The 72,089-nt window shown below is 41.8% G+C and overlaps 2 protein-coding genes across 2 annotated transcripts in view; both read right to left on the minus strand.

The window, feature by feature from the left end:
- Positions 1-2,533, minus strand: part of LOC135107875 (cuticlin-4-like) — a 337,646-nt gene extending 335,113 nt beyond the window's left edge. Inside the window, exon 1 of the mRNA XM_064018221.1 lies at positions 2,505-2,533. The gene's annotated coding sequence lies outside the window, so the exon portion shown is untranslated. The remainder of the gene's footprint in view (positions 1-2,504) is intronic.
- A 2,326-nt stretch (positions 2,534-4,859) lies between these two features.
- LOC135107836 (uncharacterized) lies at positions 4,860-34,738 on the minus strand. The gene is made up of 10 exons (XM_064018121.1): positions 34,642-34,738; positions 34,368-34,478; positions 27,520-27,524; positions 26,919-27,184; positions 19,458-19,579; positions 17,810-17,882; positions 15,616-15,627; positions 12,795-12,928; positions 9,324-9,528; positions 4,860-8,628 (listed from the first exon to the last, which is right to left on the minus strand). The coding sequence occupies exons 1-10, from the start codon at positions 34,736-34,738 to the stop codon at positions 8,430-8,432; spliced, it is 1,224 nt and encodes a 407-aa protein (XP_063874191.1). The 3' UTR covers positions 4,860-8,429.
- Positions 34,739-72,089: the final 37,351 nt, after the last annotated feature.

The following is a 72,089-nucleotide window of genomic DNA, read 5'->3' on the forward strand; positions in this document are numbered from 1 at the left end:
TCAGCGGGAAATTCGTGCCAGAAACATTCCAAAACTACCACCATCACTACCACTACCTGTCCTATATACATATGTAGCGCCCCTCTATACATTTACATATTTCTACTTTATTATAAACCTGAAATAATAATGGAGCGGTGTGGGGTGTTCCGGCAGCGGAGGCACGTCTTTTCAGCGCCACACGCCATCCACTGACCAGCCGTGACTACGCATTGTTGTCATAAAAATTCCATCAGTCTCCCCATGTCAATATGTAGAGTGGTGCTGACTGACCGTCCACCAGAATATCAGATTGTGCCAAAATGCTTCACTCAGGGCCGATGTGTAAACAATGTAACTCAATACAAAAAGATACAAAAAGTAAAAGAAAAACTACACGTATGAAAATAGCAAAATACCAGACTTACCTTGATTAAATGATTGACTCGATATCGATGAGCGAACTATGTAATTCACTTACTAAGAAAAAAATAAATAAATAAAAACGTAAAAGAAAAAGAAAACGACATACAGGAATATACCACCGGACAGACTAAAGAATTTTCCAGGGCGCAAAGAGCAGCAAGAGTGCATCCTTTTGTTTCCAGCGTGGTGTTGCAGACTCAGCCACCACGGTGCTGCACGGAAAACAAACACTACATGCACACACTACCAAAATAACAACTGTAATGGTGCCCAACCCACTCCTAACAGCAACAATACACTGTCACCCACACCCGCCGCCACCACTTGCCTGGCCGCGACACATTCAGGTTTTACAATGATGCTCTGATTCTGTCATTCGAATTACGCCTTTCATGTACGTAACATTCACAATAGCAAAATGATACATGGATAATATTTGAAACAATAGCCTCATAAATAACAACATCAATAAAAAGTCTTGGTTTCATAATGGACAAACTGTAGCATGACAAACAGCAGCTTAAACATCCCACGCAATAATTTAATAACAGACGTACAGGGCAATGGATATAACAAGCATTGCTCCTCAGCTGGCAGTGATATGTCAACACTCAACAGGATTTGAGTGTAACACTAAATCAAAGCGCGCTACGTGAAATCAGGCTTACAGTAAATATTTTTCAATAGGATACGTGAAATTAGGCTACGTACAGTACATTATTTTTCTTTCACCACGCAGCGTGAAATCATGTTTTATGAGTAAAAAAAAAAATAAATAAATAAAATAATAATAATAATAATAATAATAATAATAATAATAATAATAATAATAATAATAATAATCAACAGACTACGGAAAATTAGTCTACGTTCTATTTTATCCTATAATTACTTTTTATTTCATTTATTTATTTATTTATTTATTTATTTTTATTTCATTTTTATTATTATTTTTTATTGTTCTTTATCGGAACTAGCACCTCCAGTGACACATGATAGTCTGGAAAGGAGAACGCGATGTAACCACGAAATGACGACCAAATTGTTACAAAATATCAAAATTTAAACAACCGAATCTTGAAAAATAACTAGATGCGCTTTATCGAAGACCTAACGTATAAAACATACCTAAAAACACCACAAATCCATTTAACTAAAGAAAAATTGGAAAAAATGTACAAAATCTCACTCAGGGTTTGATATCTTGGCTTGGTATTATTTTACTTTCTTGCACGTGGAACAGCGGCAATTCTTACCTCTCTCATCTGATAGAGCCTTTTATTCCGAGCATTTTCAACCCCATATATATGCCTCGCAAATTTATTTATAACGCCGCTAACCACCAAAAATAAATACAGAGCTGCAGTACTGCATTTCATATTTACTGGTTTAGTTAGGTTAGGCTTAGTTAGGATAGGTTTAGTCAGGCTAGGCTAGGTTTAGTTAGATTTAGTTAGGATTTAGGTTAGGATGCTAGCAGCAAGAGCAGGATAAGAACATGGCGGCCATTACTAGACCAGTAGCAATAGTAGGCAGCTCCCTATATATTTTTTGGTGGTAAAGGCGGTATTTGACTTTTTTAGCTTTCCCCACCCGAAAACCCCGCTTTCTTACCAGTTCACGAAGATTATAGGAGATAGGAGCTGAAAACGATAGGAAACAGAGCCGTGCGTGCCTTCTGCAGAATTTGGAGAGAGAGAGAGAGAGAGAGAGAGAGAGAGAGAGAGAGAGAGAGAGAGAGAGAGAGCCGGCTTATTTCTGATGTAAACGGTTAGCAGATTAGTTCAAAACGCACCGAAATCTACCAGAAAAAAAAATATCTTCGTCTCCCAGCTTGAGACGGGTAAGAAAGCAAACATTTACCGAAAAAAAGGCTATCAAAAACTCGACTTGCATAATGGTAATCACTCGGTCACTCTCGGTCAGTATTCTTAAAGGATGTTCTCCCACTGATGATGCTGAACCGTTGCTACTCTATGATTAAACACACTTGAAAACACCAATATCTTCCACTAGAGCTGTACAAACAAGGAAGGATAAAGGCTGAAACATATGAAAATAGAATGGCTGGGTTGGTAAAATACTGTCTCTTTCCTTACCGTGTGGGTGGGAGAGTAGCGGCCATGACGATCTGCTGACTAGGATGCGCGCGCAGAGGCAGGCATCCCGCAGCAACGGGATACCTTGATTCACCTCGATTATAATTTTTTTTTTCTTTTTACTCTTATCCGCATTTATTTTCAACTTAAGCTTGATCTACGTGTTCTATTGATATTCTTGGCACTCATGAGATGGCAATAAATCCAGTTATCGGTCACAAAATGCTGATACGACGAACTCCAGACAGCCTAACAAGAGAACTTATAATTCTCATTTACTTACGTTTAATGCACTTATGCACTTGTCCTGTACCACATACTTCTGCTGCGTGTCCTACAGAGTATCTTGACACTCACAAGATTAGAGGAAAAGTTCAGCAATCAGTCACAGAAGCGGTATTGTAACGACAGCAAGTCACTCCGAAAATTACATCAGCAGATGCTGAGCTGAAGCGGAGGAGAATGAAGAGCATCGAGCGTATCTGCAAATCTGTTTTCTTCACTTTTTAACGGTTGCTATATTTCCCTGAACTGGTATTTAGTTTTCTTAGAAATTTCTTTGATGTTTTTTTTCGCATATATTTATTTGGTTACGACGCATGTTTTGCTTTCTATACGTATATTCAATCAGGTTTAGGTCACGTAGATAAGATTATGATATCGGTGCTTCTCATCACCATTCGCCTTACCCTCATGTGCTGTTTTTTTTTTTTTTTTTTTTTGTCTACGATTATTGAATGTTACAAGATTCAGACGTGGATTTACATTTTGAAAGGCTTCCCATATGGTAAATGCATTATACTCGTAATATTTGGAAGCGTCTAGATTCCTGTGAAGATTACAGCATATCATCTGCAACCGTGTGAGGAAAAGAAAAATCGTATTTATGACACAGGTTATTTTAGTTTTTTCTACGTAGAATAATTTTTGCGATCACTTAAGAGAAAAAATATATAAATGAAATCAAATATTGTATCAAAATGTATATATAAAGGTTTGGAATGAATAATAATAGCGAGATTTTGCAAAGTTGTTTCCCCAGACTTCCTCCCCCTCCACATTTTATTACAGGCAAGCTCTTGGAAGGCAATAGCCCCTGGCAAATAGATAAAAACTAGTCCGTCACAATAACTGCGACTTTTTACAGCTAATAAATGTCATTACAAATCGCGACCTGAATGTATTCACGGCTTTTGTTACCAGCATTATCACCATTTAATGACTTAATAAAATGGATAGAACTAAACGTTCCTAGGCTTTGTTAGGCTATGAATCCTTTGTTGGTGGTCCGGCAGCCTGGCCCAGGCAGCTTTGTCTGATACCTCACTTGATTCCCGGACTGTGGTTTGATTTGTCTGCAATGTCAATCCTGAATTATCTTATTTCTATTCTTTACTAACAAATTTATCACATTTCATTCATAATCTTTGGTGGTTGCATAATTTAGAAACGCCTTAATATTCCGAATTGCTGGACATGGTTAATAATCCAGTATATATATATATATATATATATATATATATATATATATATATATATATATATATATATATATATATATATATATAATGAAAAACAAAAAGTTATAACCAAATACATGAAACTTTGGTGTGTGTGTGTGAATTGTTACGTATGACTGTGGAGAGCAAACTTTAGTGAAAAATAAAAACATTAAAAGCCGTTCACAATTTGTAACTGAAAATCACGGAGCGACGTATGCAGAGAGAATTTGTGATTACCTGTGAAGGAAAAATCACACCGTGAATTGTAACAAGAGGAAAAAGCTCAATAGTTATGGCTTGACTGTGTGACCAACTGTTTTTTTTTGTCCGGCTGATACATCTCTCTCTCTCTCTCTCTCTCTCTCTCTCTCTCTCTCTCTCTCTCTCTCTTTGGTATGACGACCTAGTGGAAACGACTAGAAGCGATATGAAGGTTTCGAGGGCACGGTGCGAGACACCCTGAGAGACAGATGTACAGGCGAGGGACTCATGAACAATAAAGCAAATGAATAACTAATCTAATCGCACGCAAAAACAAACCATTACATGAGATACCTTAAGAATGTCCCGAGGCTCCGTGGCTGGTACTCACCTCTGTGGTCTCAGGTAACCTTCGCGCGAGGCTGCCGTCTGCCGTCAGGAAATGGATACCTGCACGTATACGAACATTTTCCTTCATACTTTATAGCTTGGGCAAGAATACTGATATGAATACCAACACCGTGCTACCGTGTGTGTGTGTGTGTGTGTGTGTGTGTGTGTGTGTGTGTGTGTGTGTGTGTGTGTGTGTGTGTGTGTGTGTGTGTGTGTGTGTGTGTGTGTGAGCCTCGCAGGTGCAATGATCACACATAAAGCTGTCAGAAAAGGGCACTTTTATTACGAACTTATACATACAAAATTCAACTTCCACAGCGGGACCAGACAGCGCCTCGCCCACGCTTGGCTGGCGGGGCGCTGGGCCGCACGCCGGGGTGGAGCAGAGCTCGGGTGGCAGGCTCGCCGCACGCTGGCCTCAGTGACTCACGCGCGACACTCGCAAGCAGGAACAAGGTACGTACACTGACGGTAACACAACAATGCACATAACAAAGTACCGTATGGACGAAAACCTTCAATATAAATTTGTTTTCACTGCACACATCATTATGTACAACACTGGACAGGAGTCACTTTTCTGTTAATATTCATAAATATATTAAGTACCTATGCTCAGGTTACACGTCATCAGAATATATATGTATCTCAGAATGCTCCTTCCTTCCTGCAGGCCACCGGCATGAAACTTGGACATGTTTAGTATTTTCCTGTAAATGTCAAATAGTTCACATGTGTAAATTTCATGCCTTTGTATGAAATAGCTGACTATAATTGTACAAAACTCCATTGAATATATATATTTACGTATTTATGAATACATTTAAGTTGAATGTATATACATATTGATTACCAAACTTCAATGCCAGTCATATCAACATGGATCTATGTTTGCTTCATATAAATCGTAGATATCTGTAAGCTCAAACGCAGACCAGTGTACACATCTTAAACATTAAGAAAATATATCTGTAGAGGAAGAGAAAGCCTTACAAAACGTTTAGAAACAGAAGCGTTCACCCCAAACATCTCCGGTATCACAGAGGGAGCGCGCGGGAAAACCGTATCCGAATAAAATCCCCCATTTTATTCGGATACTGCGACAGCAGCTGCAAAGTGTCTGAGGAAGGCTGCGACGAGGTCCCTCAGACACTGTGCACCGGGAGGAGGAGAAGGAGGAGGAGGAGGAGGAGGAGGAGGAGGAGGAGGAGGAGGAGGAAGAGGAGGAAGGATGTGGCAGTGTGGCATCAGGGTCTTGTACTGCCTCAAAAACATGAGTCAGTGGCGTGGACTGCAAGCATTTTCGTTTTCCTTGTGTGTGTGTGTGTGTGTGTGTGTGTGTGTGTGTGTGTGTGTGTGTGTGTGTGTGTGTGTGTGTGTGTGTGTGTGTGTTATAGGAGAGTGGATCAGGGAATAAGAAAATTACACAGCACAGGAAAGACTGACCAGAAAGAAAGAAAGAAAGACTGACCCGCGAGATGACAAGGGCGAAGGGAGGGTGTGCCGGTCAGGGTGCTAAGCTAAGGGTGGGGCGCTGAGGGCGTCACTCGGCAAAAACGTGAACAATGTAAGGACAGAAGACGTGGCCCCGAGCTGGAACCAAGTGTGACGTCCTCTCCCACAGAAGTCATGTCCCACTAATGAAAGAAAAGGACGAGAACGCCTCGAATCGCACCAGTTAAGGCCCTGAGTTACTGCTTGCCTCGGATAAAATGGGTTTAACGCGAGCTGCTGTCCACTGACTTTCAACACTCCCAATGCAGAGGCTTTCTTTTCTCCTTTTTTTTTTTTTTTAATCTTTCTCTGTCACCGACAGCTGTTTCTCGCTGCGACACGAAGCTGTACCTTTTTCTTGAAGAGAAGGACTCCATACTTATGAAATATCTTTGTTAACTGTGATAATATCTCTCTTACAAATCGTTATCAAGACTGAAGATTTTCCAAGCATTCTAAATACAAATGACAACAGAAATTTCCCTCAAGAAAAGACAAATGAGTGGACGGTTGATTCCACCTGATTTCCCATCCATTTTGACCACTGGAAAGCGGCGTGAGATAAATCCTTCTCTCACTCTCATATTCATCAGACATCACTTCCCAAGACGTTGAGCGCCGCCGATCACGCTTCCCCCCACACAGCCGACGCCCGTGCGTTCATACGTAGGCTCAGCGGCACCAGAATTATCTTTATCTTGCGTAAATGTAAGCAGGTTGCTGCTGCTTCATGTCAGCAAGCCACGCAGAGTGACCCGAAAGCCTCAGAAACGTTATGCACCACAAAAATATTTGGACCTGTGCCAATATTATGTACATCAAAATACGCCATCTGAGAATCTCCTTCAGAAATCTCCAAGGAGGTTGTGTCCATAAACCTCGAGTATCTAGGAAGATCTAAAAATGAGTCTTTACATTTACAAAAAGCTCCACAAAGTAGTTCATAAACTCACAGAAAGCTCTTTAAATGAGTTTACAAACTCTTCCGAGCCTCTACATGTGAGCTATTAAAAGGCTTTCCAACTGCACAAATGAGCATTTTAAACTCTGGGGAAGCTCCATCAATTAACTTTTCGACATACACACACAGAAACACTCACGAGGGGCAGATATCTGGACGCCTTGCCGTGGTCACCCTCGCGGCCCGCACCGCCACACCCGCAGACCTACACACACTTTTCACTTCACACACGCCCGTGCTCTTCACCATTTTCTCTCAAAAGTCTTGAGAACTTTCTCCATGAAGCTTTCCCAAGGAAGAGGAAGATATAGAGGAGAAAGAAGAGGACTTTAAACACGATTCCTGAATCCACAGCTGGCGGCTCCTCCTCTCAATCTTCCTCCTTCTTCCTTCTCGCCTCCTTCTCTTCCTCTTTCCCTTCCTTTTTCTCTTTTTTAGCCCAGTCACTTCTTGTAACTCCTAACTGAACCCGACCCGCCTCCCCTGTCCGGCCGGCCATCACTGCAAGTTTTAAGTGGACGGCTGCGTTACTCAGGGGAGCGTCGCCACTCAGGGCTAGGCGGGATTGACCTCCGCCTCGCCGCCGGACGCTGTACAGGAAGCCACGCACTCTGGCTGGACTTGACCTTCCCGCAGACTCTTGTTACAGTCTTGTTACCTCACGTGACAAATATAATGGAGAATTACATAATTTTTCATGATTTTGCATAAGAATTTTGTTTTAAAATGGGAAAAAAATTGTTTATCTTTCTATAAAAGATAATTTCATAATTATACAAAAAAAAAAAAAAGCTTCTGATGAATGTCAAGATTTTACACTTTATGTGATACAATCTATAAGTATGAAATTAGTTTCTTAACTCTAATTACATCGAGACAAATGATACAACGTAGTGGAAAGAACTGCATCTGATTACCATCCCAGACAATAATGGCGTTCAGAGTCTCGTCTTTCAGAACCCTCATCAAGCGTCCGGACTCGCTGCTTCCTTCACGACACCAAACCCTCGATCAGCGTCATCACGTCCTTATGTTCCTGCCTTCCAGTCCTGCACAGAACACCACCGCAGGGCCCCAGTCCAGGTCCTTCCCAAGCCTCCAGTGGGGCGTCACTTCCACTGCCACTCCCACCAGTGCATCTTTCAGCACGCACTGCCTGCCTCGTCCTCATAATTGATTACATGTATGATACAACAAGTCACACTCAATTTTCAGTTCATGTTCCCCATGCAAGTATAAAAAGCACTCGTCGCCGTGCCCTCCTCGTCGTCCCCTCGCTGCGTCGTCCCAGCCTCGCTCCGCTACCTTCACCTTTTCCCTCAATAAGACACGACCTTAGATTTCCACTGGGAGACGCGGAAGACTTCGATCACTTCAAAACTTGGTAGCGGTGTAGAGGTGGTCGTCAGCCCCCGGGTGGGTGGTGTGGATGATATGGGCGGTGCTGCAGGGGCGAGTGGTGGGCGTGAGGGCGGGGGCGAAGCTCTGGGTTAGCGAGTGCGGCGCTCTTATGGTGAGTGGACGAGCGGGCGAGGCTGGTGACAGGAAGGTCTGCGGGAAGGTTGCCAGGGGACTGTGGACATGAGGGATTAGTGTTATCCTTCTCTGACAGGGATGCATAAAGGATTTTTACAACGAATAAAAACAGCGACAGATCCCTAGGTACAGTACTTCCTGGGTTACATGACTACACTACTGCTCTATTCTGCCTAAAAGTAAAATAAATAGGACACTACAGTAGAAGACAAAAGTTATTGATACTGTTCTACTGAGTGATATAACTATAGAATATATCCTTGACTTGCAGTAAAGAACTCACTTCGAACTTCTAATGTGCAGGTGTAAAGACTGCAAAGTACTATGCATATACAATATTGAATAAAAAAAAAAAATAAATACACAAATAGGCAAAGGTAACACGAATACTTAAAGAAGGAGAAGGAAATACAAAGCCAGAAAGGCAAACAAACTGAAAGTTAAGCAAAACAGAACAGCAACGCAAAACAATGTGAACTAAAATTGAAAAATAGGAGAACGATATCAAAAGAAAAAAAAAAATAAAAAGAGAGTAAGAGAGAGAGAGAGAGAGAAAAAAATACACAGACGACGAGGTGGAAAAATAGAGTACAAGGACACAGTAAAAGAAAAGAAAAAAAAAAAAACGTAGACAAGGACTTGACAGGCAAAAGGTAACAAGGGCGGCGACACAGGTGCAGGAGGAGGCCAGGTAGCAGGTAAGGGGTGGCCAGGTAGCAAGTAAGGACTCACCCAGAAGCATAGCCACCCTCCCCTCCACTGATGACATAGGGGTTGCTGGAGGGTGGGTAGGGGGGCGAGACGGGGCGTGGCCCGAGGGCGGTGGTGGCGGTGCGGACAGCGACCAAGGTGGAATGCGGGGCGCAGTAGGGCGGCGGCAGCTCGACGGGGCCAGGACCTCCGTCAGACACCGTGCTGGACCGGTCACTCATGGACACTGAAGGAGGGAGGGTTAGGGGATACAATAAATAAATAAATACATACATAATTAAATAAAACACATTGGCCTTATTCTCTCTCTCTCTCTCTCTCTCTCTCTCTCTCTCTCTCTCTCTCTCTCTCTCTCTCTCTCTCTCTCTCTCTCTCTCTCTCTCTCTCTCTCGTCTCATCCAAACTTTAAAATTTTGTCATAACTATATTAATATTGAAGAGTTTTCTGAAGAACCCATCCAGTTTCCTAATTCTTTTCCAACTCGTATCAAATCTGGAATATGTATTGCAACTGTGTACGTGTGTGTGTGTGTGTGTGTGTGTGTGTGTGTGTGTGTGTGTGTGTGTGTGCGTGTGTGTGGTTTAATCTTCCGCTTCCGTTTACACAACTCGAGGCTGAACAGATCGTCACAAAAATTCGAAGTTTAAGAAGTGCTGCGAAGAAGAAATTTTCGTAAACAAGAAAAGAAAATAAAATAAAAAAGAAAGACTCACGGAGCGGCTCAAATAATACTGCCACTCTAATATTCATTGAGTACGAGCCTAAAGAGAAAACCCTAATTCTAATTTACCCATTGCAGAACTTAATGAAAAAAGTGAAGACAAAACACCTAACATAACTTCTCCTGTGAGTACGTCATTCATTCACGATTTATAAGTTGTGACGGAAACCTCGGCCCTGCCTCCAGCGTGTCTCTACTTTTCATATTCTCTCCAAAAATAAAGGAAAAAGAAGGGAAAGAAACAAAGGAACAAGAAGTGTAGTATACAGCACTAAGATACAGTAGGAAAATTAGGAAAATAAACAAAGCATTTTTTTCAAGCATATGATTTAGGCATCTGTTGTTTTCCACGAGAATCCAAAGGAGCAGAAAGAATGAAAGAAAATGAACCAACAAGAAGTGCAGCAGAGACAAAAATATATAATAATCAAATAAGCAAAAAACTTTTCTCTGTCATTTATGTATATCCTATTGTTTCTAACGGAAGACCAAAAGAATGAAAAAAGAACATACAACAAAAGTCTATACAACTTGTGTGAGTGTGTGTGTGTGTGTGTGTGTGTGTGTGTGTGTGTGTGTGATGGTGAACTGTTACCAAACTCTTCAACATGTGTCTTTAGTTTTCAAATTCTCTCCACGTAACTTATCACTAAAACTTTCTCTTTCTCTCTCTCTCTCTCTCTCTCTCTCTCTCTCTCTCTCTCTCTCTCTCTCTCTCTCTCTCTCTCTCTCATTCTCTCGTCGCCTTGTTTGCTCCACGCCGTACGGTCAACACACCTCCTCCTATCCGTCTCCCTTCATCTTCCTTCATCTTCCTTCGTCTTCCTTCTCCCATTAATGACCACATAACCTTGTAAGCCCCTCACTCACCAGCAAATCCTCTCCCTCCTCTCCTTCCTTTCTCTTTCTCTCTCCTCTCCCTCGCTCTCTCATCCTCTATCCATCACTCCCTTACCTCTTCTTCCTTCCTCCATCATCATGTAAACTTGGCTCATTATCCCTATCTACGCCATCATCAATTTCCATTTAACTATTCCTCTTTGATTCCCGACCGGCAAGGAAAAAAACAGATAAAAAAAAGAGGAGGTCGGTGGGGAAAAAAAGGAAATGAGTCTGAGGGAGGAAAATAATGTAATTGAGAAATCTTACGAGGGAGACCAAACTAGGAGAGCCTAAGGGAGTAATTATCAGGTAGTTAGGAGAGATAAAATTGATATAATGGGTCTAGGAGAGAGAGAGAGAGAGAGAGAGAGAGAGAGAGAGAGAGAGAGAGAGAGAGAGAGAGAGAGAACGGAAGGGGCCTAGCGGAGTTGGGGACGAGAGGGACACAACACAGGGACAAGGCGGATGCGTGGGGTGGGATGGGGGGGAGAAGGGGGAAGGGGGAAGGGGGGAGTGCCTTTTTTTAGGAGGACCGCCATCAAAGGGCCCGGCACGGTGCATAATTGATTAACTGGTAAATTGGCGCAACTGCTGGGCTGGTTGTCATTCAGGGCAGCAAGTCCAGCTCAACCTAATTTAAGCACTGACTAAAGAGTTCGGCTGATCCGGTTACTGTGCAGTCTGAAGTAAATTACCTGCCTCACTTCATTTGAAACCCACAACTGGTCCTTTTTTCTCTCTCTCTCTCTCTCTCTCTCTCTCTCTCTCTCTCTCTCTCTCTCTCTCTCTCTCTCTCTCTCCTTTTTTTTGTTATTAATTAATTTGCTTCTTTACGAGTGTTTGCGTTATTCGAAATCCACTTCAGGTGTTATTTTTTCTTTACTGACATGATTTCACTCTCACCACTGTTCTTTTTGTTTTTATTCGCGTTATTTGAATCTCTCTCCTGGTTAAATTTCTTCATTTTCGTATGTGAAGCCCACTGCTGGTAATCGTTTATTGCTTTCGCTATCTGTAACCGATTCCTGTTTTTGTTTACGTTATTTGTAGCTGACTAGTATTTTCAGTTCAAATTACGTACTTTTATTTTCATCTGAAGACCACTGAGTCTCGTATTTATTCATCTGCAATTAATTTTAACTACAAGAGTATTACACACAACGACAACCAAATTTTAGGCTCATAATGCACGCCTATATTTCATCTGGTGTCCCAGCGACTTTTATTTCTTTCTAAACAGAGTAATTTATCATCGGATCACATGACTTATCTTTTTTCTCATTTGAAACCCGCTTGTAATCTCTACTTTATTTTTCTGTCGATTTATGTTCATTTCAATATGTGACTGTGGATACGAAAGTGTGGAAGTACGCGCCTTGCTTCAGTTACCTTCCTTTACTCTGGCTGCTTGTTTGGTATAAACATAAACATCTTTTACGTGAGACACTATTTGTATAACTGTATTATATAGAAACGAAAACAGGAAAACGGTAAGCATATCATTTAGTACATCATAAGAAAAAGAGGAGAAAACTAAATGGAGGGATGGGATCAAAAAGTTTGTTAGGTTGGGCTGGAACAGACGGACAGCTGACTGAAATGAGTGGAGAAGGATGGGGAAGCCTTGGTTTTAAAGTGGAACTGTACTCGTAGAAGCTGATGATTATGAATATGTCGCAGGTGAAGTTAAGGTTACAAGTTGATTAACAGATTAACACACTGCATTCACTTTGAGTTCTGCATAAATTCCTTGGATCTGACAAATCTCACAAAAAAAAAAAAAAAAAAAAATCAGACTGACAGATTGATTGATGGACAACGCTTAATACAAGGAAGAGAAGCCTGCAGATGAACTAGTGGCTATGACTGCGTGCCTGGGAGTGGTTACCTGGGCGGTGGGAGAGGCCGCGGGAGTCTGCAGAGAAGGTGGGCAGACCGGAGCGTCCCTCATCCCCTTCCAGCAGGCGGTTGTGGTCCACGTGATGGTTGCTGGTGGACCCTGACTCAACGGTGCCGTGAGACCTGAAGGGGTGTGGCGGTGGTGGCGGATTAGTGATGGTGATGGTGATGGTGCTAGGTGTGGTTGAGTAGTGCTATGTTATGTCAGTGCTGTGGTTGATGGTGGTGGTTCATTGTGGAGGGTGATGGTGCTGGTGATGGGGCGCCAGATAATAAGCCAGTCATTAGCTCTCTTTACAATTTAGACGTGAGAGAGATTCATGGCTAGGTACTTGAATAACTCCACCCAGCAATACTACTAACTGTAATTTATGCATTTGAGATTGTAACTTGTTTTTGTATCAATTTAAATATAGTATGCATATCCCGAAGCACACAGAACGCAAATAAAACATCGAGGTTACGTTTAAAATATTAGCACAGATTCGGCAAAACACTTAAGAACATTCATTACATATATAGTTCGTAAATTGTGGCTATTTTCGTTGCAAATAAAGAAAATCAATCGAAAATTCAATCAAAACGCTTCCAATATACGTACTTATTATTCAGAATCTGTTGATATTTTTGTTACAAGTACCAATACAAATTCGATAAAACGTTTACACAATGCATTCATTAATCAGAATCTGTGGATGTTTCGCTCCAAGTTGAAAGTTTAAAAACATCAACACAAATTCAGTAAAACACTCACAATATAATTATTATTTGGAAAAAAAAAAAAAAACGAAACATTTGCGTCTGAATAAATACTGGACGTTATGTGTCTGGTTTAAACAGAATACGAACATTTACAGAAATACTTGACGCACAAAACACTTGCAATATCCGTGTTAATAATTCAGAATCTGGTATATTTTCGTTACACTTTAGACTAAATAAATATTGAACATTACCTTCTGATTGGTTCCATGTACAAAAATGTAAAATAATCCTTTACGAGCAATACAGGAGCAGATTTGTATTCATTATTAACAATCTGGGATATTTTTCGCTACACTGCTCTAAGTGACTGAATGAACGATCTAAATGCACACCGGAATGAGAATGGATACAGGTGCTTCGTGTAGAGTAATCCCGAGAAGTAATACAAAAAAGCTCAGTGAATCTTATGTGCCTATATAAATCGAATAGATATCAATGTTTGGATTAACGATCAATTTTATATTAAGAGTTCCGCAGTGACCAGAATGAACTGTGGGTGTGAAACGTGAAGGTAGTTGTCTGATAGTGATTGCTGGGCCGAAATATTTTGTACAGCATGTCATCATTTCTTTGGGGAAGCGTGAAGTACAAGAGTATCACAATAACTGACTGGACGGCTGACTGGCGACGTGTGGTAACTCTGTCTACCTTGAAAACCAGTTGGGAGTCTTGTATCAGCGTGTCTTGAGGAGCATGACCACTTAACAGATAAGAAAGAAAGAAAGAAAGAAGAAGAACAAAAAAGAAAAAAAAAGGCCGCTAACTGTACTACACTTGAAATTCACAGGGGTCTTTTTTTTTCCTTACTGTTGAGGCAAACCAGCTCGAGTCATAAACCCAATAAAAAAAAAAAAGATAAAAAAATCTCGTCTGATGAATACACGGACATTACTATTTCTATTAGATCTTTTGAAGATAACTTGAATAAACAAAACCATTTTTTTTTTTTTTGCTCTTTACTTTTCTGGAGGTGACAATAAATCGATTACTCTTTATCACTATCATTAGTTTCTTTCATAAAAGCTTTTGTAATCCTTGCCAAACCTCGTTTTAACACAAGGAATAAGAGAAAGAAAGGCTGGAGACAATTTTCGAACATCCAATCAATCCGAGTCTTCTACTAATTTAAGAAGCTTGTGGAAGAGACAATCACATTAACTCAAGCCGCTCCCTCAGCTGTCGAGTTCTGGCCAAAGTCCCCCACAAGTAATCATCTGAAAAGTGGACAGTTTCTCTTTCCGAACAGTGGCTGCGGCGAGGTCGTGTGGGGAATGTAGTGGTGGTGAAGGTAGTGATGATGGCGGTACTGATAGCGGTGTCGTGGGTAATCAACAGTAGTGGCTTGAGAGTGGCAGTAATGAATATGGAAGTGTTAGGAACGATACTTTCTCTTCTAATAACCCGAATTATTTGAAAAGAGAAGGGAATCAAGGCATATGCAGAAATATGATGGCTAAGGTTACTGGAACTCTTTTTAATCAACTATTTTGGAAGCAGCAATTATTATTATTTTTTATTATAATTTGTTTAGCCATTACCAAACCTACTTTATACATGAAGAAGTTATAAGATGTGGCAGATATTGAAAGGTAGAAAGGCTCGACTATGAAAATATATGACAAAGGTTGTATTGTAATGTGTGTGTGTGTGTGTGTGTGCTGAAGTGTAGTACTTCTATTTGTTGTCTATTTTATACACCTTTGCTGAAATATGTTGCAAAAGTACAACAAAATTATGGAATTCAAGAAAAAAAATACTAAAACTCACATTGAAATGAATATAGAGCAACACTATAAATGACTGAACGTGCTGCATGAATACGTCAACGCTGTGATGGCAAAAACAAATACATAACTCGGATTTAAAATGACACACAACAACACGCTGTAATACGCGGATGTCACAACGTGCAAGTAAAATATAACTTTGGCATTACGTAAAAGTGAGATGCAAAAAAAAACATTAATAATAACAATAATAATAATAATTGATAATAAATAAATAAATAAATAAGCAAATAAATAACAGAGATGAAAGATACTGACCTCGATGAAGCTCTGCGGAAGAAAAGAAGAAAAACAAGCATATTTAATACAATGAAAATATCAGCAAGAATAAGCAAAATAAAACGAAATAATGTTATATAAAAATACAGACAACAATAGCAAAGAATAAATAAATAAATAGGATATGTTACAACTGGGAAAGAGAATAGCACATTGAAAATAAATAAATACATAAATAACAGTTGATAGCAAGACAACAATGGTAAGAAATATGTAAATAAAACCATAGTATTCTACATTACAACTAAAGGCCACTAAAAAAAAAACAAATAAATAAAATAAGTAAATGAACTAAAAGAATAAATAAATACATATATAAATACTACTAGAACTATTATTATTACTACTACTACTGTTACTACTACTACTACTACTACTACTACTACAACCAATACAACTAGTACTACTACCACTACCACCACCATCACCTACAAACAATAACAACAACAACAACAATGAATCACACACAATAAAAAAAAACACACACACACACAAAAAAAAAAAAATAAATAAAATAAAATAAAAATAAAATAGAAAGAAAAAAAAATCACACCAACACAAGAATGAACCAGCAAAACGATTCCACAATATTTAGTTGGGGAAAGCAATTCTGTAGTGATGACGGGGGTCTGGGGATTATGGGCCGAGCAACGTGACCTGGGTGTGTTATGGGTCAAGGGGGCACGGGGGGAGGAGACCAGGTGAGGGAGGGGAGGGTTATGTGAGGTCATGAAGCGGAGAATAAGGAGGAGGAGGAGGAGGAGGAGGAGGAGGAGGAGGAGGAGGAGGAGGAGGAGGAGGAGGGATACAAAAGAAGAGAAGGAGGAGGAGGAAGGACAGAAAAGGCAGAGAGAGAGAGAGAGAGAGAGAGAGAGAGAGAGAGAGAGAGAGAGAGAGAGAGAGAGAGAGAGAGAGAGAGAGAGAGAGAGAGAGAGAGAGAGAGAGAGAGAGAGAGAGAGAGAGAGAGAGAGAGAGCAAACAAGGAAGACAAGATTTAGTAGGAGAAAGTAAGAAAGAAAATATAATGAAGGAAGAATATAAGAGGAAGGAATAGAGCAACTCTCCAGGAAGGAAGAAAAGAAGGAAGGAAGGAAGGAAGGAAGGAAGGAAGGAATAAAAAAAGCCAACAATGAGATACAGAGGGGAAAGACTGACGGAAGAGGAAGAGAAGGAGGAAGGGAGGAAAGAGGACAATGGGAGTGAGGAGGGAGGAGAGGAGGAACCCCAAGAAGGAGAAATGGAGAGATTATAAAAAAATGATGCTTCCACTTATGAAATGAAACTGTGAAATGAAAGCAAAATACAAAAAGAGAGGAAAGGAAATATTATCCTACAATGCTAATATTTAACTCAAGAGAACGTGCGTGAATACAAATGGAATGATGGAATGGAGGAAAATATAGAGTGAAAAATGAAAGAGATGCGGATTGAAATGACGAGAGAAGAATACAAAATAAATCAACAAGGTTAAGGGAGAGGAAAGATTGGATTGACGTGGAAAGGGAAAAAAAAAATGAAGAGGAAAAGAATAAAAGTGAAAAATCTGAAATAAAACGAAAAAAAAAACGAAACGAGAGAGAGGCCAAACAAAGGAAAAATAAGAAAAAAACAGAAAACAAAAAGTCAACCAGAAAGAAAAACAAAAAAGACTTAAAAAAGGAGGCAAGAAAAGGCAGAGTAGAGGATGAAGTATTTGAAAAGAATCTCACTTTAAAAAGAAAAGAGACAGAAAGAAAGGGACTTGATTAAAGACAAACTTAGAAAACTTTCCTTCAAAAATACTTGGTAAAGGTTAATGCAAAAGAGGAAGATTCCCTTTGCAATTAAGGGAACATAATGAGTTCCTTCTTCTATCAGGAGAGAGAGAGAGAGAGAGAGAGAGAGAGAGAGAGAGAGAGAGAGAGAGAGAGAGAGAGAGAGAGAGAGAGAGAGAGAGAGAGAGAGATCGGTGAGCGGTGAGGATGGAGGGAACAGAAAGACGGAGAAACAAAAGCGAAACAGACAGACAGACTGACAGAAAGTTAGCAGTTCAAAACTACACACACACAGACACACACACACACACACACACACACACACAAACCATTCCTCCTTATCTCACCCCACCTTCTCTCTCTCTCTCTCTCTCTCTCTCTCTCTCTCTCTGTCTAACCTGACATGACCCGCCACTGACCTTGAGAGTGACCTTGGCGTCTCGGAGGGCGTGGTGGTGCCGGAGAAGCTGTACATGTTGGCAACCCCCGAGGCTGTGGAGGGACAGTGCATCTGGTAGAGAGGACCTGGAGGGAGGAGGGGCTGTGAGAGAGAGAGAGAGAGAGAGAGAGAGAGAGAGAGAGAGAGAGAGAGAGAGAGAGAGAGAGAGAGAGAGAGAGAGAGAGAGATAGCCGGCAGCAGTACAGACAGACAGACAGACAGATAGATAGACAGCTAACAGAAAGACGGATGGACAGATAGACGGACTGGTACTCAAAGCAGAAGACAGACAGACAGACAGACAGGGAAAAAAGAGACAGGCAAATAAACTAGAGACAAATAGGCAAAAAAAATATATAGAGAGAGAGAGAAACAGACAAATGAGCAGTGACAAACAGACGGTGATATATTTAGACAAACAGAAATTGGGTTTACATGAGTTACAAACAGACATAATGACACACAAACACTGAAAACACATAACAAACAAGTAGCAAAACAACAACAACAACAACAACAACAGCAGCTACAGTAAGACAAATGAGACAAACAAACACAGATACAAACACCGACAAACAGACAGATGGGGGAAAAAAAACATACATAAACACCATTTTTTAAACTCTCTTTAGTAATTCATTTTCCACTCACGCAAAACAGAACCAAAGGGAAAAAAAAAAAGAAAAAAAAAAAAACTGACCAGCCCGCCACTCACTCCCAGGCAAATCAAAGCTGGACCACAAACCGCACAACTTCCACACTTACGTCAATAACCTCACGAGTGGATGGCAGGGTGGACAGGATGGGTGGATGAGCTGGATGAGTTGAATGAGTTGTCTGAATGACTGGAATATGAATGAAAAGATACTAAGACTGACTGGATGGATGGATGAGTGTTTGAACGGTTGAATGACTGGCTGTATGTATGTATGAATGGGTGGATGACTGGTAGATGTATGGATGACTGGTTGAATGTGTGGTTAAGTGGATGAATGCCTGGTTAGATACATGGATGAATGACTAGTTGGATGTATGAATGAATAGAGAGACAAACCGAATGATTGGCTAAGGATGTGATTAATTATTTGATTATCTGATTAACTGATTGGGTAGTGATTTGGTAATGATGTGATTGGATGACTGCATGGCTAACCTGGACTGGCTGTTTGACTTATTACCTAACTGGCTGGCTTGCTGACTGACTGCTAAACTGGTTGTCTGTATGACTGACCTAGCGTAGGACCGTCTGACTAACTGATTGGGTGTTTGTTTGCAGAATGACATAACTGACTGACTGGATAGCTGTATGACTGGATAAGTGATACCTAACTGCATGACTGACAAACTGGCTGGCTGACTGGATGAGAGTGTGACTAAATGGCTATCTGGTTACCTGACTGGCTGATTTGTTGTTTGACTGCTTGACTGAGTATCTGTATGAGTAACAGGATGAAACTATAGCTGACTGGCTGACTGGATGGCTAGCTACCAGACACACACACACATACACACACATACACTCCAAGAGGGAAAAAAAAAGAATTGACCTCCTAGAGTAAAAAAAAAAAAGAAAGAAAGAAAAGAAAAGAGAGAAAAAAGGTGAGTCTTAAGTGCCGTCCCCTGCTTACCTCCATTAGTGGGCTGCCGTTTCTTGTAGAGAAGGCAGCAGGAGCAGTGGAAGCAGGACACCACTACGATGACGACGACGGCCACTGCTACCCCGAACACCACCCCGAGGCCCAGAGGCAACCTGACGGAGGGGAAACACGTGGGGAAGTAAAGAAGAGCATTAACTAAAAGGAAAAGGAAAATTTAAGGGAATATGAAGTACAGGAAGACAGAGATGGGAAATTACAAAGAATAAACGAAAGAAAGTGCAAGGGAAAAAAATAAGGGAAGGGCAAAGGAAATGAAAGGAAGTGCAAGAAACATGGGGAAATACGAGGAAACATAAAGGAAGGTATGAGAGAAACATTACAAAGTACGAGGAAACAAAGGAAAGCAAATGGGAAAAAAAGTAGGGAAAACACACGAGACACAAAGGAACGTACAAAGAAACACAAGGGAAAGTAGAAAGAAAAAAAACAAGGAAAAGTACAAGACGAGAGAAATTACAAAATAAACAGAAGGAAAAGTACTACAAGGAAACAGAAGCTAAAAAAAGAAAGAGTAGCAAAACGAAAGAAAACGAAAAGTACGTGAAAAAAAACAAGAGAGTAAAAGGAAACAAAGGAAAAACAAAAAAAAACAAAGAAACAAAAAAAAAAACGCAACAAAAAAAACTAAACAACGCAAAAGCATGAAGAAACACATAGAAAAACACAAGGAAATAAAAAAAAACACACACAAGTAAACATCAAGAGAACACCGGGGACGCCAGGTAATCAGGGAGCAGATTTCAAGCCCAGGACGATGTGAACTTTAGAAGACTACGATGATAATTTTCCCTCCGTCGCAGCTCCCTGTTTTAGCATTCTCCTTCGTGCCTCTCAGTACAAGGGGGACGCAAGGTAACTTTTTTTATTCATGTCGGGAACTTGTAGAGCGCGCTGTCTGGGATCAGTAATAAGGCGGAAGCCCAAAAAGACTAACTAGCCGTGCGAAAAAAAATAAACAAGAAACTTTCGGTGTGGAAAACCAGATTACTAAGCAAGGCCTTCGCACACTTCGTTCTGAACTTCTGCCTGCGCTGGAGAGTTCAAAGAGTAAAGAAGTGATGGAGGGAGGATGGAGAGAGGGAGATGGAGAAAAAGAATAAGAAATAACAGGAATTTGATGTGAAAAACTGGATGAAACGAGAGATTTAGCAGTAAGTTTTTTCATTCTTTTCACATCCATCCTTGATAAGTGGAGAAGAGGGAAGTAAATGGAAGGAGGATGAAGAGAGAGAGAGAGAGAGAGAGAGAGAGAGAGAGAGAGAGAGAGAGAGAGAGAGAGAGAGAGAGAGAGAGAGAGAGAGAGAGAGAGAGAGAGAGAGAGAGAGAGAGAGAGAGAGAGAGAGAGAGAGAGAGAGAGAGAGAGAGAGAGAGAGAGAGAGAGAGAGAGAGAGAGAGAGAGAGAGAGAGAGAGAGAGAGAGAGAGAGAGAGAGAGAGAGAGAGAGAGAGAGAGAGAGATAACAAGAAACTGAAATGAAAAAACTGCATGAAACCAGAAATTTAGCAGTAAGTTTTTTTATTTATTTTTCCACATCCACGTCGATAATTCAAGAAGTGGAGAGCAAATGGAAGGAGGGTGGAAGGAACGAAAGGAGAGACACGAGAGAAGACAAAAAATAAGGGAACATTAATATGGAAAACACAAAATGAGCTATGTTGATATAAGTTGTACAAATACGATCAGAATTCCTTCTAATATCGCAGTGTAGGTGTGAATGGAAGAAGGAGGAAGGGAGGGAAGAACCAGATAAGAGGATACAGAAAACTTACGCTAAATTGATGTTGGAAAGACGACCAAAACGAGGGATTTACAAGCAAGTCACGTGGTATACTACATTCCCTCTAATCAGGCGGTGGAAGGAACGGATGAGGGGAAGAAGGTAAGGAAAGGAAGAGATAAGACAAGGGAAGACAAGGAATAGAACAGACTTTATGTGGTATAAATGCTTAAAACGAGGGATATTAGACACAAGGAGATGTAAGTCTAACATTTTCCTCCTAATGCATGATGAAGAAGTGGTTGAAAGGAGACGGGAAGGAAGAAAACATAAAGACGAAGGAAAATAAATTGTATGAAGTAAAATTAATGTTGTACAGATGCTCACAATGAAAAAAAAAATTAGATGCCAGGAGTGTAAGTATATTTTCCTTCTAATACACAGCAAGGAAATGAATGAAAGAGAAAGAAGGAAAGGATAGAGACAAAGGAGGAAAATGAACTGTATAGCATTTAATTCATGTAAGAAAAATACACAAAAGGAGGATTTAGAAACAAGGAGTTGCAAATATAATACTTTCTTCCTAATACACAATGCAGAAGTGGATGAAAGAGAAGGAAGGAAAGGCGGAGATAAAAGAAAGAAAAGACACGATAGACGATAAAACTAACGTAGAAAACACACACACACACACACACACACACACACACACACACACAGAGGGATTAAGATACAAGTTATATAAGCATGACACAACCCTCCTAATAACACAGTGAAGAAGCTGATGAAAAAAAAAAAAAAGAAAGAAGAGGAGGAAGGAAGGACAGAGACAAACGAAAAAAAAAAGATAAAAAATGGAATCTATGCAGAAAAAAAATAAATAAATATGAGATGTGCAGATATGATACATTCCTCTTAATACGAATAATAACACAGTGAAGGAGGACTGGAAGGAAGGAGGAAGGACGGAGAGGACAAGAGAAAGCCAGACAAGACAGAACAGGGAATTAACAATGAAAAATAAAAGACACACAAAACTAGGGATTAACACACAAGCCGAACAAGTATACACTCCTTCTAATAACCTTGCTTTGCCCCGGAGGACCTTTTACACTCGAGCAATGTCAACAAGGATGAATGAGTCACGTAAGGGGAAGGAAGGAGAGAAGAATAGCCAGCCAGCCCTTCCTCCTCACTCCTGTACTGCCGAAGCTGCTGGCGAGGGAGGCGTTTGTGTGGGTGCCTTTGAAAATACGCCTGAATGCCTGTCTGTTTATTTCCCCCAAGTCTCGGAGAAGGGAAAAATGCATCACAACAAGAATTTCATGGAACGCGGGCCCTCTCTGCTTGCTATTTTTTGGCCGCTAGAGATCAGGGAGCAGCAGATTTCAAACAGAGGATAATAATAATGTGCTGAGTGAGTTTCCCAACGTACCCAGAGACTCTACTACTCACATTCCTCTCTATAATACCAGTACTAATGATGATGCTATTAGTGAAGTGGTGGCATAGGTGTATACTGTAAAGCGCTCAGTTCAGTGTCTGTATGAACAGGTGAGAACGAGACACTTGCCGCTCTCCAGGTGACCACTTGAGAGGAGAGGAGATTATTGACCTGGCGCTGTATGGATGAGAGAGAGAGAGAGAGAGAGAGAGAGAGAGAGAGAGAGAGAGAGAGAGAGAGAGAGAGAGGAGAGAGAGAGAGAGAGAGAGAGAGAGAGAAGAGAGAGAGAGAGAGAGAGAGAGAGAGAGAGAGAGACGAGGGACATACAGACAGAGGAAGAAAGTCAAGTAAACAGATAGGCACAGAATAGACGGACGAAGAATGGTAAATCACGCATACACACACACACACACACACACACACACACACACACACACACCGGCGTCTCGGGCATAGCAGAGGAGGGGGAAGATGGCTGGGATGCTTGTGTTGATTTAGACTTTAAGAACGTTTTGGAGCGAGCGACCGTGCATCACGCCGCGGATTAGTGTGCAAGCCGCGAGGGAGATGAGGAAAGGGTTCTGTGCGCGAGTGGATGAAGGGCTTTCTTGCCAACAGGGAAATGAGAACACATATCTGGGAGGGATGAGTGAGGCTGCACGAGGGTGAACACTGGCGTTCCTGAAGGGGCTGTTTTGGACGCTAGTTGTTTTCCTGATGTGGATAAAAGCAGGAGCGTACTGGACGAGGGGAAGGGAGGTGACAGGTAGAGAGGATGTTATGAGGAGTGTGAGTATGTAGATTTATGGTCTCTATAGATTTTTTTTTGTGGATAAGATCAAAGAGCAGATTGTGTGCTGCCAGAGTCTGATTGTATTGTCATTCGTGGGCGTTTGTTTATTCAGCAGTGCCTCAGTTCTCCTATATATATACTATTTACTCAAAAAATTTACTTGATCGCAAAAAAAAAAAAAAAAAAAATTTAAAAAGTCACAACGCATATAAAACAACCTCATTATATGGGTTGTCTTTATAATCGGTGGTATGATATGCAAGTTAACCACGTAATTCATAACATTAAAACTGAATATGCTACTATTCTATGGAGTACCTCAAAAAAAAAAAATAAATAAATAAAAAAAAATAAACAAATAAAAAAAAATGAAAACAATGTAGATTTTCCTTCATTACAACAAAGAAGGACAAAAGTATAATTCTTTCACTGGTCGCTAAGAGTCCACAGCAGGATCAGCCTCTGCATTGGCTAACAGGAAGGCGGCAGGTGACGTAAGCCATATACCTGCCCACGCTGTCAAGTCCTGACGAGACTTCCAGTGGAGATGGGGCGCTGCGTCCTGTACTTTATCCTCTGGTGGGTGAGCAGTTCATATCTCAAGGATGGAGACACGAACAAATTGTAGCAATAGACGAATGCTTTACCGCGATGGGGGATAATGACGAAAATTAGCATATGGGATATGCACGTAACGAACTTAGATGCTACACTCGAAAATTGTAGGGAATTGAAGAAAAATCAAGATACGCAAAAACTACTGCCACTATAGCTATCGATTAGATGCCCCGAGGTGTGCTGACGGAGGAATGCACACGAATTGTATAGAAAAGTATAATAAAGCTAGATATGTAGTACTGAGAGAACAGGACACGACGAGGTGAACTTGATGCTATGAAAACAGGAAGGACTGGAAATAATAAAGGTTAGGTTAAAATGCACACACACACACACACACACACACACACACACACACACACACACACACACACACACACACACACACACACGTCGAGTCCTTTACGTTATCCACAAAATTGTAATGGATAAACCCTTTTTTTTATCGAGTCGCCATTTTTGTGAGCCATAATCTATCATTTTTCAAAGTATTCAGCGTTAATTTTTCGATCCTTTTCTCGAGGTAAGTTGAAAATATCAGCATTTTCAGGAACATTTCATTCTTTTTTTGTGCTTTTTTTTGTGTGTGTGTAGGTGGTCACTATATTCCTGATGAGAGAGAGAGAGAGAGAGAGAGAGAGAGAGAGAGAGAGAGAGAGAGAGAGAGAGAGAGAGAGAGAGAGAGAGAGAGAGAGAGAGAGAGAGAGAGAGAGAGAGAGAGTGTGTTTTGAAGACTCAATACATATTTAGCTATCTTTCATTTATTCACTGCTAGTAAAGAAAAATCTCCAAAGAAATCTAAAATAACCTTCAGATTGATCACTGCAATTCCTGCTATCTTTCTGGCATCACCAGCAGCCACATTTAGAAAATCTCCCTATATTTTCTTTCAAATCAAAATGCTCCAGTATAATTCTCATCAATTCGTGGCAATATATACCTAATCTATTACCTTATCGTTTTCTAATATTACTTGAAATCATACACTTATTATTACTTATGAGCTGTGGCAGTTGCTACAGACTTGTGAGAGTTGGAACAAAAAACGTATAAACATATTGCTAAACAACCCACTCATTAAAGAACATTGTCGTCAAGGAAATTGTAACATTTTTTTTATTATTCTTTTCAGATACTTCGTGGTGGTTATTGGTCCTCGTAGATTATGAGTGGATAGAAAACGGTTTATTTGTGTTTTAATATCGCGGCATGAGCAGCTAAAACAAAGAGCAACACACGGGGCTAACATCACTCAAAACTAAGATAACAATACTGGACCTTTAAGACGATCTACTCATGCCCACTTATCTGAACCTATCTACATGTATCATCGTCATCATCACCATCATCATCATCATCATCATTACTGTGTCTTCTAGGACATCCCAGCAGAACTTCCAGACTCTTACCATGCAGTTATCTACCTGCTCTACTTCTTCAAGCTGACATCATGTAGCTGAGTGTTCACCTGCTATCTGTCTGGCGCCGGTCGTGTTTTGCTCATGTCCAACACAGTCTGTTTTGTTTCCTTTTATCCTAAATTATAGCCAAGGTGTCCTCCACTCTGATCTGCTTCCTAAATCCACGATGTTTTCTTCTTATCTCTCCTTTTTTTCCCCCTTTTTTTTTCTAGATCCTTAATGTGTTGCTTTTACAAATGTACGTATCTTTACCTTACATAAAAATTAAATGCTGAACTAAGTTTCCTGATTTGTACTTATTTTTTTTCCTTCATTTAAACCACAATGTACGAGTATACCATGCCTTCTGAGATAATCCGTCCAGGGTACACATCGACAAGAACTCAGAGCAGGGGTGGCAGACAGCGGGTACGAGACAGCCAGGCACCTTGAGGGATGAGTGACTGGACGGAGGGCGAGGCGGGTGTCCAGTTCCCGGCGCTACGTGAGGCTGGGACGAGGTAGTGACTGGGAGGCAAACTGATTTTCTCTTTTATATTTCGTCTTTTCAGGGAATCAGGGAAAGAGAGAGAGAGAGAGAGAGAGAGAGAGAGAGAGAGAGAGAGAGAGAGAGAGAGAGAGAGAGAGAGAGAGAGAGAGAGAGAGAGAGAGAGAGAGAGAGAGACCATGCTAAACTTGCCACTCCGAGAGACAAAAGAAAGGATGATGGTGATGATGATAATGATGATGATGACAATAATAACAGAGATGATGATAGTGAAGATGAATGAAAACAGACGATGACATTACAAGTATAACCTTATCATTTCGCATCGTGACCTAACCAGACTTGCCAATACACATTTTTTAGATCCCTCGCGTCTCCAGGGCAATCGCGCGAGCAGGGAAGGACTCAGACATCCTAAAATTAGAGTCCTATTTTCCGGACCCGAAGCTCCCAGTCGATAAAATCCCCCGTCATATATATTTTTGCGACTTTCCCTCAATTATCCCAGCTGCCACATTCCATCTATATTTCCAAGAACATCTGGCCACTTTTTGCCAACGTGAGGAAAATTCTTGAAGTCAGTTCTGGTCGTGGCTGTTCAGGGGTCACCTAAGTACATACCTACACACACACACACACACTTAATGTTAAATAGAAAAGTTTAATATAATGATAGATAGAAGTCTCTCTCTCTCTCTCTCTCTCTCTCTCTCTCTCTCTCTCTCTCTCTCTCTCTCTCTCTCTCTCTCTCTCTCTCTCTTATTTATTGATGTGTTAATTTATCTATTTACCCGCCAATCAATCAATCAGTCCATCTATCTACCATCTATCTATCCAACTATCTATCTATCTATCTATTTATCCATCCACCTCCTACTCTCCCGTCCCACACACACACACACACACACACACACACAGACTGACAAAGGAACTCAAAACACGAGGGACTCACTGTGGGATGTCATGGGAAAGAGCGTGCATATCCTTCTTATTACAGCAGTACTTGTAGTTATCCGTGCCGCAGCAGTAGACAGGCTGGTCATTGTCTTGTCTTGGGCAGGGGAACCCATTGCTCCACTTCCCGAACGTGTCGATGTAGCCAGAGCAGTACTCCTCTCCCAGCACTGCAAGGGAAGAGAGAGAGAAAGAGGGGCATGAGGGGAGGCTAAGGCAGTGTGTGAGGCGGGAGAGTGAAGACAGGCAAGCGCATATGTGGAACTGAGAAAGATGCAGCGTGGGCGTAAAAGGTGATAGTGCTTCTGACAGGTGAGAGAGAGAGAGAGAGAGAGAGAGAGAGAGAGAGAGAGAGAGAGAGAGAGAGAGAGAGAGAGAGAGAGAGAGAGAGAGACGGTAGTAAAGGAGAAGAGGGATATGAGCGGAGTCTACATATACATGACGAAAGGAGAGGGAGGAGAGTAAAAGGGATACCAGAGAGAGAGAGAGAGAGAGAGAGAGAGAGAGAGAGAGAGAGAGAGAGAGAGAGCACACCACCATACATCACCCCTTGTAGTGACAGTTCGATAAAAGCGTGGGAGAAATGCCTGACTCCACACCTCTCCTGATGGCGGGGCAGAACACACGAATTTAGGGCGAACATGAAATATTCAGAAGGATTATACTTATCTCGGGGACTAGGGACTGACGGAGACGTGAAGAGGAGATAGACGGGTGAGAGACGGAAAATTAATGGGTAGAAGATGGATGATAATAGTAGTGATGACATAACAATAATAATAATAATAATAATAATAATAATAAGATTGGTAAAAGTAATAATAACAATACTAATATTACTACTACTATTACTAATATCGATAGAGTAGTAATAGTAGTAGTAGTAGTGGTAGTAATGGCGACCTCAGTTTGCAATCAGGCCACATTCACACGGAGGTTAGTGAAATGAAAAGGGAAGAATTATTAACCCAAGAAAGTGCAAATGTGCCGAGGTGATTAGATAAATTATCGCAAGAAATGTTAATGAAAGTCTTATTGCGTTAGATGTTAAGAGATTAAGGTAAAAGAAATAAATAAATAAAAAAAATGCATGTATGATATATTTTTGCACGAACATAACGCTTAACTGTAAATTCTCTCTCTCTCTCTCTCTCTCTCTCTCTCTCTCTCTCTCTCTGTCTCTAATCGGATCCGAGCTATATTTGGTGGAGTAGGCGGCGGTGTTGTGGGTGGAGGTGATGTATATTCCCGAATTTATGAGGGCAAGGCAGTCTCTCTCTCTCTCTCTCTCTCTCTCTCTCTCTCTCTCTCTCTCTCTCTCTCTCTCTCTCTCTCTCTCTCTATACGAATTCTGGATCTCGCTTCACTCAAGATACCCTATTTTTTTCTTCCTTCCATTTCTATTATCATATGCCTCTCTCTCTCTCTCTCTCTCTCTCTCTCTCTCTCTCTCTCTCTCTCTCTCTCTCTCTCTCTCTAACAAGCATCTTACTATTATTTCAACACGTGTAATTATCATCAAAAGCTTAATTCAGAAGTTATAATTTTCTTTATTGTCCTCTTTTGTTTTTTCTTTCTTTCTTTTTCTCTTTTTTTTTCTATTTTTAACCGAGGAATATAATTTTTTTCCCGTCTGGTGAGGAGCAGAATGACACGTTCATTACTGAGGAGGAGAAAGAGAAGGAAGAGGAGGAGGAGGAGGAGGAGGAGGAGGAGGAGGAGGAGGAGGAGGAGGAGGAGGAGGAGGAGGAGGAGGAGGAGGAAAGTGGCAGGAAGAATAGGGCAGCAACGTCAGCACCACCACCACCATCACCATCCTCCTCCTCCTCCTCCGCCTCTTTCTCTTGTTCCTCCTATTCATCTTCTTCTCCTCGTCTTCCTTTTCTTCTTCCTATTCCTCCTACTTACTCTCCACTTTTCTGCTTCTCGTCGTTATCATTCTTGTCCTCCTTCTTCTCCTTTCCTTCATTTTCTTTGTGCTAAATTCTTTCCTTCTTCCTTCGTATTTTTCTACATGTTATATACCTCCTTCTTTCCCTCTTCTCCTCCTTTCCTCTTTTTTCTTCTCTATCTCGTCTTCCTCCATCTCTCCCTTTACATCTTCCTTACTTTTCCTCATTTTCTCCTTCAAATGTTCTCTTCCTTCATCTTTTTCTCCCCTCCTCTCCCTTCATAACCTAGATAGCTCTATAATCTAAATGCGCATTCATTACGATAACAGCCTCATAAAGGTCACCAAAGGGATCGATGCAGTGTCATATGGCGTTCTGGTAGTACCGAAAGCACCGCCCGTCCACTTGAATATTGTACTTTTCACGGTTTCCATTTTTCTCTCATCACTTATGGTTGGAATGACCTTTCCTCAATGGGGCAGGCTGATGTCAAAAGTCTCTTCGTTGTAGAGTAACGCAATAATGGGCCTTGGCTTTGTATTTCATGCAGGGAAGAGCTGTGTATTGATCCATCTCTTCCTCACTGTGCAGATGTTCACTATGGGTTTGGTAAATTGTAATACCAAAAACTGATCTTCCTGGCATTAATTTCGCGGTAGTTTTCATTAGTTATTCGACCTCGACTGAGTAGATGGTGTAAGAACGTTTAAGTGACAGAAACGGAGATGCAGTCACAGGAATTGGAGTGTTGGAGAGTGACGTGTATAGGAGGGAACATTGAAGACTTCAGCCACTGCCACCCCTTCAAGAAAGCTCACATGAAGCAGTAACGCAGCAAAAACCATGTGTTACTGTGTGTAGTATTTGCTTATTACTGATGCATAAACAGGAGGAAAGAAGTAAGCTATGGAAATTCAGGACCAGTTAATGTGTTTGGTATTTGCTTATTGTATTGATGCATAAACAGACAGAAGGAAAAGATACAGCTATGGAAATTCAGAAAAAGTGTTTTATGTTACTTCAAGATTTGCTGTGTTAGTTCTTCCACCTTCAGGAGGAAACTGTAAAATGAGGAAGGCGCCGAAGAGAGAGCACCAGGCATTATTCTTTGGGATTAACTCAGACTTGGCTCGTAAAGGAACACACACACACACACACACACACACACACACACACACACACACACACACACACACACACACACCAGCAGCTATTAAAAAGAATCTCTATGCATGTGATTTTCCAGTTATATATTCCATTAATTTATTGATATATGCATGTAAAGTGTATGCATGTATGTATTTATGCGGGAGTTCTGAATAACCTTTACTGTCTCACTAACTCCTCCTCTTCCTCTTCCTCCTCCTCTCCCTCTCCACCTCTTCCTCTTTTCTCCTTATTTCTCAACCTCCTCTCTTTCCTTCCTTTTCTCTTCCTTTTCTGTCTCTTTATCCTCCTCTTTTTCACTATTCTATTCTCTTTCTCTCGACCTTTCTCTTTCTTCCTGTTACACCAATCTCTCTCCTCTTTCTTCTGACTCCTAATTCACTCCCTCCTCCTACAACATTCTTCCTTCCTCCCTCCTCTTCTCTCTTGTTCCTTTTACTTTTCCTAACAACAGTTCCTTTCTCATATCCTCCACCTAACATTCTTCTTTGTCTCTCTTGTTCCTTCTACTTCTCCTTCTCGCATCTCTTCCTTACATTCCTCCTCGTCTCTCTTATTCTACTCCCACGTCTTCGAAACAGCTCCTTTCTCATCTTTCTTTCTTTCTTGTCTCTCTTGTTCCTTCTAATCCCTGTCTTCCTAGCAACAACTATCTCATCCTTCCCTTCTACTAGCACAGCGCCTCCACGTCTTCGTCCTCGTCCTCTCAGCCGCTGCCTCCTGCTCGCATACAAGTGGCTACATCTCTCTTTTCTAAGCGGGTGCAATCGACACACCTCCGTCTGCTCGGCGCTGAAGCTAACGTCGACTTAAAGATAATTTAAAGGGGACTCCTAACCTTAACTGGAGATCCTGCTGGCTGAGGCGTGGCAAAGGAGAGGGAAGGATCTAAGACCTAAGTGTGGAAGGATGGAAGGATAGAGGGAAGGAAGAAAGCAGGTAGGAAGTGGATGGTAGGATGAAATTTAAGAAGGAAGGAAGGAAGGAAAGAAGGAAAGGAAAAGAGGAAGCAGGTGCAAGGATGAAAATGGAGGAGGAAGGAATGGAGGAAACCAATGAATATATTAAAGAAAGAAAGCGAGAAAAGGAAGGCAGAAAGAGAGGAAGCAAGGAAGAAAATGAAGAGGAAAAGAAAGAGAGAAGGAAGGAGTGAGGAAGAATGTGTAAGGATGAAAATGAGGGAGGAAGGAGTGGAAGAAACTAATGAATAGATTAAAGAAGGAAAGATAGAGAAGGAAGGAAGGGAGGAGGGAAGCAAGGAGAGAAGAAAGGAAGGAAGGGTGGAAGAAGAGAGGAGAAAAAAGGGAAGGAGGAAGCAGGTGTAAAGATGAAATTAAGGGAGCAAGGAACAGAGAAAATTAATGAATAAATTAAAGGAAAAGATAAAGAAAGAACGGAAAACCAAAAAAGTAGAGGAAAGGATGAAAACCAACTCGAAAAAAAAAGAAGGAAAGAGGGAAAAAGGAAGGAAGGAAACTTGTAAATAGACGAGACAAGATAAAAGGAAGAAAAAAAAACGAAAGAAGGAAGAAAAGGAGGAAGAAGATGACACGGATGACTAAAAAAAAAAGAAGAGAAGATAGAAGAGATGACACAGGTGAAAAAAATGAGGGGAAGAAGGAGAGAGGGAACAAAAAGAAGATACTGGATAGAGAAAAGGAAGAAAAAATATAGAACTGACATAGAAAAACTAGAGAAAGAAGGAGAAAAAATACTGACGGGGAGAAAGAAATAAAAAAAAAGAAAAGGAAAAAAAATGGACGAAAGATTAAGAGGAAGATGAAAGGGGGAAGAAATATCTACCTAAAATTAACGAGAGAAGTGAAAAAAAAGGACTCTCTCTCTCCCCCTCTCTCTGATAAGGAAATAGAGGATGTATGGGTGGATAAATAAAGAGGAGAAGAAAGGGAAGAAGAAAAGAAAAAAAAAACTAGGATGGATGAGGGAGGAAAAAGATGAAAACCAAAAGGAAGGAAGGAAAGAAGAACTAAAAAATAGAACCAACACGGGCGGAGGACAGGAAATAAATGGAGAAAAGGAAGAAGAAAAGGAAAAGAAAAGACAAAGTGATAAAGAGAGGAGGTAAGAAAGATATAGTACGAAAAAAGAAAAGAAAAAAGAAGAAGTAAGAAAAGACAAGGAAATAAAAAAAGAGAAAATAAAAAGAAAAAGTAAGAAAAGAGAGACAAAGTAAGAAAAAAGACGAAAAGAAAAAGAACAACGTAAAAAAAACAAGAAAAAACAAGGAAATAAAGAAAAAAAGAAACTAAGAAAGAAAAAAAACAATTGGAAAGAAAGAAAAGTAAGAAGAAAAAAGAACAAAAGTAAGAAAAAGGACATAGTTACATCAGTTTGTCAAGCACGAGGCAGCACAAGGAGGCGGGAAGGACACAGGAAAGCTGCCGAGGCGAGGACAGAATAAAAGAATGCCCTCGAAGGAAGACTAAATAAAGGAGATAGAACAGGAGGATAAAACTCACACCTGACGAGTAAATCATTGTTGTAACGGCAGGTGTGCAAATGTGGAGCAAACAGGTGTGTACGTAATGTGTATGCGTGTGTGTGTGAGAGAGAGAGAATTGCGTGTGGTATTTAGCAAGCTGGTTTTACTTATTAATCTTTCTTATTAACCTTTTTTTTCGTTTTGTTTTATTTTCCTTTCGTTCTTTTAGTTTATTTAAAACCACATACGTATTTTGTTTACATCTAATTCGGTAGTTCTATTATTTATCTATTTATTTTTTTATTTGCACTGAATGATAATAACTGCTTCGGTAATTTAAAAGACTTTTATATCCTAGGTTTGTGAGCTGTTGTTGTCGTTGTTGCTGTTGTTGTTGCTGTTGTTGTTGTTGTTGTTGTTCCTGTTGTCATCGTTGTTACTACTACTACTACTACTACTATTACTACTGCTACTACTACTATCATCATCATCAACCTCATTTTAAAAACCTTCACACATCATAAGGTCAGCTAGTGAGAAGACTTTTCAGCCGTGCAGATGTCAGGCAAGCTGCTTTGCTCTTTGTTGACTTTAAAACAACTCGAGCCGGGTATTAAATGTCATGTCAATATCAGCTTTTTAAAGAACGTTCATTTTTCTTTTTCTTTTCTTTTTTTTCTTTTTTTTTGGGTTGTGAGTGAAGGCAAAGGCAAAGATCACAGGTTCGAATCAAGTTTCACTGAGATAAAAGCTTATTAACACTTGTACTTCTGATTAGAGGGTTTGGACTCAAGGTAAATATTAACTGCAATAATTTCCGAGCTTGTACTACTTTTTCTATCTTTTATAATGAAGGTAAAAGCAAAAGGCTTCGGCTCAGGTTAAGTATAAAATGAGGCATAATGCTCACTAACATATACCATTGTGATTAGTGGTTTAATCACACGTTTTTTCTTAGTACATCTCATTCATAAACATCCCCAGGTGAGCATTATCCCTTCGTCTGTGTTCTCAGTAACCAGCAAAGGCAAGGCGATCACGGGTTTCCCCTCAGCCTTAACACAATGGTCTGCCGCAAGAGTAGAGGAAAATTATTGTGATAGACAACTCTGAAAGCAAAAGTAGTGACCGGGTGCACCAAAGCTTCCAGTGGCTGTAATTTCGTTCTTACTCGGTAAACAAAACAGTTCTGTGACATTTTAAACAAGAATAACGCGCTTCATGTCGAATTTACTGAAGTTGTCAATTGTACTGCTTAAACAAAATATTATAATTTCAGCAGGTTTTTTAAAGTTTACTATTTGAAGTTTTCCTTTATATTTTTAGATTTTCCTCTTCACCAGCCTTTAGTAACCCGTTTGTTCTTGATGAGCTGCCTCCACCTATCTCTCGCCTGTCATGCTGATACCAGTGTTTTCTTAAATAATGAAGTTAAAAGTAAGAATAAGAGTCACTAACCACAGTATCCTCCCTTCGTATGTCTTTGTAACACTGAAGTGACAAACAAGGACTTGAGAACCGTGATGGAGATAAAGCGTTGACGTCTTGAGTAGAATCGTCCCATCCAGCACATATTACAGCACCAAGCTCCTTGTATCCTCCCTTGACATGTCTATTAAGCTGCCTTTCAAGTAACGCCGTTCTTGAGTGCTGTTGACGTTTTCCTATTTACACGTGAGAACAGGGCGACAAGAGACTTTAAATAGAATAAAAGAAAACGTGCCGCTGGTGCATGTGACGCTCCACGGAGGATGAGGAAAAGAGAAAATGAGACGCACTTAACATCGCCTTTCATCGCGTATTTATCTCTTTTTGACAACACTCATTCATCAAAACGTCTGGGAAGAAAATTTTATGTGCATCATTCTGGTGAAGGGTTGTTTGCTGTGGCTGTCTCCACCTCGCATCTCGTTTCTTCTCTTCTCCGCTCCACACTCCCTCACACCTGCCTCCGTTGCCGCCTCTTCAGGAGCGCCATCCACCGGGGCAGACTCTTCACGGAGCGGCTTCTCGCAGGCCGCATGCAGCCCCAAGCGATGCTTCCACAGCGGGGCGGCTGCGGCAAAGTCTAAGTGGGTAGAGACTAACTCCTAGGTGGGTCTAAACTTCTTCAGTCTCTCTTCACATATATATATAATTATATACTTTATTGTTGCACCATTTTGAACACTGGCTGGCGTGTCATGAAAGCACTGCACCTGGCACTGCTAGTTAAGCACCCTCTCCTTGCTCCATATATTGCAGGCACCTCATACTACTGCCCCTTGCTCCCGTGACTTCAGGTGCTGGGGCAAGGGGCTTCACACCTGAACACATTTCACAGGCGGGGCTCGGAAAGAGGGGGTGGGGGGATAAGGCGGGAAGCAGGTTGATGATGGGGCGACGTAAATTACCTCGTTAGCAACTTTTGTCCGCTCCAGTCACCCCTCGGGGGGACAACGGCGCTTGGGTTTGGTGGTCCAGCGGCAGTGATGGTGGTGGTGTTGGCGTGAAGGATTGATAAAGTTAGGGGGTAAAGTATTAATGGGCATACTTGTGGTGGTACTGATGGTGGTGATGGTAAGAGTAGTAATAGTAGAAGTAGCAGCAGTAAATAGGTGTAAATGGTGTTTATGATTGTGCTGAGTGGTGGGGATATTGAGAAAAATATAGTAGTAGTAGTAGTATTTTTGTTGTTGTTGTTGTTGTAGCTGCAGCAGCAGCAGGAGCAGCAAGCAGCAGCAACAGCAGCGGTGTCAGTTGTTGTATCCTTAGTAACGACGGTTATAAATAGATGTGTCTGTAGGCGATGCTTTGGGGAATTATTGCCACGTGACGCATGTGAAGTGGTTCGTAGTCTTATTTTTCTTGTGTATTCTTTCTTTCTTTTGTTCTTTTCTCTTCTTTTCTCTTTTTTCTTTTCTGAAATGTTTATGTGGAATCACTAAATGAGCACTTAAATGAAGAGGAGAGAGGAAGAAAGGAAAGGACAGGGATGTAAGGAAGGGGAGATGGCGAAACTTGATGATGTATATGAGGCACGTATGAATACACACACACACACACACACACACACACACACACACACACACACACACACACACACACAAAGCATCTATCACCGTGATGTCTTGCCTCGTCATTCACAGCTCGTATTACTGAATATTTCTGTTTTGTCCTTCTGCCTCTTCTTATGATCATTCTTATTCCTTTTTGACTGTGGTGTTTGGTGCGCAGGTCCTCCCTTTACACTTCTCCAGTCTCTCTTCACCTTTCCCCATCACTTTATTGCAACACTTTTTGACAACACATTTTTGCTAACCTTCTTGACAAACGTCCTTTTTTTTTTTTCTTTGTCAATGTTTGATTTCCTGCCACAGCAATTAATTAAGACATTTTTTTTTTTTTTTCGAAACTTTTAATAATGTTTCCTGATAAAGCAATTTTTAACAATACGTTTATGACGAAACCTTTTAACATTTCACTAACACAACACCAGCAACACTTCTGACAACACTTCTTCACCACACTTTTTGACAACAATCCCTTTTTTTTTTTTTTTTCTTATTTGGCAAGACTCATTCATCACATCGTCTAAGGAGAGAAAGTGCTACTACGTGTTTGTCTGGGCGCCTCTCGCTCCCTCGCGCTCACCTTTTTTTTCTTCTCGTTTTCTGCGTACTCTGAAAACTCGCCAGTCTTTTGTTGCTTAGTTTGATTGCCTTATACCAACTTTTTACTTCCAGTTTACCGAAAAAAAAATTGATTGGAAAGTGTAGATCCCAAGAGTATGAAACCGATGCCGTCATACGATAAATGCCGAGATAAGAAAATGAAAAGTAAAAGACTGAGGAAGAAGTGAGTAATGGAGTGAAAGAAGAGGAAGAACAGGGTAAACGAGGAGCTGATGGAAGAGGAAGAGGAGCAAACAAACCATGAGTAGCAGTAGGTGGAGGAGGTGGAGTAAGAGGATAACAGGATCAAGAGCAGCAGCAGGAAAAGGAGGAGGAAGTGGAGGAGGAGGAAAAGGTGACGAAAGAAAAAAGAAAAGAAGATAGACAGAAGAAGAAGAAGTGGAAGACGCAGGAAGGAAGGAAGGAAGGAGGGAAGGAAGGAAGGAAAACAATGAATGGATGAAATGATGAAGGAAGAAAAAAAAGGCAAATATAAATAAAATGATGAACGAAGACAAAAAAAAAGGACAGAAGAAGAGGAAGAGAATGATAACGCAAAAGGAGAGAGAGAGAGAGAGAGAGAGAGAGAGAGAGAGATGAGAGAGAGAGAGAGAGAGAGAGAGAGAGAGAGAGAGAGAGAGAGAGAGAGAAAAGAAATAGGACTTGAATTATACCGAATCAAAATAAGACTAAACAAAAAGAAAGGAGGAAAAAAAAAGCAAAAACTAGGAATTTATTTACACTGCATCAGAAAAAAAAGAAAAAAAAAAGAAAAAGAAAAGAGACTACTTGAAATGGAGGAGGAGGAGGAGGAGGAGGAAGAGTGGGGGTTCGAACAGTCCTTGAGGGCGTGGGGTGAGAGAGCAATGAGGTGCGAGACGCGAGACTAAAACACACGATGGATGACATGAAGCTTCGTTTGTTTACCAGTGATGAATGACCGCGACGTGGCGAGGGTCGGACGAGGAGGACAAAATGGAATGGGCGAGGGAATGGGAAAGAGAGAGGAGAGAAATGGGGAATGTAGAACGAAAGAGGAATGGAAAGGACAGAAAAAGGAGAGAAAGGAAGGAGAGGAGAGATAGAGAGGGAGAGGAGAGGGAGCGGGAGAGGTGTAAGGGGTACTGTTAGAGATGAGAGAGAGAGAGAGAGAGAGAGAGAGAGAAGAGAGAGAGAGGAGAGAGAGAGAGAGAGAGAGAGAGAGGAGAGAGAGAGAGAGAGAGGGGAAGGGTGGGTGTGGATAAAAGAAAGGAGAAATGAAAAAGGAAACCAAACAAAATAAGAGAGAATAAGAGAAGTATATGAAATAGTGAAAACGTGAAGATGAGAGGGGAAACAGAAAGAATGGGAGAAAGATAAGGAAGGAATAAATAAAGGAAGAAATGATAATGGTAAGTAAGCAGAATGAGAGATAGAAGGGAGGAGAAAGAAATATTGGAAATAGGATATAAGAGGGAAGAGAACAATGAGAAGTGAGATAGAGGAGGAGATGAGAAAAGAGTAAGGAAGAGAGAGAAATAGTGTAAGATACTGTAAGAGAGAAGGGGATAGAGAAGAACGAGGAAGAGAAGGATAAAGATAAGTAAATAGCAGGAGATATAAAAGGGAGAAAGGACACGCAAGAAGAAGAGAGAGAGAAGAAATAAGAGAGGAAATTGCATAAGGGTAAGAAGGGAAAGGAAGGGAAAGAGGAAGAAAGAGATGGGAGGGAGGGAGGGAGGGAGGAAAGAGAGGGAGGGAGGAAGGACGGAAGGAAGGAGAATGGAGGAGGGTGGAAGATAAGCAAGCCAAGATACCAGAGTGACATAAACTTAAAAGGAGAAGCTAAATTTTAATGAAAAGGAAGATGTCAAGTCTACGTAAGAGGAGGAGGAGGAGGAGGAGGAGAAAACCAAGGAAATAAAATCTTTAAAGCATAATTCCAAGTGACAGAAAATTAGAATATAATAGCGAAAGCAACAAAGCACGCACATAAATACGATAATTACCTTTTAAGCAACACACACACACACACACACACACACACACACACACAGACAATTACACTGGAAATGAATTTAAACGAAGAAGGAAAGCGACGTGCAGTAAAACAAACCAAAGAAAAAAAAATAAACACACACAAGAATAAACACGAGAGGAGAGAGAGAGAGAGATAGAGGAGAGAGAGAGGAGAGAGAGAGAGAGTAGAGAGAGAGAGAAGAGAGAGAGAGAGATGAGAGAGAGAGAGAGAGAGGAGAGAGAGAAGGAAGAACAGGAGGGAGAAGTGAGCGTGACAGGCCTCTCAAGAACCTGGCCTCAGTAATGAAATAAGCCATCGCGACAGGAGAAGAAGGGGGGGGGGGGGCGAAACTCCCCTTGAAAGAAAGCAACAAGAGAGAGAGAGAGAGGAGGAGGAGAGAGTAGAGAGAAGGAGAGAGAGAGAGAGAGGAGAGAGAGAAGGAGAGAGGAGAGAGAGAGAGAGAGAGAGAGAGAGAGAGAGAGAGATAGGAGAGGATGGAAGGGGCACAAAGAATGAAAGATAAGAGGAAAGAAATTTTTGGAATGCGGGAAGAAAGTGAAAGGGGAGTAGACAGAAGGAAGGAAGGAAAGAAGGAAGGAAAGACAAAAATAAGAGAGTACAAAGGAGAGAGGGAGGCAAAAGAGACGAAATAAGAGAACAAAAGGAAGAGTAGAAAGAAGGGAGAAGGAAACGGAGAGAAGAAAAAAAAATAAGTACAGGTGGAGGAGGTAGAAGAGAACAGGAAAGTTAATAATAAAGAAAAAAAGAAAGGAAGAGAACAGAAGGAGAGGAGAGAAGGGAACACAAGGAGGGAGATGTTAACTTAAAGAGAAAGAAAAAAAATAAAGAGAAAGAAGGAGAGAAAATGGGAGGAGGAAACAAGTGCAAGGAATGAAAGAGATAAGAGAAACACGAACAAGAATGAGAGAAAAGGAGGAAAGGAAAGAGGAGATAACAAAAATATAATAAAAGATAAACCGAAGAATGGAGGAAAAGAGGAGGAGGAAAGAATAAAGTACAAGGAGGGGAGGAGGAAAAGAAATTAGGGGAAAGAGAAACCAAAAAAATAATTAAAGGAAGAGAAAAGAGAGCACAAGGAAGGAGGGGGACAAGAAAAAAAATCTGAGAAAAGAAGAAAGAAAAGAGAGAAAGGGGAAAAAGTACATGGAGAGGGAGAGGGAAGAGAGAGAGAGAGAGAGAAAAAAAAAGAGGAAGAATGAGAGTAGCAATGAAAAACGGAAAAGGCTGGAAGGAAGGAGGAGGGAGAAGTACAAAATGAGAGCTGGGAGGGAGGGAGGGAGGGAGGGAGAGAGGGAGAGGGAGGGAGGGAGGGAAAGAAAACAAAGATAGAAAAGTGCAAAGCGATGAAGGAAGAAATTGAAGCCTGCTCTTAAGGGCGGGGAGAGAGAGAGAGAGAGAGAGAGAGAGAGAGAGAGAGAGAGAGAGAGAGAGAGAGAGAGAGAGAGAAATAACAGGGTAGCGGAGGTGAACACGGAAGAGTAACGAGAGAAGAAATTATCCTCCTCCTCCTCTTCATCCTCCTCCTCCTCCTTCTCTTCCTCCTCCTCCTCCGCCTTCACCTTTACCGTGCTACATCTCTTACCTTGTATTTTTCTCTTATTAAATGAGATTAGATAGTGTAGCTTATCACTAACAGCCTCGTAAAGGTTAATAGGTCTGCTATTACTTGTTCTTCTTTTGTGTTCCTTGTTGTGTCTTTCTGTTCCTTCCCGTCCTCCTCCTGCTGTCGCTCCTCCTACTGCTTCTTTTCCTCTACTTCCTCCTCATTTTCTGCTTCCTCCTCCTTCTCTTCTTCCTCCTCCATCTCTTCTTACTCCTCCTTCTCTTCCTCCTTCTCCTCGCCCTCGTCTCTTCCCAGCTCACGATCAAAACGATACCAGTATTTTGTCACAGAAAACTCAGCACCACCATCGTGTCCTCGCCGGATCAAAAGCACAAGGAAACCAAAGGAAAGCAGCCACAAAGGGGCCGCTGAGCTTCAAACACACTCTAATAGGAGCGCCGCGTCCCCACCCCGTCCTCTTTCTCTTCGCGTAACGATACAGTGCTCACGGGGCGGCTCTCCCTCTCCCTCTCTCTCTCTCTCTCTCTCTGTCCTTGCCGTGAGAGCCTCCAACGTGACGGCGGTGTGAAGGAGCTATACTTTATGTCTCATTTTTATTCTGAGTGTCTTCAAGCTTTCCGGAGTTTCTGTTTTTCTATCACTGAAGGGAATGTGAACCTTTAGAATATTCAACAGCATCTTTTAGCTTTCTGGTTTTCTATCATTGAGACAAAATTGTGTACCCGAAGAATATTAAAGTGTCTGCGCTTCTCGGATTTTTCTGTCACTGAGAGGAGCGTGAACTCAAAGAACATTAAATAGAATCTTTAATCTCCCGAGTTTTCTGTCAATGAGAGGTGTGTGAACCGTAAGGACATGAAGCCATATCTTGAAGCTTCCCGGTTTTCTATCACTAACACTACACATTGTAAAAAGAGCTTCCAAACGTGACGCCTCTGATGTTTGTGAGTTACGGTTTGTGTTTCATTGATGTATTCTGTACCGGTAAGACTTATTTGTACTGAAAGGCAATGTGAAATACAAGAAGACTGCATAAAACAATGGTGTTCCTGTTTCCAAATGTGACACAGATATTAAAAACCTACACTTTATATTTCACTAATGCCATGAGGCTTTTCGGACTTTTTGTGACTAGAAATAAGAACAGAAAGAGCTTTACACGTGAAAAGACTGGACCATTGCCTTGAGTTTTCATACGTGACACAGACGCAAGAAAACATGATAAATATATACATTTCAACTTAAATACATATCTTAAAAATTCTAAACAATCTTAAAAATTCTAAATATATTTAAAAATATAAACAAAACTTTGTCTCAGTGAAACTCTCCGAACATGACAGACGATATGAACCCACACAACACGCTTCAGTCACAGGTATGTTTAAATATCCTCAGTTTCCTACACATTACAGGAAATATGATCCGAAGAGGAGTATGCAATGAAAAAGCTATGACTTAATTATGAAAGTAAAAAAAAATCAACAGATATATTAGGTAGTTTATATTTCTTTATCTATCTTGGAATTCAATCCGTGTCCTAAATTACAGTGCATTTTTTCTTCCATAATCAAGACAAACTCTGGCCGGGAGCAACAAAGACTATAAAAAAAGATGGCAGTCCGAATACCGTAAAAAAAAAAAAAAAAAAAAAATTAACTGAAGTTTGAAAAGACTGGATATGAAAGAGAGAGAAAAAAAAATAATAATAAAAAATGCATCCCTGTTATATAAATCCTCAGACGCGGCAGAAACACTACAACACTACACTATACATTTACTTCATATTCTTTGTATTTCCAAGCGGCCTCAGGTTCCTATCTTGCCCGAGACACACACCCGGAGAGGACTAGATGCGATAAAAGAAATTAGCAGAGCTCGGGATTCCAATAACAGCTGCAGGCGAAGCGATAGTCCATTAGCGGTGATGGAAACGCATTCAGACCATATGGGGAGGAATCAGAGTCTCAATTCGCTTACTAGTGCTGCTGTGAAAGGCATTCAAATCCTGTTTATTATTATTAATGCTTACATTCCGAAGCTGGGATATGTTATGTTGCGCTGGATGATTTCTTTACGTAACTAACAAGGGGAAGTGCTTAAAGAGAGAGAGAGAGAGAGAGAGAGAGAGAGAGAGAGAGAGAGAGAGAGAGAGAGAGAGAGAGAGAGAGAGAGAGAGGCTACCACACTGCACCAAAGGGAACCCAGAAGAGCAAGAACCGCCGCGAATAACAAGGTCAAATGAGACTCTGATAAGGGATATGAGAAGGAGATAAGAAAAGAGATGAGGTTGTTGGATAAAAGAGAAAGAAAGATATAAGTTATAATAGCCAGCGAATAAAAACGCAAGAGATAAAAGAAGGAAGCACCTGAGTGGGAGAAAAGCTCATAAACGGAAGGAGATGAGATTCTATGAGGCACAGCTGGAGACCAATCCTTGCACTGAGATAAGAAGCAGATCACTGGGGGGTAACAACACGGCATTGAATCATTAGAAGCACTGCAAGAAAGAAAAGTAAGGATTTAAAAGAACAGATTTTCCATTATGTACCACGGCTTAAGGTTCAGAAGTGCCTGTATATTAATAAAAATGACTGTGACCAACCATTTCACTGGGGGGTAACAACGCGGCATTAAACCATTAGAAGCACTGCAAGAAAGAAAATTAAGGATTTAAAAGAACAGATTTTCTATTATGTACCACGGCTTAAGGTTCAGAAGTGGCTGTATATTAATAAAAATGACTGTGACCAACCATTTCACTGGGGTAACAACGCGGCATTAAATCATTAGAGGCACTGCAAGAAAGAAAAGTAAGGATTTAAAAGAACAGATTTTCCATTATGTACCACGGATTAAGGTTCAGAAGTGGTTGTATAGTAAAAAGAAATATCTCTGTGACCAGCCATTTCACTGAGCTAAAAACACAGCATTAAATCATTAGAGGCACCTGTAAAATAGAAGAGTAAGGGTTTAAAAAGCAGATTTTCCAGTTCCTAGCCTTTGTAAGGTTTATAAGTGGCTGTAGTACAAAGAGATATGTGCCTGGGACCAATAATTTAACCGAGATAAGGAACAATTCACAGGGTTAAAAACAGAGTACGCAATTATTAGTGGCACTGCAAGAATAACGAAGGGCTAAAAAGAACAGATTTTATCACTTTATTGCCAATGTGATGTTTGAGAGTGGTTGCAGTATAAAAGAACATCTCTGACCTCAAAACTTTCACCAAGATATGCAGTTAATAGGACGGATCTACAGTAGAAGCAAGAAAGAAAATAATGACTTAAAAGGAGAGATTTTCAGATTTGTAAGCAGTACGATGTTTAAAAGTGGCTATAATGCAAAGGAATATGTCCCAGAGTGGCTTGAGATTAAGGAACGATTTGTCAAGGAGCAGTGGAGGGATTAACAACGATGATGGTGCTCGACTCGTCACAGAATCCTCACGTTTATGTTCGCCTTTAGTTTCCGCGGTATTAAGTGACTTTACAAACAGAGATTTACTTTGATTTTTTTTTCATTTTTCCACGCTCTGTTCTAGCGCCGAGAGATTTATATGTTGATCCGTTTCAAAGTTTTCATCTCTTTCTTACTGACTTTTATTTTTGCTTTTATCTTTCATACGGTTGTTACTACATGCTACTGTTACTGCTGCTATTACTTCTCTCTCTCTCTCTCTCTCTCTCTCTCTCTCTCTCTCTCTCTCTCTCTCTCTCTCTCTCTCTCTCTCTCTCTCTCTCTCTCTCTTACAAAATTTAATACTTCATATTTACTCTTCATACTATTGTTACTACTGTTGTTGTTGTTGTTGCTGCTACTACTACTACTCCTCCTCCTCCTCCTACTACTACTACTACTACTACTACTACCAACTTGTACCATTTAAACCACTCCCCCTGTTTTCACTTACACCACAGAGTTGAGCCCTTGCTGTTACTCTGCAACAAATATCACTTTAAATGAAACAGTTCAGCTTATGACAAACAATTTCATCACGGCCAACATTGCCTGGTATTATAGTCCGTTCTTCCTTTGTGTTCCTTTGTGTTACCGTTGCTGGCGAGAGAAAAAAAAAAATAAAAAAAAGAGTTTGGAATTGGTTTATCACTCCCACTGTCTGCTTCACTGTCCGCACCAGTCACCCTCATTTACCACGCAGTCCACGTTACAATGCAAACAACGCCAGCTTTTTTCCCTGCCAGCGAAATGCAACGCAGATGAGAGAGAGAGAGAGAGAGAGAGAGAGAGAGAGAGAGAGAGAGAGAGAGAGAGAGATAGCAAATAATTAAAATTTCTTTCTAAACAAACCTCACTAAACGCTAGCAAAGTATGGCCTAATTTTTTTCCCCCCAGGAAGACAAAATGAACGTAGCAAATATTTTTTTCCTCACTAGAACATAAAGGAAGCAGCTCTCGTTTTTCCTTTTTACCTACAAACAATATATTTTCCAAACAAAGAGGAGAATGAAGACCAGTAAACAAGAATGATATCTCTCTCACACCTTAAAAAAAAAAAAAATGTAAATATTATAAATGAGCAACTTTTACGATATACAAAGAAGAGACAGATGAAACGAACCCCAGCATTTTCCCTCATGACACAACATTTCCTGTCTATCTATACACCAGGCCGGCAGTCGCACACGGGCTGGCTCAGACAAAGCACCACACACTCACACACACTCACACACTCACACATCATTCACACCCCGTCGGCCCCCGCTGGAAGGAGATAAGGATGGACAGGCAAAGCATAACATAACACTACCTACGACCAAGCAAGAATCGGGCGAACGAAACCAAGAGACGTACCAGCAGAGACGGACATTCCTTTCTCCATCCTCAACCAAAATAAATAAAGTTCAAGAGGTGACCTTGGTGGAGAACGGCGGATGAGAAAGACGACCTTCCACCTTCACACCAACGCCACCTACCCTCTGTCCACCTCCACACCCTCCAGTCGCCATCTTCCGTCTTCCACTACCACCTACTACTAACCCTTCTCCATTATCTTCCACACTTCTTATCCTTCCTCTCTTTCTCCCTTCCACCACTCGATGTTTCTCTCCATCCTCCACTAGCCTTCATCCACTACCACCTTCTATCCACTTCCACCGCCACTAACCATCCCTCATCTCACACACCCACTCTTACAGCCACCCACCCTCCACCACCCGTCCAGCCCCACCGCCACCCACCTTCCACCCAGTAGCCCACGCCTGACACCCTCCACGTGCCTCTCTGGTCCTTCAGAGCAGCGACGACTCCTTCAGGCATTAAATTGGCGCGAGGAGGAGCGGCCGCCAAGTCTGTGCCGCTGAGTCTCGGGCCCTTGCATGAAGCAGGTGGTGGGGGAGCAGGTTCATTAAGTTACCAGGGTCTCGTAAAAGTCACCAGTAGTGGCGGTGGTAATAGCAGTGGAGGTGATGGTGGTAGTAGTAGTAGTAGTAGTAGTAGTAGTAATAATAGCAGTGGAGATGGTGGTGGTGCTAGTAGTTGTAGTAGAAGTAGTAGTGGTAGTAGTAGTAGTAGTAGTAGTAGTAGTAGTTTTTATGGAAGAATGGCTCATGCGTAGGGCAACACACATATAAGAAGCAAAGCACACTGAAATGCCACCTCCGTTGTGCCTTGATCAGCAAGATGGATCCCTGACACGGAAGCAGTAGTCATTCCAAGGAAAATCAGTATAATACCACATCAGGTTCCCCAAATTAGCAGAGGTAAAATACCACAGGCAACTCCGCTGTGGAGGATCCTGAGGAGAAACTGGGGCGATAGGACAAGATACGGATATGAGATCAAGGAGTCTAACGGAGAAGAGAGTAACAGGAGTGACAGCATAAGCGAAAAGGATTACAGGTTAGGAAAAGGTCAAGAATGTTGGGCGCTCTCCAAGACGGTCAGGAGTATGAGTAGGGTGGTGCACTAATTGCTGTAGGTCGTGGAGGATAGCAAAGTTAAAGGCTAGTTCACCAGGCTGTTCAGTGAAGGGGGAGGAAAGACGAGGCTTTGAGAGACCACCTCGAAAGGGAAGTGACGCAGGCTGTGGTCCACTTTGGAAGTTAGGTAATCGAAGAATGTACCAGTTAGGGGAGTTAGGTGTGAAATATGCAACACAAATTAAGTTAGTTTAGTTAGTTTAGTTAGGATGGAGGTTGTCAAGACACTTTGGGTCGATACCAGAAGAGCAGTCCAACCTGGAGACATTTCTGGTTCCCTCCCCCAGACGGGACTCCAAGACTGCTTCGATGCCATTTTAACTTTGAATTTTGAGTCAGAGACGTAAATATGTAAAATGCATGTAGTATTGTGTAAGAGGGAAGAAAGTTGTCTTTACAGGGCAGGCTGTGACTATCCTCTTGTGCTGCGAGACACGAAAAGAGACGTTCATGGAGTTCACAGCTGGGGCAAAGGCAAGTTCAGAGCACCCCACCTACACCAGTGTGCTTAAGCCCTCCCTGAGAATAATTATGGCATCGGCAGGTGTCTGCTACCTCCTCCTTTGGTAATAGTAGTAACAGTAAGACAATTCAAGGATAATAAACACCACCACCACCACCACCACTACTACTACTACTACTACTACTACTACTACTACTACTACCACCATTCCAATTCCATTCCAAGCACTTCGATCAAAACTGCCTCGCCACTTGCTCTTCATTCACTTACTCTACTACTACTACTACTACTACTACTACTACTACTACTCTTTGTCTCTCTCTCTCTCTCTCTCTCTCTCTCTCTCTCTCTCTCTCTCTCTCTCTCTCTCTCTCTCTCTCTCTCTCTCTCTCTAAACATTTTTCTTCGACTCTGTCCATTCCAGCCACAGAGAATTTCACTCACTCTCCTCTCCTAGCCTCCCATTCTTCCCTCTTATTTTCCTTCCTCCATTCCTCCCTTTCTCTCTCCCTCTCTCCCTTCTCTCCTTTCCTCCCCTCTCCCTCCTTCCCTCGCTCCCACCCTCCCTCCACCAGGCGTGTCGCGGCTATTGTATGCATCGCCTCACTACCGTCATTAATTTAACTCACAAGCAGATGGACGTAGAGAGAGAGAGAGAGAGAGAGAGAGAGAGAGAGAGAGAGAGAGAGAGAGAGAGAGAGAGAGAGAGAGAGAGAGAGAGAGAGAGAGAGAATATAAAGATAGTAACAACGAATGAAAGTCACTACATGAAATACCGATAGAAGAACTGAAAGCAAGCACTCCAACTTTAGCAGCCGAATATACATCTAATATACTACTGAAAAGTGTGTGTGTGTGTGTGTGTGTGTGTGTGTGTGTGTGTGTGTGTGTGTGATGAGTAACCAAAACTGTAACTTAAAATCAGATAAAATTGAGCAGGCTCCTCGGAATCCGTTCCTTGATGAGTCACAATAAATTCTAACACAAATAAATTATCCAAGGCAGTAAAATATCTAGAAAATTCAAGTTTTTTTTTTTTGTGTGTGTAATTTATATATCGTAGATCACTGATTTTAGCACCACTGAAAACCTGTTCGGGAGCCACAACGTTACAAGCAAATGAGAAGTCTGTGATGTAATCTCTCAAGGCAGCCAGGAGGTCACCAATTAGCGTCATATTATAGTGTTCCAGCCAACTTGTCGGATACAGTTGCTTTTGGTATTTTCGATGATTTACGTGAAGCGGATGGATTATGAACACAAGCCAGCGCTGTGGTGCCGCTGGCTGAGACTAGCACAGGTTGAGTCAGAGATCTGGAGTGAAGGAAGGAAACTTTTAAAAGTAAAACTCTTAAAGTTGCGTATATAAAATAATAAAATATAATAAAATATGCTGTGTATGAGAAACAAGATGACATTTTGTGCTCTAAGGAAACAAAGAACGACACATCCATTAAAGATGAAGTAGTTGCATGTTAAAGTTATGAAATGCTGAGGGAAGGTGGCACGAGAATAAACGAGGAAGAGTATTAATGATAACGAAACAAAACATTTACTTCCGTGAGATTTCCGTCAGTGTGAATAGCAGCGAGGAAATATTGGCAAGGATATTAACCTTCCGGAGGGGAAAATAGCTTCATAACTTGTATGCATGTCACAAACAATTCTAGGAAAGGAGATTACGTTCAGTGACTATTTTTAAGGGAATCAATTGACAAAGAAACTGGAGGCTGCTATGAATATTCAACACATTTCCATTTACTGAGCACTCGTATACTTCAATATTATAAGAGTGAATGAGAGCACCTTTGATCCTTTTACTACTACGGTTGTCCTTTATTAAACCTTTCTAGCACTGTAAAAATGGTTGACATGAGACGCAGGCGAGGAAAGACGGAAAACACACGGTTAATTTTGTCTTTTTACGCTGCAGAAATATTTTTCGAAAGCTTAGCACAAAAAATAGCATCAAAAAAAGTTACAGGTATTGAAGGGAGAAATTTGTCTAGCAGTGAAAGGGTTAAAGGTAAATGAATCATAAAAATAATATATACATTTGGATACGCACACACACACACACACACACACACACATACGTCTACTGCAACTTCCAAGACACTCATATACACAAAGGCTAAGAGTAAAATATACATCAAAACTCCAGAGAAACAAAGACGAGATCAGCCTGGCAACAACTGAGGGAAGGCACAAGAAAACGATAAATGTTAACGAGCAAATTTACAAAGCGAGGGGAGACTGAGACATATGAACTGTGGATATGAGCTTGATATGAATGAACCTGAGCAATAACTTCGAGATTTCTTCCACGAGTAATCCAATCGCAAAGTCAAAGAAGGAAGGATGATTACGAGGAAAATGATTACAGATCTTGAGAGAGACACAGAGGAGAAAAGCACCAAGCATCTTATTCTATTTCCTGCGAGTACATCAATGGTAAAAAACGAAGTAATTATTGTGGGAGGGGATGTTTATGGTGATAGTCTGAAGGAAAGTGAATGCATTTTAAGATACAGTAGAAAAAAAAAAAAAAAAACACGAAATAGCCCCTTTTTCCCTGCGAGTACCCGAATGGCAGAGGCGAAGTACTAATTACGAAATTTGTGGTGATGATCCGAAGTAAAAGTAATAAAATCTTGAGAGGGACACACTGAGGAAAGACACGAGGCACCTTTGTTTGCGAGTATGTCATTGGCAGAAGCCGGGCACTAATTATGTGGTGGTGGTCGTGGTGGTGCTGGTGGTGGTGATGGTGGTGGTAGCCGGGAAGAAAATGCGCACAAATTCCAGCATGAAATTTACGTTCTATATTTGGTAAATGACAAACTGATTTCTTCAATTTACATGCAAGAAAAAACAAAACAAAACATAACGAAACCATTAATTTCCCCATCCGCTAAAGAGCATGTAGTGGATGACAGCGCGCCTTTGCTGTAGAGAGATTCAAATACGTACCCATAGCGGCAAATCGATGCTGAGCGAGGGCAGTGCTGAGTCACAACACCTTAATGATATTCAATTACGAAGAAACGTTGAGAGGAACACCAAGCTGAGTAGTCCCAGAATATGAAGAACACTCGTAGATAAGTAGAATCTTAGTTTACGAGGAACTTAGGAAAAAAATAAGCAGAATTCTAAGATACGAAGAAGTTGAATCCCAGGTAACGAAAAAAAAAAAAAAGATAGAATTTAAGAACGAAAAGTTAAGAATTTTAAGTTGCCGTGCGGTAAATAAGTTACGATGGATACTTAAGTGGACTCTCAAGGTGCGTAACATCCTGAATTACGGAGAGCATCCAGAAATACGAAGGAAACTTGAGTCTAAAGTTAGTGAGAAAAGTCAGGTAGAATCGTCTTTTATGAATAAAATATAAAGAAAGAAACAAGAAAACAAAAAAAAAAAAGAAAGCAAGAAAGAAAAGAAAAAAAGGGAGAAATTTAAGAAGAAATGAAGAAAAGGAAGAAAGATAGAAAAAGGGAAGAACAAAAAAAGGAGAGAGAGAGAGAGAAAGAAAGAAGGAAAGAAAGACAAGGCAAGACACAACATAAAATACACATGAGCATCTCCATACTAAGAGTGATAAACAACAAGAATCCAGAAACGAAAACGGTGCAGAAAGAAAGACACGACAATACACACTCTCGTACCTCTACAATTAAAAGTAAGGACTCGTGAAACCAACTGACTCAAGAAAACTATACGTTGGAATTATACGCAAGTTTAAAGAAGAGCAGAGCAAACTGGTGATTCTGGTCTTAACGCTTGTCCTTTTCGTAATGCTTATAAAAATTTCATTGTTTCTAGTGGTATGAACTGTTGCAAATCACAGTGAAAGGGTTAAAGAAGTGTAGGACAAACTTGTGCTGAAATGCAACACCGCAAGCTTAACTCAGTCCCGGGAAAATAAACACATACACACACACACACACACACACACACGCGCTCGTACGTAAAGCGGGTTATATACTTTTTTAATACGGGATGTTCGTGTTTATTAAATATTCTACACTTCATATTTTTTTGCGGCAGCGCTAATTAAAGGCCGCACGTCTTTATGAAACCGCTTCACGCTGCCCTGTTTGTTGTGTGGCTGCGGTGGTGGTGGTGGTGGTGGCGGTGGTGGCAGTTAGTTTTACAATATTATTATCGTTATATTATTACCCTCATTATTCTCCTTACTATTAGAATTACTGGTATTGTTTCGTTCATTATTGTTGTTGTTGTTGTTGTTGTTATTATTATTATTATTATTATTATTATTATTATTATTATTATTATTATTATTATTATAACAACAACAACAACAACAACAACAACTGCTACTCCTCCTCCTCCTCCTCCTCCTCCTCCTACTACTACTACTACTACTACATTTACTGACAAACTCACTCCGCTACCACCACTTCTCTCTTCCTCCTCCATCTCCTCCTCCTCCTCCTCCTCCTCTTCCTACTACTACTACTACTACTACTACTACTACTACTACCACCACCACCACCACCACCACCACCACTGTCGCTGTACCCAAGGGAAAAGAGCAAGTGAATCCGGGGCGTTGTAACCTCATATATCTTTCCTGTCCCTGCGGCGATCGGAGACAGTCCTAACCAACCATTAGCTTCCCTCCCTTTCCTCTCCCCCCCCCCAAAAAAAAAGAGCAGTTGTACCTGGTCGTGTACCTGTACCATAGGGAACGTGGGACGATCAATTTGGGTTCATCTAATACTTAAAAAAATATAACTCAGTGGTCTGAAATCGACTCGTGTGTAACGTGTATACTTTGGCAGATCACGTGGTGGACATGTCATTGGAAGCGATCGTCTTTCAGTTTTTTTTTATAGTCGTGGTTAATGGTAAGTGGCATAAGTGGTTGACTCCCATAGTGTTCCGCTTAACTTTATTTTGTTTTTGTTAATAGTCAGATAACACAGCAGATTCATTCCCATAGATTAATTAACTTTGCTGCCCGTCGTGGTTAATGGTTGAACAGCATTGGATCTGCTCAAGTAATGTTTAGTTTCATCTTTTTTCTTTCTTTCAGTAGCACCAGCTGAATTACTCCCACAGTGTTTAGCTTCACTTTTTTTTTTAGTCATAGTTAATAGTTCAGTAATACACCAGATTCATTCCCATGGTATCATCTTCACCTTTAATATTTTTTTACACTTCGTTAAGAGTCGGATAGCACTCTGAATTTACTCTCATAGTGCCTCGCTTCATCTTTTTTAGTTAAGGATAATGTTTTCTTTTCTTTTATGCAGGAGAGGCACCGGCCAAGGCAACAAAAATTAGAAGAAAAAAAAAGTCCAGTGAGGTACCAGTCCCTATACAAAAATCAGAAACGACTGTCAAAAAATTGGAGGATAAGTGTCTTGAAACCTCGCTCTTGCAATAGTTCAAGTCGTAGGAAGGAGGGTATAGGTTAGAAGTAGCAGACCAGATTCACTCCCATAAAGTTTATCTTTTCTTTACACCTCAAGTCTTCAGATCTGCTGGCAATCTTATTGAACCTAACAAATGACAGACTCTCGGCGGCTCAGAAGGCTTAACATTGCAGGAACACGCCATACACAGTGTAAGCAGGTGTAGGACGTCACCTGACTTCAGGCCACGACTGTCGCTGTACCAAAAAGATTGCACTTGCATGATTCTTCTTTGTAGGACATGAGAGGGGCGTCATAACCAGGAGAGAGAGAGAGAGAGAAAAAAAAAAAAGATAAACTGTTCACGGCGTTTGATAATATCGAGATAAAAACTTAACCGAAACATCAGAACATAACCGAGGGGAGCTTGTAGAACTTGCAATATCGCGTAAGAACAAGACTTGAAGTTGGATGACAGGGGTAAATTACTGGTCTTGGTCGCGGTGAATCGAAAGAAGGCGGGACAGAGAATTGGGGATCGGGAGGGACCGAGCCATGATTTTTTTTTTTTTCTGGGTCCGTTTCCTCATGGCACCACATAATGGTGGTTAATCTTTTTCTGTCTGTCTGTCTGTCTGTCTGTCTGTCTCTCTCTCTCTCTCTCTCTCTCTCCCTCTACCGCCGCCCACCTACACCTGTCGGTTCACGTATAAGTCATTTTGAGGTGGATTGCTTACCTTTCGCCCCGTCCTTCACGACTCTAATGTGGAATTCTTGGTGTGGACTCGGGGCATCCCACCCTCGCCCCCCTCGCCATGGGGAAGCTGCGTCAGCATTCAAGACACGAGATGTGACTGGCTGGCGGCGCCTCCCTTCTTATTCCCGACACTTACATTCGCTGCACGATCAAAGCTTCTCCTGGAATTGCTTTATTAATAGTCCACAGGAATTTCTTATAAGATGACTGGCCCGCTGCCTCGAGTTTTCATTTTTTTTATTTTTCATTTTTTTTTCTGTTAAGCCAGCACGATCCGTCGACTTGAAAGGAAGGGAATGATAAGAAAATGGACACCTATGTTATTATGAACGATAGGAAATTCCTCTCTGACTTATCTTAAATGGAGAGAACACACACACACACACACACACACACACACACACACACACACACACACACACACACACACACACACACACACACACACGATAACGTCAAATCATACAGCGTGAATGCTTTACCATGCCCTATTACGTTGTTAATTATATTGATAAATTGTCTGGTTGCACGTGAGGGGGTAAGAAGAGACAGACTGCCGCCGCCACGCCGCGCTATGTACAAGACGCTCACTGCCCGCAGGAATCAGAATCTGAGTGGCTTTAATCACGAGGTAGGAAAATAAAAGCGCATTAATTACTTGAGCAGAAGGAGATTAGAGGTGAGGTGTGCAATGGCGGTAACATCAATTAGCTACGCCTTATTATCGGGGTATCGTTAATGCCTCTGCTGCTGTTACCGCCTCGTCATCTACCTCCTGTGCTGCTACTCCTACATCGCATTTTTTTTTTTTTTTGTCATTTTTACTTCGTCTCAATCCAACCTGTTCTTATCTGTTTTTTGTATACTCGTGCAGCGGGTTAAGCTTCTTGTCTCTCTTTTCAATACGATAACATGGACTTATTTAAAAGAGTTATTGTTGCTGCTGTTACACCGTTTTCTCCTCCTCCTTCTTCTTCTTCTTCTTCTCCTTCTCCTTCTTCTTTTCTCCTTCTTCTTCTTCTTCTTCTTCTTCTTCTCCTCCTACTTCTCCTCCTCCTCCTTCTCCTCCTTCTCCTCCTCCTCCTCCTTGTTCTTCTCCTTCTCCTCCTCCTACTACTACTACTACTACTACTACTACTACCATCAATACTACTTCGACTGCTACTACTACTACTACTCCAACCACCATTACTACTAACCAGCTCCAGAACCACTACCACTACATACAACAACTAGCACACACACACACACACACACACACACACACACACACACACACACACGACCACAAAAAAAAAAAAATAAATAAAAATACTTCCTCGAAAAGCAATCCTGAACAAATAGAATACATATATATATATACGAAAGATAAAAAAAAAAAAAAGAAGAGGAGGAGACTGAACTAGAGTTATCGTGAGTTCTCGGATGGTGGGAGACTCAGCGACAAGTCCAGTCATGACATTAGTATTCATATATATGCAGATCCCAGGCTACCCCGGCGAGTGATGTGGCTTTTTACTCTCCAGAAGGACGAGATTAAATCAAGCGTCTTGTTGGCAAGTCAGTGGCCCCCAAAACCAGGAGGAGGAGTTGACTCTGCCGTAACTTTGCCCTTTGTTGACGCCAGACAGAGAGAGAGAGAGAGAGAGAGAGAGAGAGAGAGAGAGAGAGAGAGAGAGAGAGAGAGAGAGAGAGAGAGAGAGAGAGAGAGATTTTATTTCCCTCTGATACATAAAAATATGCCCGCCTCCACACACACACACACACACACACACACACCTTTAACTATTTACATATCTAACTCAAGGGTATCGCGGCGGTGCGTGTGTGTCGAAAAAAAAAAACACATACAATCTTATTCTTTTACATTCAACAACGCCACAACCACTACCACCACCAGCACAACCACTACTATTACTACCATCACCTGCAGCGCTTCCATATCTCTTCCTCTCACATCCGTTCCCTCCGTCATCTCCCTCCTTCTCTTTCCTATCCCGAGGCCCAACGCACCTGTCTGTCTATACTCTTAAAGTCGCGGTGGCTGGATAGGAAGAGAACAGCACTGAGAGGGGTGAGGAGAGCAAGGGTGACGTGGATGACTTGGATGCTGCGGTTAGGTTACGCTGGGGTGGGGCAGGGCAGGCACGGTGGGGCGGAGTGAAGGTAGTAAGTGGGTGGTAGTAAGGCGGGCGAGGCTGAGTGAGGCTGGGAGAGGACTAAGACTGGGTGAAGATGGGTAGGAATGAGTAAGACTGCGTAAGGTTAGATGAGGTTGGATGAGCGGGTGAGGTTGGGAGATCTATGGGTGAGGCAGGGAGAGGCTAAGTGATACTGTGGGAGGGCAGGAGAGACCATGTGGCAGTGAGGCTGGGAGTAACTGGTTGAAGTTGGGTGAAGTTTGGCAATGTTGAGTGAATCTAGCCAATGTGGTAGTAGTAATTATGATTGCACTAATTACTGCAACATCAGCAACAACAGCTTCAATATAAGCACTTGGAACACGATTTTTTTAGTGTAAATAAGTCTTGGCTGTAAAATAGCAGTAATTATGCTAAGTAAGGCGAAGCTGAGGCTGGGGGAGGCTGGGTGGGCGAGGCGGGGTGAGGCTGAGTGTGGGAAGACGGGTTGGGGAAGCGGGGTGAGGTTGGGTAAGATAGTGTGAGGCTGGGTGGGGCTGTGTGAGGCGGGGTGGGCGAGGCGGGGTGAGACAGGTGATCAGTCAGGTCGTCAGGGTCAGAAAACACACTCCCACATTCCATTCTTCATCCTGTAGCGGCCTGACTCGGTAAGTGATTGGCCCCAAGACTGATCGGGCGGCGGTCGTGGTGGCCGAGGTGGAGTTTATGGCCTGACTGCCCCAGTGTTTTATTACGGGAGGAGCGGTTTATGTGGTGGTGGCGTGAGTGGCTTGCTGGATAAGTGGTTCACTGGTTTACTTACGGGTGTTGGATATCCTCGATGGTTTGTTAAGTGGTTAAGTGGTTGCCTGGTTGATTAAATTGCGGGAAGAACTTTGTGATCATTAAGCTGAGGGTTGTGTGGTGTAAGAGGTGATTAGGATTACAGATAATAGCAGGTAATACTTAGTTTGTGGTGTGGTATTGTTTTATTTCACCCTTGCTTTTACTGGCTTATATCCCTTACTTGAGATAATTCAGTGCAGCGTATCGTATAGAACCTCGTCATGGGCAACGGGTTTACTGCCTTTTGTTCTTCCCTTATGTTCCTTTGCGTTCAAGTTATTTTTTTTTCCTCTGTGGAGACTGGCCAAGGGAGAGAATTGGAGAAAATGCCAGCTCAACTTTCCCCTTCACAGAGTCAATGAAAAGTCAAAAGAAGCTGGTCAATGTAGTTTCATATTTCAAGACGCAGGAATGAGGAAAAATAAATAAATAAACGATACAGGTAGAGTACTAAAGTTTGCCATTGAAAGTGATGAAAGAGCAGGGATATTGGTTAACCTGTCCATTACTGTTACCTTGTAGTGGTGAAGAGGAAACCATCAGTGCTCATAAGAAATACAGAAAGTCCCCGCCATACCAGAACATTAAGATGAATATTGAAAGATTAAATACAAATATGTCATAAGAAAATCTATAGAAAAAAATGAGAAATATGATAAATGTGAGAATAGAAAAAGAAATGTAATGATGTGAAATCTGTTAATAAATATAGACAAAAAATCATCATCATTATAATTTCAGACTTTTATAATTGCACTGCACGACAAAGGGAATACATCAAGGGAGAGCAAAAATATAAATGTTAAAAGAAATTACAGAGTCCCACCTGCAGTGTGGACAGCCGACAATTTTAGCAGCCTGGACCGAGGCGACAAAAAGGCCTCCACCGCGCCCCTCCCGGCGGGCGGCGCGGGGCGAGGCGGGCACACCAAAGTTAGATTCACGTAAAAAATGAAGTCAGTAAGTGAGGCTGGGTCGCGAGCCAACACATTTAAAAAGTTCACCAAAAGTTTTAAGTCTCCCCGGAATGGAATGCGGTGCGGGAAAAAATGTCGAATGAAATATAGTAATGACGAAAAGACGTAAATATTTACTTTTAAGTAGAGCGTTATGTCACTCAAATGGAAGACCGGCCGCTGAATTTCACAAAGCTGTCATTCGCATTTCATGTAATTTTTTTATACTAAGATTTTTCGTGTTTTTTTTTTCTTTTTTCTTTTTTTCGCTTCCACTTTTGACATGGTTCCCGCGAGGCCATAATGCGGTGACAACGCTTCCGCCACGCTGACGATAATGGCTGAGATGATAATAATGATAACAATCGCCACGTGTGTCCGTCCCGCCCGGCAGAATTACACACTTATTAAGGGATGTGCTTTGATATTCACACAATTTGCTGCGGTAACTCATTATTAGCAAAAATGAATGCATTACTACCATTACTACTATTACTACTACTACTACTACTACTACTACTACTACTACTACTATTACTACTACTGCTATGATGATGATTTTAATAATAATAATAATAATAATAATAATAATAATAACAATAATAATAATAATAATAATAACAACAACAATAATAATGATAAATAAATAAATGACAGTAGGAAAAGGAACAAAATATATTAAAATGTCTATCAGGTTTTTTTTCAACGCATCGAGTAATGAAAGCAGGCGGAACATTCATCACGGCAGTAATGCATCACAAAGTATTATTTACAATAACATTTTAATATGAAAACAATAAAAGCAAATCAATTTCACACACAAACAAACACGCACACACACACACACACACACACACACACACACACACACACACACACACACACACACACACACACACACACACACACACACACACACTAAAAACAGACTGCTTCATATAAACCTATACATATATGGTATGATTTCTTTTATATTATTGTGCACATATATGTACATGCGTGCGTGCGTGTCTGTGTCTGTGTGTGTGTGTGTGTGTGTGTGTGTGTGTGTGTGTGTGTGTGTGTGTGTGTGTGTGTGTGTGTGCCAGTGCCAATTTAAATTCCAATCTGCTACAGCCATTATTATTTACCCTGTGTTCCCTCGCCCCGTACAAGCCTTGGCCAAAGCCACGACAATATGTCCAGAAATAACAGACTTTCATAACCCAATATATTTTTGATGCATTTTTCTATTGCGGGCCAAACGTGCTTATCGTTGTTACCACTGCGTCCACTCCAGGCAACGCTTGTGTGTGTGTGTGTGTGTGTGTGTGTGTGTGTGTGTGTGTGTGTGTGTGTGTGTGTGTGTAAGGGCATCCAAACCAGGTCTTCATCTTATTTCCGCATATTTAAATTACTGTATCAAGCTTAGACAAGACAGAGAGAGAGAGAGAGAGAGAGAGAGAGAGAGAGAGAGACTGCTGCCTAAGAATATACATTGAACAAGAATACATCAAGACACACACTGAGCGCAACGTGGACCATGAGGCACAGCAAACAAGACAGGCAGGCAGGGTCACGGGGATGCCAGCGAGACAAGAGTGTGTGTGGGGCTCAGCACATTGCACAGAGTAGCGATAAACATGTCACGGGAAATATAACGAATGATTGTTAAGATTGCGAATGGGTGATAAGAAACATTGCTATGCGTGTGTGTGTGAGTGTAAAGAAAAAAAAAAAAATTCGACCAAGCCGTATTCCATGCAGGACCTTAAAACACAAAATGACGATAAATAACGGACGATACAATTGAATAAAATGTCCGAGAACTAAAAATATCGTTCCCAAAGAAGCGTCCTAAAACTTGTGAAATATGTAATAAGTGGAAAGAGTTAAAGAGCGGCAGGAGGACTGAGGAGAGGACCGAGAGACTAGGGAGCGGTGAGAACTGGGTGGGGGAGACTGTTTGGGGGGACTGGAGGAGTAGGAGGAGGAGGAGGACTAAAAGCAGCATCAGAGCGCTAAAAAAGAAGAAGAAGAAGAAGAAGAAAAAGAAGAAGAAATATCAAGAGGAAACCTAGGAGAAGGATTAGGAGGAGAAGGAGGAGGAGGAGGAGGAGGAGGAGGAGCAGGAGGAGGAACGTACGTACTTTCCAGGAGAATTTCTATTAGGAACATTCCACTTTTCCGTTCCATCTTGCCTGGCGGGGAGAGCCATCCATTGGGCTCCACCCCGCGTCAGTAGAGCAACTCTGTCCACATCATAAACTATTCCACCATCGTATTTCAGTGGAACGTGTGGCTGTGTCCGTGTGTCCATGTGTCTGTCTGCACCTTATCGGCTGCAGGGTGGGCTGGGGTGGGCGGGTGGCTGGCTGGCTGGCTGGCGGGCGTCCATCTACTCATCATCCACACTGACATTCAAGTCATATCAGGATCAACACCGGCGCCGGATAATCGATTGTCTCCGACGCATGACACGCTCTGCCTCCCAGGGGACCTCAGGGTAAGACGTCCTCCCGGCATCTCTGGGCCACCGGTGACATCTCTGAGTCATTCATCTCGTAGTGGAAGTGTGCTCAAGTCAGGCTCTGGTTGTGTCTTAGTGTGTCACGAACCAGGCCGCTGCTGATGGTGGTGTGAGTCAAGCCATCTTGCGCCTGAACTCTGCCTAAGTGACTGGCTGACTGACGGGGTCCTCCACTGCTTGGCTGGCCTAGTTCCTAGTCACCTGTGTCCTGTGGTTCTGACCCTCAGCCGGGTGGAGACACATTGGGTTTATTTCCTGTCACACTGTGGTTAGTATTCAAGTAGTACAGATAAGTCAAAGAGCGTAGGATAAACCAGAGTGTTGTGGTTCTGTAATCCGGTAACACCACCAGCACGGGACTCGACCTGCAGCGACGCTGACAATGTGATAGAAATATAAGAAATGAAATATCACATGCATTTGTTTGCATGATCATATAAGATCATATAAGAAAAAAAAGAAAGTCGTGCTTTGTAACTGAAGCGAAAACTCAGCACTAGAAAAAAAAAAATCTTATAATTGCACGGCAGAAAAAATTCTACTCATGGGTGAATAAGTGGGAGCGGAAGGAGTGATGGTGGACCTGACATCAATCAGAACTGTGTCACTTCAGGTGGTTTTAAAAGCGTGTCAGGAATCACCTCCAATCCCGGTCAGAGGTACAGTGACCCCTGCCTTCACCTCACTACGTTCTGCCTCAATCTGAAGTCCTCTTATCTGCTGACAATCTTCTTGCAGTCTGACAAATAATAGATTCTTAACACACCTCAGGACGCAAGATTGAGGGAACACTTAAAACACACTGGAAGAAAGCAAAGCCATTCACTCGACCCCTGACCATACCTGCACGCACACTCAGCTGCCCAACTTGAAAATTCCACGGCGCCCTCCCTGCATGATGATTATGTTCACGAAGAGTATATTACAGTGTCCCGTGCTTCCATTTTTCCCGCGGCCTTGACATTACGCACGCATAAATACAATTACATGCATTCACTCTCTTACGTCACCACAATCGCATGCAAGCAGGAAAATCTCGGGGATCTATTCCACATCAAAAGCCCCATTGTCTGCTGAAGGTCACATGATGCTCGACTCATTTAATCTCTCTCTCTCTCTCTCTCTCTCTCTCTCTCTCTCTCTCTCTCTCTCTCTCTCTCTCTCTCTCTCTCTCTCTCTCTCTCTCTCTGCCCTTATTCAGATGTCTAGCCAGGTTCTCACGAGTCTTTCTCCTCTTCATAACATATAAATATTGCTAATCTGTCACTAGAATCACCAAAAAAAAAAACCTTTAAGAACAAACCCGTGTCACTTCAAAGGCAGCCTTTTGAAAGTATTGGAGGTGTGGCGCAGAAGTGTTTCGGAATATGGTTCATAGGAGGCGCCACAAAGGAGACAAAATACCCTTCACAAGTTTCCACTCTCCCCTCTTCCCACGTGCGGGTTTGGGGAGGCAAGGAGAGGAGGCAGCTCGTCCATCTTACAGGTAAACGTGACCATCAGGTTTAAACAGGTGAGGAAGGTAAGAATCTATACGTGTGCAGGAAGGAAACAAACTGCGGAAGGAGGAGGAGGAGGAGGAGGAGGAGGAAAAAAGAGGAGGAGCTGGTGGTGGTGGAAGAAGAGGAAAAGGAAAAAGAAGCAGAGGGAAACGAAGGAGAAGTAGACGGAGGAGGAAGAAGAAGAAGAAGAAGAAGAAGGAAAGAAGACGAAACAAGTAAAAAGAAGAAAGATAAAAAAAAACAGAAAAGTGAAAAATACGTGAACGGAGGATAAAACCTTTGACAAACTAATCACAAATCCTTCTAATACAAAATCAATAACAACCCTTTCCAAATGACAAATATATAAACATCCCCTTATTCCTATCCATCCCCTCTCCCCAAAAAAAGGTAAAATTAATTATCCATCATCCTTAATACGAGTAAACAATATATTAGCGAAAACGTGGATGGCCAATGTCCCTTTAACTCCTTTTATTATGATACATGCATAAATTAAAGCAGCCAAATAGCTTAACTTCCACTACTGGCCTCGCAGCGGGGAACAGATCAAGGCAAACAGACACATAAATAGAGACTGTTATAATGAATTGCTCAGTAGACGTTCCTCTCCTAAGACCAGGGAGGCGGCGGGCCATAAAAACGACCATCCACCAACATTAAAATTAAGGAGCAATACGAGAAGCTGTCCAACGAAAGCTTACAACGTTCGCCATTACTTTAATACAAATGACTCATATTATTATTCTGGGTGGAGGGAGAGGGTGCTGGTGGAGTGAGGGAGGGGAGAAGGGGGTAGGGAAAGGAAGGGGGGGTGTAGCGGTAGAGAGAAGGGGAGGGAGAAGGAAGGGAGGGACAAGTGAGGAGGGGAGGGGAGAGAGGTGGAGGGGTAGACAAGGTGGAAGGAGGAGGGAAAGAAAGATGGAAAAACAGGTAAGGACGGAAGGAAAGGAAAGAGGAGAGGTAGAGGGAGATGAAGGAGAGGAAAGCAGGAGGGAAAGGAAAATTGAGGGACAGATAAGATAGGAAGGGGAAGGAGTGGAGGGACAGAAGGTGCGGGAGAGAGATGGAGAAATGGAGAAGCAGGTAAGGAAGGAAGGAGATAGGTGGAAAGGGAGAGGAATGAATGGGAGGAACAAATATGAAGAGAAAGATAGCAAGGAGAAAGAAAAATGACGGGAAAGGATAGGAAAGTAGAGGACAACAGGAGGAACAATTGGGAACGTGGATGTGACAGAGAGGATGGCAGGTGAAGAGCAAGGGAAGGGCGGGGTAGGGCAAGGGGAGAGTGACTGGTGAACGGGTGGAGGGGAGGGGAAGGGAAGGGGGGCATCACAATGGGCACAATTTAGTTATCAAATGGCTCACTGCTCTGGCTGGACAAATTGGAGTCTACATGTTGACGTATGCGATGGTTCTCATTTAGATGGTAATGATCCTCACTTCCTGTACACACACCTCCTTTTCCTCCTCGCTTTTTTGCCTTTTCTCTTCCCTTTTATCATTTTTTTTCTGCATCCACTTTCCTCTTTTATTTCTTCCTCTACCTTTCCTTTCCATTTTTCCTTGTAAATCTTCTCTATTTCTCCTCTCCACTTCCTTTATTGTTTCCCTCCCCTCTATCTTTATTTCTCTGCTCCTTTTCCATCTTCCTTTCACTTTTCCTCTTTAATTCTCCTCTTTATTCCTCTTCCTTCATTTCACTCCTCCTCCCTTCTCCTCTCCAACTAACTCTTCTAACTCGCCCTAACTCAAGCTGCACCAGACACGTGTTTGATGTACGTGTTAATAAGTGCTCCTGACAACTGCAGCTAAACATGACGGACAGACACACGGACACACGGGCATGACAGGAATTATGCATCAGAAGAACATGACTCGGCAAACGTTGCTTTGTGTGAGCGAGATAATCACGCCCGTTAGTTAATGATGTGTGTGTGTGTGTGTGGATGGGTGGGTGTGTGTGTATATCCCTTTTCACTTCTTCTTACAAATTATCACATAGAGTTCGTACTGTTGTCTTTTGGCGTATAAATTACAAGCGAGTCCATCACTGTATAAGAAAGGAGATCTGGAAGTTTAAACGTCCAGTTGACAAAAAAAAAAAAAAAAAGCACAATAATTTCTAAAGAGCCACTTGACTGAGATCGAGGCAGGGCAGCGCATCCCTCATCTGTTATTGCCAAGCAGGACGTAATGCTATTGGCTGCGAGAGTGATGAGATCGCTTCTGATTGGCTGCTGGAACAGGAGATGAGAATGAGATTGGACAGATTTGACAGACATGGTTGTGTGTCTAACTTCATTATAGTTGGGAGTGAGAAATGAGGTTGATTTCGGTGGAGTGGAATGCATTAATAGTTTTCAGAGTGGGAGGAGGCGGAGTGGGAGGAGTGGGGGGGTGTGGAGGGAGAGGGAGGGAGGGAGGGAGAGGTGGGATTCGCGTTTCCTCCTGAAGTAAACTTAAAATTGTCCATTTCACTGATGAAAGACAAACATAACCTGCGCATTTCGTTTTCCGTTGATAAAATACATGCAAAGTTTGTGCCGGCCCGCGTTTTCTGTCTCATTACGTTTTATCTTTCATATTTCATTTTCCTTGTTCTGCTTGTTGTTGTTGTTGTTGTTGTTGTTGTTGTTGTTGTTTAGGTGGATGTGGCTGGCTGGTTGGTTGGTTCGTTGAATGGTTGTTGTTTGTTGTTGTTAGTGATGGTGGTAAATTTTTCATTATTTTCACTGTAGTAGTAGTAGTAGTAGTAGTAGTAGTAGTAGTAGTAGTATCATTGTTGCTGCCAGCGTTCTTGTTGCTGATGATGTTCATGTTGTTGTTGCCTTTGTTGTTGTTGTTGTTGTTGTTGTTGATGGTGGTGTGGTGGTTGTTGTTGCTATTGCTGTTGCTGTATCATTCCCCCTTCCACCTTTCACCACATCCATATCTCAATGCCCATTCTTTATTACACATCATCATCATTAACATTATCGCTTCCATGTCCCGTTTCGTTCTTGTCAGTGAGTCTGAGGCGGCTCGAGACACGTTTCAGTCTCCAACAAGTGGATGAACCTGCAGCTGCTAATGACCTCCTCCTCAGATCTTCGTCTTCATCTCCTTTACCACATCATGACATCCTTTCATGCTCTTATCTAGTTCCCTTTGCCTCTGTCTATATGTCTGTCTGTCTGTCTGTCTGCCTGTCTGTCTGGTTTTCCTACATGTGTGGGTAACTGCTTCTGTCTGTTCCTCTGTTTCTGACTGGTATCTCTCTCTCTCTCTCTCTCTCTCTCTCTCTCTCTCTCTCTCTCTCTCTCTCTCTCTCTTCTAACACACAGCAACCTTTCCCCTAATCTTCATCTTTCAGCTTACCCGACCCTGGTCCCCCTCCTCTCCCTTCCCCTCTTCACCCCTCCCATCCTTCACCCGCACCTCCACCGTCCCTCCCCTACTTCACCCCACCCCGCCGTCCCTCCTTCGCCAAACATACTCCTCCCTCCCTCTCCCTCACTCCCTCTCCGACCCACACCGCAATTTCCTCTCTCGCGTTACGTTATTACTCCGCCTTCTGAAAATGGTGGAGCCGAGAAAACCCATCACAACTCCGCCACCTCGTTGTGTCCTTCTCTCTTCCCCAGGAGCGTCGCGCGGGGCTGCTCCTCCACCTCGCCTTCACTAGTCCCCGCCTCCTGCAACCCCTGGACTTTACACTATTGTCATTTGCAACTATACGCCAAGTCCCACGCGGTTTTCCTGGCTACTTTGTCTGTCTCGGAGCCTAACTGCCTCATAACGGCGGGTCCTGAACAGACCTCATCATTAGAAGGGAGGGAAGAAGGGAGAGAGGGAGGGAGGGAGTCAATGGAGGGAAGAGGGTCTGGGCTGCCATGCTACCCTACCTCCATCTTCCTCGTTGACTGTATACATAACTTGTGTTTACTTTTCTTTGATGTGTATCCCGCTGGGACACCGAGACGTGATGTGGCTTGTGTGCCCTGTGTGTGTGTGTGTGTGTGTGTGTGTGGTTGTAGTAGTAGTAGCCGTTGTTGTTGTTGTTTCTATTGTAGTCATATTAGTAGTGGCAGTAGCAGCAGTAGCAATAGTAGTAGTTGCAGCAGTAGTGGTAGTGGCAGTAGTAGCAGCAGTGGTGTGGTGGTTGTGGTGGTGATGGCAGTGGTATACGCAGCGGTAATAGCATCAGTAAAAGTTAGTATCTTTACTATTGGTGGTGAACGAAAGAGGAGGAGGACGTGGAAAAGAAGAAGAAAAAGAAGAAGAAGAAGAAGAAGAAGAGGAAGAAGAAGAAGAAGAAGGAAGCACGAAGACGAGGACGAGGAGAAAAGGGAGAAAAAACAGAGGGAAAAGTGAGGACAGGATGAGTAGCATTTGATGTGTGTCTTTACGTATCACCAAGATTTGTGTCAAGAAGCGAATTGAGAGAGACATCTGAGCTGCATCCCCCCCCCCCCACCTCGCCCTCTCTCTTTTTCTCTCTCTCTTAAGGACAAAACATCACACCTGGACACACACACACATACACACACACTGTACAAACAACCCGGCGCTCACATCTGCCCAAACTTCGCATTAAATTAAGTAATATTACGCTAAGCAACACCCACTGTTTGCATACTTATCGAGGCTGGTGAGCTGCCTTCCTCTCTTTTCCACGTCCTCCCCTCCCTCGGTAATGTTATAACTCGCAGGATGAGCGTAATGGCGATGGTTGTTTGGGAGGGAAGGGAAGGGGAGGGAGGGAAGGGAAGGAAGAGGAGGGGAAAACTGAGCTGGTGGAGTTGGGAGTCAATGTAAAAGGTTTTTGGTGTATTTTATTTACTTGTTTGTTTATTTTTATTATTTGGGTTTCCTTTTTATTTTTATTTTATATTTAGTTTAGTTTTGTTCAGTTTGTTGTTTTAAATGTTGAAGAGCTGGTTGTTTTCATTAGGACTGGTGGTTATGGTTATGTGTGTGTGTGTGTGTGTGTGTGTGTGCGTGGTGGGGTGTGAGAGGCGGGGAATGAGTGTAGGGTCTCTCTCTCTCGCTCTCTCTGATATTTTCTCCTAAATACACACAAGAAAAATGTGTGTGTGTGTGTGTGTGTGTGTGCCTGCTTGGTTACTGGCCTATAATTACATCTATAAGTCTCCAGCGCCATTAAACCATTAAACCTTCAACAGAGATAAACGAAATGAAGTTTTATTTTGCCTCCAATCATGCCTGCAGTCCGCTATTATTACCACATAACTCACTCAAGCCAGCAAGTGGACGAGGGAAGAGAGAGAGAGAAAGCAACATTCCACTCCTGCGTTCTCTATTCGAAACATTCAAAGCCGTGTGCGTATCCCTTGTCCTACGGCGCTAATAAATCCAAGTTCCAGCGATTTACAGCCGCGGACGCCTCCCCTGCAGCTCTACATTCTGCTCCCGCTGCGTGGCGTGTTCCCTTTATTTATTTGCCTCACGCCTCGCTCGCTCCCTTTGGCTCTTCGCAACAGCACTAACATCATCGCTACTGAGAGTTTCCATCTAGCACCCAACCAAACCAGTGTTTCTTCGCTTTGTTTTGTTTTGGTGCGTAGTTCTGTAAGTTCTGTTTTCTTCCGTGTTTCTTCTGTGTATGTTTGTATGTTGTGTGTCTCTCGTTCTGTCTGTTTGTCTCTTGCCTATCAGTATTTTTTCTTTTCGTTTTTAGGTCTGTGTATGGATGCTTGTTTTTCTTTATATGTGGGTCTATGTGTCTGTGTTTGTCTGTGCCTTTATCTTTATCCGTGTCTCTGTCTGTTTGTGTTTCTGTGTGTATGTTTACTTGTGTTTCTTTATCTGTGGGTCTCTGTGTCTGCCTGTATGTGTTCCTATCTGTTTGTCAATCTGTCTATCTGTTGGTCTCTCTCTCTCTCTCTCTCTCTCTCTCTCTCTCTCTCTCTCTCTCTCTCTCTCTCTCTCTCTCTCTCTGCTAGAAACCACAATCCTTCATTGCTCAACAGTCAGTACATACTCTCACGCACACCTCACGTCACCCTGCCCTCACCTCACCTCGCGACAACCGCACAGGACCACGCGTAAACAAGAATGACAAGGGGCGGCTCTGAACGTGATAGTAGGGCGTCTCCTCTTCCCTTCCTTCTTTCTTCTCTGATTGTGGTGATGGGCGGGAGCGGCGCGTGTCGGGTTCGTTGTGATTAAGTGCATACATGGTGTTTTGTGAGGCAATAGAAAACGCTGTTCGGTTCACACACAGTCCACCTTGGGTACGACGTTCTGGTTCTCACAAAGGACTAGGGAGGGTAACAAACACCTACAGTCAGTCCTTAACGTGCTTTCCTGGATGTTTGATTACGTTACCTTGCAATGACTGTTTGTGAGAGGGATAGGACAGCACGGTAGAAATGGGACAACTTGGTAGAAGTGGAAGAGAGAGAGATAGAACAGCACAGTGGGAGAGCGATAGGACAGCACAGTGGAAGGAAGATACGAAAAAAGACAGTGCAAGATTGAAAAAGTATTGTATAAGAGAGGACGTAACGGTGGAAAAAAAGAAAAACGACACAACGAGGGGAAAAAAATACAAGACAGCACAGTGCAAGGTAGAACAGCACTGAGGAAAAAAAAAGGCAAGACAGGACATTGCGAGAAACACAGAACAACACAGTGGAAAATAGGACAGCATAGAGAAAGGAAGACAGGACAGCACAGTGGAAGAGGCCGTGACTTATTATGCTCAGCCGTGTGTCGGTCAAGCGTGGTTCAGTGAGGTCATTATCTGTATTCTCCGGGTGATTGCTGGTGTCAGATGTCACATTTCACAGGTGGCAGGTCGTTATCTTGATTCGCTCGCTGCCTGCTGCTGTCGGCTATTAAATTTCATTAGTGAGCATAAACAAATAAATGATAAAAGTTAACTAACTGTGCCTGCTGTGTCATTGTATTTATCATTGTATTTATTGGTGTAATATTTCATGCGGCGCTCGTTCTCAACACTTGCCGCCGAAATGCATCCATAACTCAAATTTATCGTTATCTGTGCCTTTCCTTTCGTTCAGTGCTCTTTTTTTTTATCATTTTCTTCACTAAGCGTCTCATTAAAACCATCGCCACTTATCACAAGGAAACAGTTATTGAAAAGATAATATTACTGATCTTAATGAAGCTACTTAACAGAAACTAGGTAAGACTTAAATTATAATCATTAGGTATCGAGTTGTCATTATTGTTGTAACGAAACATAATAATACAGGTGAATTTAAGGAGATGGATGCTGATAATGAAGCAAATGAATAAGATACGAGAATGAATATGATTGACAAGCTGAATATATACCAAGTTGAATTATTATCAGTGAAATAGAACACATGCATAGGAACTTTAATAATGATATATGAGAACGAATAATATTACCATGTTGGATATTTATTAAGCTGTAAGTACTCGTGCAGTAACGTAAAGAAAAAGAAGCAAATGTGATATAGAAAAAACAGGAAAAGAAATAAAGATGAATGTTGTAGAAATCTGGTCCCATCCCGAGGGTCAGCAGGGATCAGCAGGGGTCAACACAGGTGCCTCCTCCCATCAGCCTCCCAGGTCCAAGCTATCACACTGCACAGGCTTTCTCAGTGTCTCCACCTTCACCCAGCCACGCCTCACCTTCCTCACCCCTCACCCTTCCTCGCCCTTCTCTCCCTCTTACACTCCACCTCACTCGCCTTTCCTGATCAACCTTTTCTGAGCCACATTCTTCACCCTCCCTCACTCGGCCACCTCGCTCTAATCTACACTTCATTATGATATCTCTCTCTTCTTATCTCACTCTCATCCTTCCCGCTCTCCTCACCCTGCTTTCCTCACCCTACAAGATCAATTTTATCTCCTTATTTTCGGCCTGCCTGTCTCGTCCTACCCAGCCATTTCATTCACTCGCTGCTTAGGATTCATATATGTGTGTGTTCCCCTCATGCACGTCTGTCTTTCCTCAATGCTCATGACTATTTAATTCAGCTTCACCTTCCTTTTCTCACCTGCACAGAACACACCTTGACTGCACACCCCTAACCTTCCCTCAACACACACACACACACACACACACACACACACACACACACACACACACACACACACACACGTTTCACTCTTCATTAGTTCTCACATTTATTTTCTTTTAACCTGTCCTACCTTATTGATTACTGATAATTTTAGTTATTTAGCTTTTTTGTACATTTTTTTTCCATGTTTTCTATTTCTATACCATTATTCCTTTATTCTTTACTCTTTTTTATTTCATTAAATCGACGTTCTTTATTTCTTTATAATGTACTACACAACTTTTTTTTTCTAAACCTGTATTTTCAACACTTGCTCCTTTCTATACACTTAATTCATTAATATCTTTGAAACACAAGCAGTTTCTTCTAGTATTTTCCTTTCTCCAAGCGGTGACCTTCCCTGCTCTCCTTAACCTTGCATTTCTTGTCTACTTAGTCCTGCTTCACTTACCAAAAAACCTCTCTCACTCCCCCTTTCCCGCCTGACTCAGCCTCCGTATTTCCTCTTAACACAGATTACTGCCTTGTCTTCCTCATGCACCCTGCCTCACCTCCTAATCTTCCTTGATTACTGAAAACTTCCCTTATTCAAACTCCCTGACTCCGTGAAAACCTCCTGAAAACCGCCCTTATTCACCTTATCCCTTCTTGACTCATTGACTCATCCTGCTCAAAATATACCTTGTCTTCCTCATCACCACCTCACCCAGCCTGACTCACTAAGCCACAACCTGCCTCAGTCTGCCTCACCCTCGTCACATTAGGGGTACCTGTGCAAACCTGCCTCACTTGCCACGCCCGATTAACTCTGATTTAACCTGCCTCGTCCTGCCCTTCGCCCTGCCTCCCCTGCCTCGCGGGCACACACAGGCCTGAATGCGGAGTTTGTCAACACACTCCATTGGCTGACCTTGTGGCGTAAAGATGCAATGCAGGAGGAGGAGGAGGAGGAGGAGGAGGAGGAGGAGGAGGAAGGGAGGAGGAGTAGGAAGCGAAATAGAAGTAAGCAAGGAATATATGAAGGAGAGAGAGAGAGAGAGAGAGAGAGAGAGAGAGAGAGAGAGAGAGAGAGAGAGAGAGAGAGAGAGAGAGAGCTTGGAATCTTAGGGGGATGAGAGTTAGGAAGACCTAAATCATCAGGGTTCTGGAATGGTTGGCGCTCTCTCTCTCTCTCTCTCTCTCTCTCTCTCTCTCTCTCTCTCTCTCTCTCTCTCTCTCTCTCTCTCTCTCTGTTCTCGCTCCCCTGTTTCTCTTTTCCTTCACTTCCCTCTTCTTTTCTCACCCTCGCTACCTCTTAACTCCTTTGAACGTTTTTCCCCCTTCTCTTTCTCTGTCCCTCGACCGCCTCCCTCCTCGCCTCTTTCATCACCTTCCTCTTCAGCTTCATGCCACCACTCCACTTTTGCTCTTTTTAACACTGATTTGGCTGCATTTTCTGTTCTGGTTTATCAATTTATTAATTTTCTACGTTGAGGGAGAGAAATATTTCGTGTTTGCGTGTTTTTTTTTTGTTTTCTTCTACTTGGTGTTTGTTTTTAAGAGTGTAAGAGATTTAGTGTGTTTTTTTTATTTGTTTTTTTCTTTAAACTGACGTCATTTTCGTCATAAGTAATTCAGTATCATTAATATCTTAACATTTTTTTCTTTTTTCAATATTTATGTTCTCCCTTTGGCTGCTGACACGTACTTGTTGCTTCAGTGAGTAGCCCTGAACGACCTTACTGAGACTACATAAAACACCAGGCACTTGAAAATTTTAAACTACCTTATCATTTATTGGGGTCTCTTTAAATGGTGGGTTTTGAAATTATAGCGTAAACTTGCAACAGATAATATTTAACTTGAGCATTTGTAGCAGAAAAGGGTTAAAATTAATATTGATTCTTTAATGTTAAAATTGCTACGTTCCTTTATTTACATTAATTTCGCTAAGCCGCCAGCGATACACCCAGCATTTTATTACGTGCATTACTAGTCAGTGCCTGTGGTGTGTGGAGCATCCTGGGTTGGTCACCTTGAGGTCAGATAAAGGCAGCAGGATATTTCGGTATATTTTTACTGCTTTCTGATTTTTTTTCCCTCAGGAGCACAAATAAGTCCCACGCATCATCTTTCATCACATTATTACTTATCATTAAATACAAAAAAAAAAAAAAACATAAGTACATAAAAATTGCGTTATCTGGCGTTTTTTTTTTGTAATATTCCGTTTACTGCTGTTTTTTGCCTCTTAGGAAGGAAGACAAAACGCTCATCACTTTTCAAATGCACTACCATTTATCCTTAACTTAACAGCTCACATAAAAACTGGCATTCTTTGTGATATTCAGCTTTAATCTCAAGTAATGTCTTTAAATTCAGCAAGTTTCAATTCTTTCCCGTTTGATATCTTCGCCTTGGGCTGTCATACGTGTGGAAGGTGAGCGAATACACGTCATGTTGGTGCCGCTGCTCCCTGTACATCTTGCCCTAGATTCTCTTACTAATCCCTTGATCACACAGCACTCTCAATGCCCCTTTTATAGCTTCCTGCCATGACTGCACTCTGTGATTTACTTCTGTGTCCAGGTCTTTATTTTGCGACCTTAATCTCAAGTATTTAAACTTTTCAGCTCTCTTGAATTTATTTTCTTGTAGGTAGACTTGTATTGTTATTATTATTATTATTATTATTATCATTATTATTATTATTATTATTATTATTATTATTATTATTATTATTATTACCACCACTTGTATTTCTACTACTACTGCCAGTATTACTACTAGTATTACTACTACTACTACTGCTACCACCACCACCAGCACCACCATTTGCAGTCGTACCTTCTCCCCTCTCCCCTCGCTGCCTCTCCCTTCACCCTTCACCCTTCACCCTTCCTGGGTTACTGGACAACCAGCCTATCGACATTCTACTGTGAAAATACGGTGAGTGATAACCTAACCTAAAATCAGGATGGTGTGTTGACGCTAGTTAACCTAACCTAACCTAACCTAATATACTCTAATCTAACCTAACATAACTTAACCTAAAAGCAGGATTGTGTGTTGAAGCTAGCTAATCTAACCTAACCCAACTTAACCTAATCAGGATGGTGTACTGAAACTGACTTAAGACTTATTGCTATATCACTCTCATCTGACCCTCGCCCCTGTGTGGTGAGAAGAACATAACAAAATAATGGGAGCTGGAAGAAGCTATTACACCTACACACATTGACAATCTTTTCGTGAAACATACTTACCATCCTCATCCATAAATTTGTCTAATATTTCAAGGCTCCAAAAGGACTCAGCACTAACAACCTGATTACTGAGTCTATTGCATCCCTTCATCTACTACTCTATTTGAGAACCAATCCCTTCTTATCTCTTTTATAAACCTAACTTTATCAAGCTTGACTCCATTATTTCTTGTTCCATCCTGATTAGTGACCTTGAGAATTTTACCTGTTATATTTCCTTAACTCAGTGGGGAGCATAAAGGCACGGAACATAGGGGAAGGAATGAAGTAAACCCACACACTGCAGGGCCTCAATAGAACACACATATCTCTGTCCATCTATCATTAATATCCATAAATTCGCCCAATCTTTTAAAAGCTCCCCATTGATTCATCACTAACAACGTGATTACCAAGTCCATTCTAGTCATCTGCCACTCTATTTGTGAACCAATTTCTCTCTCTCTCTCTCTCTCTCTCTCTCTCTCTCTCTCTCTCTCTCTCTCTCTCTCTCTCTCTCTCTCTCTCTCTCTCTCTCTCTCTCTCTCTCTCTCTTAATTTAATTGTCAAGCTGCTATCTCTTACACCAAGGAATTAAGATGGTTTTCGATTTACCGTTAGGGAATACATTGACCTAACTTGTCTATTTTCTTACGTGTTTCTTGGTGCGCAGGTGTGATAAGCAGGTGTGTGTGTGTGTG

Source organism: Scylla paramamosain, chromosome 16, assembly GCF_035594125.1.
Source record: "Scylla paramamosain isolate STU-SP2022 chromosome 16, ASM3559412v1, whole genome shotgun sequence".
Taxonomy (NCBI): Eukaryota; Metazoa; Arthropoda; class Malacostraca; order Decapoda; family Portunidae; genus Scylla; species Scylla paramamosain.

Excerpts from the sequence above, each read along its gene's own strand:
- LOC135107836 (XM_064018121.1), bottom strand. The coding sequence starts at position 34,738 with ATGTGTTCAGGTGTGAAGCCCCTTGCCCCAGCACCTGAAGTCACGGGA. Across the intron at positions 9,529-12,794 it reads CGGCCTCTCCCACCGCCCAG|TGTCCATGAGTGACCGGTCC; the intron begins GTAACCACTCCC and ends TCCCTCCTTCAG. Across the intron at positions 8,629-9,323 it reads GAGGGTGGCTATGCTTCTGG|TCCCCTGGCAACCTTCCCGC; the intron begins GTGAGTCCTTAC and ends TCATGTCCACAG.